Source organism: Anopheles marshallii, chromosome 3 (assembly GCF_943734725.1).
Source record: "Anopheles marshallii chromosome 3, idAnoMarsDA_429_01, whole genome shotgun sequence".
NCBI classification, from domain to species: Eukaryota; Metazoa; Arthropoda; class Insecta; order Diptera; family Culicidae; genus Anopheles; species Anopheles marshallii.
The window spans coordinates 67,211,948-67,265,802 of record NC_071327.1 but is presented as its reverse complement, the minus strand read 5'-3'; the positions used below and the strand labels follow the sequence as shown (position 1 = coordinate 67,265,802).

The following is a 53,855-nucleotide window of genomic DNA, read 5'->3' as shown; positions in this document are numbered from 1 at the left end:
ACAAAAAAGTTAATAGAGTCGGAAAACACTAACTCAACTTTTTACCACTTAGACCTCAGGGATTTGTCAATGTCAACATGTCAAAATGTCTTGTTGATTTAATTATGTTCAGGCCAAAACCGGAGTTTTCCGCTATTTCTCGCGTAATAATTATGCTCACGTATAAAAAAATATGCAAAGGCGTGAAATTAAAAATATAATAATATTTTATATATAAGAGAGTTTATACATAAGATTTCATAAGAAACAAACATGACTTTCGAAGTATTCATTAGGTGCACTAATAGGAAGTTGATTTCATATGTCATGTTAGAAATGTTCTTCACTTTTAATTTGAATTCTTTTAAATACCCGTAGTCGCTTTCTCTCTCTCTCATCTTAGCGTCACGATCCTCTGAAAAGAATTCCATCCGGACCAAACCCCCGAGTGGTAAAATTAAGTCTAGTAAACCAGAAATGGAAGGCATGATTCCGGATGAAATTTTGGATCGGTCCTGTCGTGTGAAGACTGGCGCCGCTACCCTTTCCGGCGCCTAATACTCGTAGCCCTCATCTCTCTATTCCAAACATTGCTATTTATATTGAAAATTACCGAACCCTTTCTTGGGGCTTATTTTTCGTCCTCATCCAACCGCACACAGCATTATCGACGGCTAATCAAATCGAATAACTTCACAACGTTTCCGTGCAAACTGTCATATGCAAACTATTTGCATGAAATGAAGAGAGTTTTCCCGCATTGACTCTTCATTGACTCAACCAAATCATCTGGCCACAACGCAACGGAAACTTGCGTCTTCATTTCTTCAGTCAATTGGGCTGTGACTTTTAGGCAGCAGTGAGGCTTCCTCGCTCGCTGTATGTACGCGGTTAAGCAACGGCAGAATATGCAATCGTTTGCAGACCAAAACCAGTGTCTCCATTATGCTCGGTTTATCTGTAACTACTGTACCGCTAGCTGCTAGGCATCGGACCGTGGTATCAACAACTCGTCCCACGCCTATCGTGCAACGCCCGTCTCGATCCATTTCATCTACCCAACCCGAACGCTGCCCGTTTATTTGTGGTGATACTTTTCTTTTATGGAACTCGATTCTACCCACCAACCACTCCCTTAGCTTCACCGAGCGCCCATGTATGGAGCGCGATCGCTGGTACGATTCACCCATTGCCCCAACCGTTATTACCACGATACGATACGTCGTTTCCGTTTTCGCCATAGCGGGGATTACGTCGATGTACAACTGTTCCGGTTCGGTGGTGGCGAGACACTAGCTTGGCAAACAACAGCCAGAAAAAAAACCCAAGGAATACCCGGAGTTGTTCCTTTCGGCAAAGGAACACTTGTCATTCACCAGGCGAGTCGAAGAAACAAGCGAAAGAAAAGCAAGGAAGCGATCCCGGCGCGGTGGGTGGGAAAAAAATGTAAGCAAGAAATTTTGCCAACATACCAACCACACGCACCGACTACCCCACCCCCCAAACCGGTGGGGAAAAGGCAACGACAGTTTGCTCATTGGGCGCTTCCCATTCGGCCGGGTTGGCGTCACTCGGTCCGGCATAATCCCGAAAGCGCAATTCATAGTGAATTTATAAGGGCTGGATTTATTATCACTTTGCGAACCACTGGAACGGTCGCATAAATTCTCCATTTACCAACGCGCTCGACGAGTACAGCTGGTTTTCCTTCCTCGGCCGGATTGTTGGATAGTGTAGCGTTTTCGCGAATGGCTGCTGTAGAACGCACCAGAAGGGGATTTCTTCCGTTCTATGCTTTGGTGTAAAGTTTTAAACAAACAACTGTACAAAGTACGGGGGGACATTCACAGCGAATGAAGGGTGCTTCCGCTACACTTACTCGAAACATTCAATAATTTAATTAGTGCGTGTATTAGTTTAACTTTTCTTGAAAATTTAAAGTTTCTTGTTTGCTTTTTTATTCTTTTCTGTTGTTCTTCGAAGATGTAATAAGACATAACGAGAGTGAAAGTATTGCGTACAGCAAGTTCACATTTTATTGTTATTTTCCTAAAACTGTTAGTGGAGTGTTGCTTAGCTACTTGATAATTAAATACCTTTATTTTTCCTCATAATTTTATAATAAATTAATAAAAGCTTGGAATTGATTGTCAATTCTTAATTTAACCCAGTACCTACGAGACTATTTTTAGGATCATGAACATTAACTAATGGTAAATAGTTAAAAAATGTTTAATATTTCAATAAAAAATGCTTAATAAATTACTCTGGCACGGTCAGTCGATAACAAACAAAAAATCTAAAGTTTCGTGGAGTCGTATTAAAACTTAAGCTTGCTAACGTAAGGCATCTAGGACCTTAGACTTTATGTTTCTGGATCTTTATTGATAGGCATTATTCACACCGCTTGGACCTCATTATTTTTCTTGACTTCGAAAGTTATGGAGAAAAATAGCAACCATCAACCATCCTAGCGTGAATTGAAACGGAAAGAGAAAATTTTTTTTTGCAAACGATTTTACCCTTCAAACTCAATCGTCCGACAAACGGCCTGTGTGATCTTCACCACAACAGAACAGCTGTTATTACAACTTTGCTGATTGGATCAATGACATTAACAAATAAATAAAACCTTCTTCGCCCTATACCCCCTTCGAGTTGAGCGACGAGGATGAGCTTTCACTTTGATGTGTAAATATCTATTAATCAGATTACATTCGCCTTCCACGCAAACTAAGAAACAAATCAATGCCATCAAGTATTTTTTGATGTCAAAAAGGCTTTATTAGAATCTTGCTGTGAAAAGATAATTTTTGAACCAAGACCAAGCTACGAAACCATAACAAAAGAAAACCCTTCATTCCCACTTTGTGGAAGAATTCCCCAGATAAAGTTCTAACCAATCGTACCCTTTCGTTATTCTTTGTATTTTCTCTTGACACAAATCCAATAATCTGTCCCGAAACCGATCGGTCCCGCGGTTCCATCAACGGTAAGAAAAAACAGCAAATCACCCGAAGCGAATTGAAATACGTATGACTTTGCGTCACGGGCTTTTCGATTTAATTTTTCACCCTTCATCCTGCTGCCAGTAATTGAAGGTATAACATCGCTCACATGCACTCACGCACCTCCATCTTGGTACCGTTCCTTATCCTTTGGGTGATTCTTTTTTTTCTGTTGTCATTTTGCGACACCAAAGTTACACGATCAGACCGAAAGCAATTTCGACACAACATTCTCTTGCCCGAAATTCCGGCGACATGGTCCCAGCACCGGATGTGAAGAAGGGAGTTGGACGGATGCGTTACCCGCAGTAAGGGGAAGGCACCCAAAAAAAAGACCCACCGGACCGGAAGAAAGAAAATGCCAGGGAATAACAACGACCAAAAAAAAACCCCCTCTCAACCGATGATGGTAGCGCGCGAACGTGCCACATGAGTCTGTGAGTCTCACGGGACCAAACATTGGGGACCGGGCGGTCTAACATTCCTAAGGGACTTTTACCATGTGGTGCCCCGAGGGGATTTGAAACCAGTGACGGATTGCTTTCTTCGGAGGTGCTTTCTGCCTTTCGAAAGCGGCAATCGTAGGAATTACACTCCATTTTTTTTTGTGGCCCTCCCTTTACTTATCAGACCGCCATTTTGTGACCTCCTTTCCACACATCCCACCACACTTCATCTCCTATACTTTGACATTAGTTTTTTGCTATTCGTTTTTTTGCGTCCACGTCAGTACGGTTTGTGGCCGTTACGCCTGCCAGGCCGCGAAAACAACACCTCCACGTACGGATAGCTATAATTTTTTGTTCCATAATAGATATTTTCAGCTATCATTACGTTAATATGTCCGACGAAGCCTTTCATTAAATAAAAATATATGTTATTCAGTACTGTTACCAGCGTCCGGTGATACGAAAACACTGGGTCTTCAAGTAAGTTTCCCGCGTGTTATTAAAGTTGACGCCTTCTATTCATTACGGTTTGAATCATACTACCCCCATCGCTCGATCGTTTGATAACGTCAACGTTGATGAAAAGTTGTATCTGATAAACAATGCATTGAATAAAAAAATATTTAATAATGGCTCACAACCATGGATGAAATATTGGAGAATAAAACGTTGGAATCTTACTTATACACCCAATAAACTTGTCAAATTTTTGTTTACAACAAAACTAACGAACAATAATGATTTAAACCAATAAGTTTTACTTACATTCAGGTAGTTGAAAGATTTTAAAAAAAGATTTCAATAAGAGCACTTTTGACAGTAAATCTCATTTATAACTGAGGTCATCAAACAACCCTTTCCCTGTTATTATATATTGATCTAGAAACAAGACTTAATAACACACTCATACAGCTCCCGCTTCGTGTAAGCCTCTAAGAACCCCGCGAAGTCTTTCATTACCAAATGGTAGCGATAGCAGCGCTGATGTCAAACAACGCCGCAAGATGTCAACCTTAATTCTAAACAAGGACTTATTACTCGAGCATTGGCTCGACCGTCTTAAGTGTGTCATCACGCTTCGCTATCGCTAAAACCAATCATCATCGGCCCGACCGATGTACGATGGCACGAACCTGAATAATGATTAATTGCCACGGTGCTTCAGCACCCGACCCGATAGTGGCTTAGTGTGGTATGCAACCGCGCTGACACTCACTATATCTCACTTGCGAACGTTGCCTCGATAAAGACGAACGAACGGCCAAGTCTTTCCACACGCCACATGTTTTGTACACCTACAGCACTGTAGGGCCTTTCTCGCTCGCTTCCCGTTCCGGTTCAGGTTTTCCGTCGTCCACCATCACCACCACGGTCGGGGACGGTAAAAAGAGCGACCGTAGCACATGTAGCTAAATCACGACGGGAAGTAGCCGCCAGCAGTGGCCAGAATGATTAAGTGTTGCATATTCCAGATAGACAGCATACGGCCCTATCCCGACCTTATCCACTGTCAGGAAAGCTGTAGCGAACAGGTACCATAGCTACGATTATAGTCTGGCTGTTGGAAGAGTGGGCAACTTCCTACTTCCTGCTGGTTTGATCAGCAATGCTTAAGAAGTGTGTCTTCTGTGGCTGCGACAACGAGCAAACCATTGATTGCACATGAAGAGTCAACGTGAGCTAATGACGTTTGTGGCACGGTGGTGCACTGTTTAGAAACAGTTCGCTACGAAAACTATTAAAATCCGTCTTAGTTTGCGTTGTGCAACATGGACATCCAATAAGCTGTGTGTCCAAAACATCCAAGAAGCCAAGCCGTATTGCTTAAAACTATTGGAATCTTAATCTAAACTACAATGCCCATTGGTATGAAGACATTTCCTTCATCAAACAGTGAAAGGGCACCTTGCCCTGGGTGTATTCTTCGGAATGTCTAATTTATTGAGTAAGACTGAACTCGAATAAATATTAAAACATAATCCTACTATTCCAAATGCCGTATAAAAAGCGACAAATAACAATAGTCAAATATAGTGTCCTTAAATATATCAATAACAGAAGATATTTATTTGAATTAAACTTTTTTATTCAATAAATAATATCTACCTTTGGTCTTGAAATCTTTACTTATGGTTTACAGTATAAGATTTTTTTTAAAATAATATTCATTTAAATCGCATAGCTTAAATTCCGTTTATTCTCTCATAGCTTTCCAGAAACAAAACCAAAAGCAACGGTGAAACAGTTAAACCATCCTTCCCAGAACTTCACAATCTCTTTAGACGACAGATTACTTTTACATTCGTATTCCAACGCGGGCGAGTTGAGAAACATTTTATAAGGACAATTTTCATTAAAACAATAAACCACGCCTTTAAGCAGAACCATAATTGAAAAATGTTCCCTTTCTTCGCGTTGTTTCTTGCCTCTCTTCAACACACACACACACATCAAGAGACCCACTTCGAGCACAGTACACCCACCCGCACTGTCGGTCCATTGGGCAGGCCGTGCGCAACAAAATCTGGGCCCCATGTAGTCGTTGGTGGGAAATTATTTACATTTCAAATCAACCATCACGTCGACCAGTGTGTTTACCTACCGTCGGCACCGCTTCCACCTTCCGCCCGGCAACGTATTGCAACGTTTAATTTGTGTAGTAAAGAAGAAAATATTGAAAATGTACACACAAACTCAGCCACGGTTGGTGAAGAAAGGCGGGCGGATAAGTTTTTTGGCACGGCAGCAAACGGCAAAACAACAAGTCTCATTTGCAGATGGCGTCACGTGTTTCGGCTTTTGAAGTTTGGACATGACACACAGGCGATGGGCATGGGCAACAGAGAAAGGAAACAAACCTGGGCACAGTAGAATGGGACAAAATGCAAAAATCATTACTACCCGGTCGCTGTGATTTCTTTGATGAAGATGATGATGGTGATGATGAGGATCGTAACGATGGGGCTAGATATTTAAATCCTCCGCCATTAGCAAGGTCGTTCGGACCGTTAAATGTAAGGGTTTAAGGTTGTTTTAAATTTGCTACATATACGATACAGTACGTACGTCGAGAATATGACCTACATCAAGTCCAAGAAAGGAACATGAAAAATATGTCCCAGTTTTAATGTTTTTATTCACATCCGGGAGCCTTTCGGCACTCAATAAAAAAGCCACATGCTTTTAAAGAGTAAATTCACTCTTGCAGTCCAAAAACCCAAAGCTTTCATAGACAAGAATAACAACGGCAAATGTACTCCTATTGTATTTCTTACCCGATTTGCATACAACGACCGAAGTAAAAGGCGAGCAAAATAAAAACTGTATCACTCGATCGATAGGACAATGGGAATAAACCGATACACTACCAACATACGTGCAGCTTTGGTTCGTGTTGAACCGACATTTGCCCAAACTGCAATCACCCGTTTCCGGCCGTCATTCTATGGAGCAAGCGTTTTCGAAATCTCTCCGTCTGTCATAACATGGCTGCCAACTTCACCAAGGAATCGTAACGATTTTCCTACAATTTGGCAACGGTAGAATGATGGCATGTTATTTTTAAGCGAGAAATTGTTGAAATTGATGCTTCTGGTACCGTTCTCGTTCCCGGCCACCCCATAAAAGCGCACTCGAAGGGAAACGCAATTTTCACGCCCAATTTCCCAACCCATCGGCAAACACGAGGTGAGGGGGGGGCAATTACACTCACTGTGCTGGAGCGGCACGGTCACGTTTACGTTTGTTTAAATAATCGTACGTCAACGTAATGTTAGTATTACCATACAAACGCACACCACACACACACACGAGCACGGATGACAGCTTCCGTTTGCGACCACCCATCGCTTATTTGTAGGGGAAATTGAATCGATTTTAACCACAGCTCAGTGTTTAAATTTCTTGTGCATGCCTCTTTTCCCTCTTCGCTCTTTCCATTCATGTTTCACTTCCTTTTTTTAGCTTGTCGATTTAGACGCTTCAAGTGCTTTTTGGTCCCATTTGCGTAATGGCTCGTAAAGCTTGCGCTTGGGGAATTAAATTTTCATCAAGCGCGCATGGTTCGCATGGTTTAGCAAATTTTTTTTTAAAGCTCCAACATTATCAACCGATGACTGGTTTTGCAGTTGGAACGAAGGATTGATGGGTGTAAATTATTTCACTCTCATTTAAATGACATATAAAAGCTTTTGGCCGTTATATGGTTGCAGGAAGCACTTTTATGAAAAATAATAACTAATAGTAAATAACAATTCGTAAGGAAACTTAAATCCAGCAGCATAATAAATGCTTGTTAATGACAGAACCAATCCAATGGGATGCACATAACCTTCCCAAGGCTGAAATCATTTCACAGGCAACACCGGTGTACGGGCTTGCTGGCTTCGACAGATGTCCACTGCATACATTACCGGCATTACCCGGTTACCGATCACAATCAGGTGAAAACAACGCCTACGGTAGGAAAAATGCACCAGGTCACGTATACGGTATACCGTATGAATAATGTACACTCAGCACAATTTGTACCATCGATTCATCGTTGGATGCGGACCAGTGTCGTCGTGCTGCTGGTAACACATTCCTTGCTGACAATCAATAAATATTTAACCAATACACCAGTGAAAAACAATTAGACCAAAGCACACTTTCCTTTTTAAACATTCAACAGCTACTAATCGGAGTGTGTTCGACAAAAGGCACAAATGGAACTAGAAAGTATACGGCCATTGTGTCACGTTTTTGTGTTACGAATAAATAACGAATGAGAGAAGAATTTATTCTACATATTTCTTTGGCTATGATTACAGAAAATGATGCGAGATATTTAATAAAATACACTCAAGATATAGTGTTTACCCATAACATGTTGTAATTCAATATAATACTATTTCATGGAGACGCCTGGTTGTTTATAAGGAGTCACGTGGTTGAAAATGGAGACGCATGGTTGTTAATAAAACCACAAACTCAAGGAAACGATTTTTATGTCTATTGGTACAATGAAAATAAATGCGCAATTTTACTTTCATTGCAACACATTTCTTTTTGCTTTATACTTTAAACACAATTTGGCGTATCGTAGGTGGAAATAATCACAATTTACTGTGAAAACAGGCGCGTGTCAGAAACATCAGCACCTCTGCCTAAACTTAGGTTGTGATGGATGGCATGGTTGCTCCGCCTTTTCCCCTTTCATTCTATTCACAGAATCTGTTCAGCAATTATTCACAATACCATCATGCCAAAGATGAATATTTATCGTTCGTACCAAGAATCCTTCTCGTTTGTTGTTTCGCAATCATTCGAACGAAACATTATTTCCCAATAATGTTTAACTTCAACTTTACCGCTCGGGCGTGTGCGGTGGGACAGTGCCATCTACCATAAAGTACTGTAAACATAACTAAGCCGAACCGGTTCGAACGGTCAACATAAATAAACCGTAAATGTCATCCTGTCGCTTGTGCAAAACGTTTCGCCCAAGATTGTTCGATGAAAATCGACCCACAAGCAACAAAACCGGACCACACACCTTCATCGAAAGGTTGTGATGCTTCGGGGCGAAAGTGGACCTCGACCCAGAGTCCCAGAGTCGGCAAAAGAACCGACATTGCTCGTGATAAATTATCAACTGCGGCCCTGAACTCGAGACTTGAGAACTCGGGCGGCTCAATTGAAACTGGGCAGTGTATCGAAGCACAAATTAAACCTTTCGCTCGCACATGCAATCGGCCAGAAATTATTGGCATACTCAACTTCTCCACAAGTTGTCTTCCATTTACTGTTTTTTTTTTTTGCCTCTTCACGACAAACACGATAAAACGCTGGAAATGGGATGAAATGGTACTGGAGCAAAAGCAGGAAATAAATTTTCCTCATCTTCATTTTCTGCTACCTTTCCGTCATCGTTCAGCGTCTCATCTTTCCTCTAATGGTTGCGTTTTTCTTTTTGTCCATCCTTTGCGGTCCAACAAGCGTCGATTTTTGCTGGTGCCTTTTTTTCCGCTACAATTGAACAAATAATTGATCTTTGCTTGCTCGATGGTCATGTTTCCGCCCTCCCAGGAGTGCCACGATGACATAAGAACATTTTTCCATCAAACCACCAGATCTCTGCTTCTGTCACTAATGATGACGTATACAAAAAAAGGGCTTTCCGAACTGGAGAGGTTACTCGCCGGTCCTCACTCCGATGGGGTACCATTAAATCAGCTGCAGAATGAGGAACAATTTTATGTTCATCCGCCCTGGCACACTTCCACGATTGGACTCGGCAAGGTGGATGCCCCAGTTGGGTACGATCTTTGCACTGATGTAATTAACCGTTTGAAGAATGCTTGCGATATTCGTAGCCGCGCTTCGCCCCGCAAGGCCAAATACTAAAAGCACATTTGCTGTAATACGAATTTAATGGCACCATAAAACACATTATGACACAGATTATCCCGCACCACCCCATTATCTTGCCCAACCCCACCGTCCCGGCCCTGCTCGACCTTTTGTTGGTACAATTTTCCTTTGTCCTTTGCTTTCCGTCCTACTTTCCCCGACATTTTCCTTCAATCCATTGCTGTGTGTTACACTGCTGGCTGAAACAACCTGAGAACATCCTTACGCTACAGATTGTAGCAACAGATATCCGTTTTCCGTAAGGCCAGCAGGCAACACTTCACGCCACGGCTATTAAGCTCCAGTTGCCTCCTATAGACGACTGATAGAATTTTTAAACCGCCTCCCTTTAAGCTGGCCGCCATTCGTTATGCGGGTGGACAATATTTTAGAAAGCTTGTCAGCAAACGCCAACATAAGCTCTTGTAACCAATGCCGAAGCCTCGGCACGGTACATTACGTCCACCAGCGCCAGTAGGCAGATATCACTGCGGAAATGAATCGCCTGTCATTAAAATTTGCATTGTGAGCTTTTGGAAAACATTTCGTGGGTGTACCCAAAATTTAACTCATCAATTTGGGGGGTATTTTTTTGTGAGAAGCAACACTCAACAGTTGTGATGTGGGACTTGGTGGTGTTTTATTCAAAACGTCGCCGAAATGCTTGCAAGCCGACGCATACCCAATTCTTGCGTAAAGTAGCTTTGATCTTTCCGGCACTTTTCGCTGCTCCCTAGCGCTTTTTACAGCAACGCCTACTTGTAGTCTTAAAAAATGTGAAGAAAAGGACAAAATGGATCGCATTTGTTAAGGTTCCAACAAACGAGCGCAACTTTAACTGGCTGATAGCTGGCAATCGATAACATCTTTACAACTGGTTTTGAAAAGAATTGATCTTGTAAACTTCTATTACCGTTGATTAGGGTAATTGATAAGGTTTTTAATGACTACAAGAACTTGTGAGACGCTTACAAAAGTAAATAACACATAAAGCTGGGTCTAGAACTTTTGAGGCTTTCGTGTAGTGCAGGGGGATTGCCAGTTGCTTGCTTTCCTTTTCTAAAGGATGTCTTCACGTTTTTTCTTAAGGTTGACCCACAAAAAGTGACCTTGTAGTGATTTCACTAACCTGTGTGTCAAGTTTCATGCGCTGTACAACAAAGCGGTCGGTGTACCGGCCCTGCCATTGTCTTTTTGCACTTGCTGGACTTGAGTATTGGTGGACTTCAAAGGTACGAGCGGTGTCCTCTCCATAGAAAAGGAAACTTCTTTTCTTCCAGATATTTCAAACCGTTCCTCTCAAGTTTTCTTTCATCTACCCAATCAGCTTTCTGCCACTGTTCGGTCACATTTCTCAGTTTGAGCGTAAACAAAATTTGGGAACGATGCATAAAACATGGCTAATAGGAAGTTCATCTCCAACGCGAGATGAATTCATTTAGTATTTATATACTAAAGGATTTATTTTGAATAGTTCGTGCATCTGTGCAAGGCTTTAGAGAAGGCTTTGAATGAAGAGTTAAAGAAAGAATATCGCTTAATAAACATAAAATGCCCATTATGACCTATCCGGAATCTATACCAGCCACATCCAGAAGCTTAAAACTTGTCAGTTTCCCAAGTTTTTGTCAGGAAAAATTTATAAAATATTAAAATAGCAGTATTAGCTAAGTTGAGCTGAGGAAAAAAATGACTGGAATTCGCAAAATTTAACCTTTTACACACCTTTCTTTGGAGCAATTTTTGTCTATAAGTGAATTAAAATGATTAAATTTATATCTTCGAGTAAATGCTATTACATTGTTTATTTTTCTAACATTCTCCCTAAGAATTAAGTATGATTCCGGAAAGGCATATTAATTCGATTTTACTTCTTTCTGCCTATAACCAGACAGTATCAGGTTCATTACACTGACTTCAAACACACCCGGGTGGAGTCCAAACAGAAGCAGTTAAAATCAAAACATCACCCAATAGTGCCAACAAACGTACCAGCTTTCGATGTACCTCATCGCATCGTCAACGCCTGCTAAGCCCAACATAAAGCGTGGTGATAATTTGTTCACTCGATCATGCACGGTAATAAGTTTTCCTTTTCCGCCTACATTCACACGCTCGACGAAGCACGAACGGATTTGATTTACCAATTTTCTCACCAAATCTGCCGAAAAAAAATCCATAACACACTGGCACTTAAAACCACACCCTTAGTAATGCGCTACAAATCGATATTTTGTATTTATTTTCAATAAACACGAGCTTTTGTGCTACACCTTCACGTTTTCTTAATTTGCTCCCTTATTTGTCACTGCTCGTTCGTTACACGCCCGACGACTGTGTTAATGTTTCATCTTTCCTTTTTTCATGCTTGCGAGAATTGGACGTTTTACCGTACGTTTCTTTTCACAGTACAGAATGTAAATGTCGTAATGTGTTGAATGTCTTGAACGACGAACAAAAAAAAAACTCCAAAACCACCCACCTGCTCCCATTAGCCGTTTCGTTCCATCTCGCTTATCTATGGGGCTAATGTGGGCTGCTGGATTATAGCAACGGCGTGTGAAACCCCTTCAGGAAGTAACGCTCTTGTCGCGGTTGTTCTTTCTGTGCAAAGTGTTCGTAAATACTCCGAGTGGGGGAAAAAAGTGTTCGCTGCATCAGGCATTGTTCGACGTGTTTCCGACGACTTGAATCGTGTAGCGAGTCTGATGCTTTTATCGTTAATACTTTCGCTACGCTAGAACTTTCTTCCAAACAAACACAGACAGCGTGGGTTTCGGTGACACCGGTACAGCTTATTTGGTGTGTTTTTCCTTCCCGTAACCTATCATCTCTTTCCGAGTAGCACAAGTTTGGAAGGTTGCAGACATTCTCACCTCGATCCTCAACAAAGCTGCGTACACTGCGAGGCTAGTGTAGTACACCGTAAAGAAAAAAAAAACCAACACTAACACACACACACACAGACAGGAAATCCTCAATCTACAGCATGTTCACATGTTCGCCAATTATGTACGCGTTCCCACCGAGCTAATGCATAACAACATCCGTGCTAATGTCTACGGGATCATGTCGGTACTTTGTCGGTGCAAAACTTTCTTCACAAGTTGTTGAGCCCCGCGCTTGTGTATGGCCGGCCTTTCCACCGTTCCGTTCTGTTTCTGCCGCACAAAGCGGAGCATTAACGGCAGAAGAAAGAAAAAAACCGCACACACAAACTGCACGCCAACCGTGGTGCCAGCATGCTGCACATAGACCAGCTCGCTAGTTATGCTTACCGCCAGAAGAGAAGTTAATGTGATAATACGTTATGCGGAGTCAACCGCACTAACACACACACACATACACACAGACCACACAATTAAATGGCGGTATGGCCCCGGAGGCAGTTGAATGCGGCAACTAGTCCCCCTTCCGCCCGTTCACACGTGAGCCTGCGTTTCACCACCACTAGAGCCACAGCTGCAATTGGGATGGCATTCAGCCGCATTGGCCGTACGGAATGGATTGGAACAACAACAAAAAAAGAAAGTACAAAAAGACCACCACTCAACATCAGGTAACAGATAAGCGAACAAAGTGAAAAGATTTCGTTCGCGTGTGTTTTTCGTGCTTTCCACTCTCACTCTCTTTCCCTATACTTCTTTTTTCCTTTGGTTTTGCCACTCTCGTGGCTTACGCCGGTGCCTAAAGCTGTGCTTCCTAGGCAGAAGTGCTTTCTCCATTGTGAGAACCGACCCATGGAGCGGGCAAGTAAATCTTGAGCCGCACACAAAAGGATGAATGCGGTGCCGTGCGAACAGTTTACGTGGAGAAGATATTTTGCGGCGTGCATTAGCGGGCTGTGGCGATGGTGAGATGAAAGCGCCTACTTTGACTTGTTTGGTGAGATTTCAATTTAAATCTGAATTGCCTGGTGTGTCTTTCGTTGTTGGACGCGTGGTTTTAATTACGTTGAACAAAGATTGTTGCTGTGTGATGGGGCGGAATAGAAATCGAGTTAGCAATGGCATACCACACATCCCAATGGTGGTTTCTTTATTATTGACATTGCAGACTTATGAGCGAATTTTACATTCTTTCACTAGAATGGCTACATCCGCAACAAATCAACCAATTTCCAGGCACATTTTAACGCAACGACTAGAATTCTTTTCAAGGGGAATTTTTCAAAACATCACAAGGCACACATAGGGGAAGGGGAAAAACATTTTCCCGATTTGAAGCAATGAACTCTGCATAGATGTGCTTCCGCAACTTCTGGTATCTCCCGCACGGAACAACGGCAAAGAAAGAACATTTTTCCCCAGTAGGTCAGTATCATGATGCATTGCACCAATTTTCTATCTCAAGTAGTTGAAATTGTACAGCGGTACGAGAACAGGGCTGTGCAACCAAATCGGCATGATTGCATTAAGCATATGCACAGATTGAAGTACTGATCGCAACCCGGCTCCCAAGCGAAGGCAGAAGCGAGTCTGCCAAAAAAAAAACACCGGAAATAACATAAAGCCCTCGAAACAAAATTGTCGGAATTTTAATTTCATCCGCACAAAACCCTCGGCAGCAACTCCGGATGATGATCCAGCCAACGGTTATCTGCATTTATGCAAATCGATTTGTCCGTTTCCTCTAATGCGCGCACACTGTCTGATGCAGCTGCCGCGGCTCAATCATCGAAACTTTAAAATGTAATCCATCAGTCGAAACGTTCCAGCAGTAATTCAAACCTCATTCTTTATCTGCACCCATTAGCTGTGTATCGTGCGGTGATACATAGCTAACACTCAGTCGACCTTATCGCGTCGTGCAGAACGTAAACGGGGATAATCCAATGGTCACCAACCGATAAAAGCGAACCCATAACCGTTACAATTTATCACCGATCAACTTCGATGAAATGGGAGTTAGAACCTTCTTTTCAGTCTTTTTTTATGTTATTTTGTTTCCAATTGTCTCGCTTCCAGGCCTGTCGGTCACCTGGCCTGGGGAATTGCAATCTCACTAACCCATTCGACCGTTCAAAACTTCAAAACCGCCCCCATTGAAAGCGTCAAAGTTATTTTAAATTCAATTATCAACCACTGCCTTGACAGAACCACACACACATGACCACAGACTTGGCCCACAGCAGTCATTTGAAGCTGGCAGAAGCAGCAAGGAGAAAATGGCAAAACCGTGTGACATGAATGGAAAACTAAAATAGACAAAATTGGGAAATATTTACCCAAAGCAAAAGAGCGAAAAAAAGCGACCAAAAATCAAATCAATCCGGAAACGCACCCAACGGACCGTGCCGTGACCGGAAACCGGGCTATTAAAAATGTATGGCCGCAAATGTTATTCCGTAGCGACAAAATATTTATCCAAACTGTGCCTTTTGGGGGTATCCGAATCGAACGGGAAGGAACGCGTGCGTGATTCGTCATTAGGATCATTGCTTATGCGTTTCACGGCGATATAATCGAATAAATTAGGTTTGAATACTTTTGAACCGTCAGAACTTAACTTACTGGAAAAAAATTAACAATTCCCTTTTGGCTTAAGGCTTGTGTGGAACATATTAATCTCCAGGACTGCTGAGTTGATTATGTTTTTGCAGGAAATCAAAGTAGCATCTAATATGCACGAGCAATATTTAGCATTAGTGGAGCGCCTAAAGGTAGGCAATTTACATACATATTTGGATGTGTAAACATCACGTTCATTATCCATATTTTCCATCTAAAGTAGCTAACTAATTATGTGCTAGGTAAATTGATTGACTAATCAACACGCATTCAGGATCCGTTGCATACAATTTAGTATAATAAAGTGTTCAGGTTCTCATCTCCAGCTCAAGTATTTGATTGATACAGCTTTATTTTCTGATGCTGGAAAATGATGGTACTATATGGTTTCACGAAGTAACACCCAAAAATATGGCCTATGAAATATGGATGTTGTGCAAAACTGACAAAAACTGCTTCGAAACCGGTGAACTGGAAGATGTTCAGTAAAACTTTTGTCCATGCAGCAAATTGTGGTTAGAACGTGATTAGAATGACACCGGACGACCATCGTGTGGTATAACCAACCTAAGACGGAGTGATAGTTTTGATGTTTCCACCAGAAGAGCCGGGATATTAGAATGACAGACAACGACCCTTGATTTTGAGTGTTAGTGTTAGAGGATTTCTACAGCAGATCGAGACCTCGTCTTACATTTATAATAATTTAATAAAAATATAATTGGTCAAGCATTTGGGTTGTCCTAAAACCAAAGTGAACTGGATGCATCCTTGTATATTGAGAGCGGAGTTGAGAGTTTCTCACTCATACAGGGTAATGTCCCGAAGAAGAATAAGAACTGAGAGCTATGCAGATAGTTTAATATCTTCTGTTTTACATTCTAGATTGCAAATTGATATCTTTCTGAACTCTAAAATTCTGAAAATTCTCAACAAACTTCACAACTTGGTATCTTCATCGCCCAACAAACTACCAACTGCTAGATGATCGACTTTATTCATTCCATTCTGCAAAACGAAACACTGAATCTTTACAGGCTTTACAAAAGGTCTAGCATCTCATTATGTGGTTAACGCAACCGAACTCTCAGAATTATTTACAGCAAAAGATAAGCTGCTGTGCCATTTACTGCAAATCAAATCTGTTCGATAAGAACCAAAAACCACTCCGGCTGGGCTGTGCTTTAATGCTGCACGCTCTAAGTAAACAAGAGCACGCCTTACGTCGGTGCTTTTGCTGAAAAAGCCACGAATCCAATCTTCCACTAGCACTGCCAAGGATTCCGAAGCCAAACACGCTTACCGCCAACAACGGCAACAAGGAAAGAAAGGCAAACAAGGCCCAAGCCAACGCTTTGGCGCTGCCGAACCACTCAATGGCAAACAATTTCCTCTTTATCGATATTTATTTATTAGCAAAAGACACAGTCACCCAACGAGGCGATTGCGGGAAAGCCGGGTCCGAAAAGTGAAAACGGCCCGATACTTGGTGTAGCAAAAACAAATAAACAAACGAAATGAACCACTGCCGCGGCGATAAGATGCTACCGGGATGGGCCATTGTCCCGCACAAAACATCCCAAAAAATCGGAACGAAAGCGAACATCGTTTCTTATTTACTACAGGGCAACACCGAGCCCAAACGCACCAAGAGCTCGGAATTGTGTGCTGTCGGAATGCAGGGATGAGTTGATGAAATTTTGCTCCAGATAAAAGTCAAGAACTGAATCCGATCCAATACATCCATCAATTAGCGGCGCCCATCGGCTGGGAGGTACCTGCTAGGGCTGAATGGTTCGCGTATGATTATCGTGCCATACTAATCGTGCCGCTAATTTGCACCGATTCATTCGTCCGTACACATCGAACAAAATTGAATCAAATCGTTACAATTATGTGTTTTCTCCCTGCGAACCGGAACCCCACCGCCCCAACAGCTAGCGTTTTCCGAACCATCATTTTCCTCCCGATGAGGATAATTAATTCTGTGTAAACGAACAACTGCAAGTGCTCTGAAGCAAAAGTTTAAAACACTCTCGTACGGTAGCATTAACTTCGATCCCGATCGGTACAACCGGTGCCGGACGGGACGAAAGTTCGTACTTATCACTTTGCTACCGTTTCGGTCGGAAGCGGCCGAAAGCACAACGGCAGCGATCGAATTAAACTTGTGCGCGGGGCGAACTCATACCGCCAGGAAACTTTTGCACCTGTGTGCACCTAATTTTTCCGGTAGAGTGGGACAAAACTTTCAAACACCGGGTCGTCTTTCTTTTTCTTTTTTCTTTCACTTCCTTCCGGCTCTAGTATGCTCTAGTTTTCAGTTCTACGGGAGGCTAATAAGAACCCAGGACCGAACTTGAGATGGTTCGGGTTTCGAGCTTTCGAACACCAAAACACGCCAAACTCGGCAAGGTGGCTTTGGGATTTGTGAAATTAAATTCGATTCGTGTGTGTGCTGCAATTGCAGCAGGTGCCGGTACCGATGTGTGACGCTCGGTGGGAACACACACATAGCTAGTTTGAAAATTTCACTCAAAACTCATGCCCCAACTCCCAGCACGGCCCGGGACAATCCGCTAATCCATCCGCCGGTTTTTGGATGCCCGTGACAGGTGTTGACATCCGTAAGACTAATGATGACGCACACACAGGCGAAAGTTTGGTACGCCCGCATCACGACGACGGGGCCCCCGAGTTTAAGCTGCACTGCACAAGGCAAGCCATTGGATGGTACGGCGGGTGTTCGGTTAGTAGCGCGAAAATCCCTTCGAAGCGGCAGACGGGATTCACTGCATACTTCGCTCCAAGCTCAGCGCGGCACTAAACCTGATGGCTCGATAGCGAAATGTTTGAACAAAAGCCTAATTTAGCAGTGCTCGCAAGCATGAGATCGATACGATATGATCTAATGTAATGAAAAGTTTTGCCCGTACCGCCCGTTTGCCAATCTGCTGATTTAAACTTAAGCGGCCGCGATTTATTGGAACACCGCAAGATAACCCACTGTCAGGGTGCGTTCGGGGGGGTTTTTTTTGTTTTCTGCTGACACAGCAACTCAAACAGTAGCGTTCGTAGATAAAGTTTATTTTACGTGAGCTTTCACAACTTCAACTAAGTCTTTAGTAGAAGTATTTGCCGATGAAGCTCTAGCTTGAGATAAATTCTTGCATAGTGAACTCTCAAATCCTGCAGAATCTCATAGTTCGCACAAAAATTCCCAGAAATCACCAATTTTATCACAAGATCTATATACCATAGTACTATTTGATTTCGATCAACAATTAATTATTGTCATTTATCCAAAAATAAATGGATGTTTTTAAGTTAAAAAAAGGACATAATAATTAATAATTAATATTTATATAAGAATATCTGTTTGATTTGAACAACTGTACAGAAATAGACACTCTACAACATTCTACAACACCCTACAAGTACACTGCCTGTCCTTACATTCAGTCAAAATAGTAAAAGTCATTGAACATTTAAAAAGTGAAGAAAAAATTCCTAACCTCAAAAGGATGCATGTTCCTTGAAGTTAGTATATAAAATGTAAAGCATTTCCATTCATCTATTATTTAAATAAGCGCAGTTTATATCAACCTTGAAGTAGCTGTCACTAAAGAGATATTAGTTATATATTTAACTAGTAATATAAAAAACAAACACAATAAAGACAATTTTCTTTGTTGAAATGTTTAATGTCAGCCAATGTATCCTCTCAAATCATAATTTATTATGCACTCCATTTTGCAAAGAAACCCCCTTCTTTCACCACCCATCAAAGAGTTTAATGAACTCAGCTTGCATTAATAAATTTCATCGAAACAACTCACAACAAGGTACGCCTGTAAAGCTGATTTATTACTACATCATACACCAGGAGCGGGTTGTTAAAATAAATCGTCCCGCGCAAAACGAAACAAAAAATCCGAACCCAACTAAGATACAAAACACACACACACACGCCCTACCGCGCTCGGCACGGGATATAAATTAGAAATCATGCTTTCCAGCCGCCTCGCCCTTTTGTATCCTGATTTTTTTCCCCCAGGTTAGGCCTTCCCCGTTCGGAGAGACACTTGAGGCGATCAGCAGCCAGCAACTGTACCAAAACCATCTCAACAATGCAGATGCGTAGTGCTTAACGCTTGACGTAAGCGCAAGAAGCATCCTTCTTGTGCTGTAAAATAAATACAACCCGTAAGTATCCTGCTGATGTCGAGCTTCAAGGTACAATTGGCAGAATAAAGCGGGAGAGAGAGAGAGAGAGAGAGAGAGAGAGAGAGAGAGAGAAACAAAAAAACTGGCAACCACCGTGGAACGCTACGTTTGCGTACCTGACCTTCCCCCGGGGCACAACGAGGCAACGAAAATATTTAACCGAAGACAACACGAAACCTTCTCACGGCGGAATGTTAATGTCATGCTTCGAGGCTAAACGGGTGCTAGAGCAATGGGTGTAGCAAATCCCAAGACAGCATGGAAAAAATAGGACAATAATAGCAAGAAAGTGGTACCGGGATCCCTTTCGGCTTAAGCCTTCGCGGGAGTTAAGACCACCACGATGGTCTTCAGATATCTCGCACGAAAAGGGTAAAAGGTATCTTCTCGTGGAGGTGGATCGCCATTTTTTCTTCCTTCCGAAGCTCGCTCGTTGACGATGGTAATAATTTACTGCGTGTAATCGAGGAACCGTACGTCAGGCGACTGTCAGGGAATTGTTCTCAAGCATAGAGTTAAAACTCAATTTCCATTGAGTGAGTGGTGATTTTTTCTTCTTTTTTTTTTTGCTTCATCCTTCCAAATTGTTGCTCATAGTCTTGGTACAACGTCACAATCAAGCTCCAACCCCTAATAACAGAAGGCTAACAATATGGTGAAAGTGAGCTCGTAAATGGACCTACCTTTTGGCTAACCTCCAGCTGACTTCCAGCAAACTCGGCGGTAATGCCGTAGTTACCACAAGGCCAATCACCCCGCCCGGCGCTACTCCCTTGTGTTGCTGAGGCCTGCAGCGATGTGATGAAATCCGTCTCGACCGTTCCGTACGTTACATTAACATCGATGCTGCATTATCCATCGATTGATTTTCAATGTACCCAAACAACTTCCCAAATTTCATAACCACCAGACACACTTCGCACCACCGTTTTTCTCCTTCAGAACTCCCCACGCACCACGGAGTAAAGTCTCTTTCTCCCAAAAACAAAATTTCCACGAAATCAAAGACCCAAACGTCAGTTGAAACCGAGCACCGATCAAACCCACAGGCTGATGATTTTTTTTTCGTGTTAATTTACACGTTCCTTATTAATGCACCTCGTTCACTAGTCGTGCGGGCATCGTTAGCGCGAACGGACATCATGTGCCACCGAATCACTGCAGCCGTATATTCATTCCAACACTTTGTTACTATTGAACTATGATTTGCTCACCAAATCCGATCACGGTGCTTGATAGCTTCACTATTCAACGGAGCTTTCCAAGCGGACGTTTTTATGAGGGAGCTTAGACGATCTGGCAACACTGATACACACACACACTCAGTTTCACATCAATCACATTAAGCGCACGAAATGCTTAAGCACCTCACACACACACACAGATATACACAGCACTGATTTCACCACTAGGACGAACGCAAACACGGAAAATATTTACAATCGAACCACCGCAGGACAAAACGCCGAACGGTAGCGCACATTTGCATTTTAGGACATTATTTATACATTCACTGCTTCATTAAAACCTTTCTGATCGAACGTGTGCACGTGCTCTGGAAAACCCGATCGGTGGGAGATGTAATCTAGAAGGCAAATATTTTTCCCACCTATTCACCTATTGAGCAGTTTCCGTAAGCGACCACGAAGGAATCTCCCACCTCACACTCCAACGGATATCTGCAGGGAATTGCTCCCAACCAATCTCATCCAGGTGGTGCGGGAGCCTACAAAAACCACCAACGCGCCGCAACACGAAAATACAGCGTTAGTAGACTGGTAGTTAGTTCTGTTACCGGCCACGGTTGTACGGTTCGACGTCATCAACTCTCACCCTCACAAACCCGGGAACACACGTGCGCTTTGTCAACCTGGTAAGCTTTCTTCATCTAACGATTATTATCCTTTTGAATAATTTACCAAGCACCGAGCACCACTACACGATTCAATAGCGAGCGGGCGAGATGGCAACACTGCCTTTCGAGCCGCGGTGTCCAGCTTCACTAATAAAGTTAGGCCCGCATCCAAAACCACCCCCCCTTGAACTACACTCACACACACACACACCTGATGGCCTGCGGTTGTTTCACTTACCCTTCCCTTTACCCTGTCCCGTCACCCAACCCCCCTCCCCGCAAACACCACTCTGTTCCGTCGGTGAGTAAGGTACCAGGCGGCTCCACGGCACAGCGGTGTTACTATCTTCCTCCCCAAAATCACGACACCCGTGTTTCGTCACGTTTGCAGCACATCTGCACACACGTGCGTACAGCCGGAGGGTGGTGAACAAATGAATGCACAACAAATAAAACAAAACAAAAACGCTCCTTTTTCCGCTACGGTGTGTTTGCGCGACAGCCAACGCGGCACGTCCTGGTCGGCTAACGGCGGCGTAACGGTTTTGCACCACAAAACACCCGAAACACGGTGCCGCTCCGTACGGCCGGCAGGGTCGCGGATTTCGTGGGCTTTGGACCACCACAACCGAGCACACCACCGGTCCGATCCGATGCGATTGACGTCCCGACGAGTACTGGACGTGCGCTGCTGATTCTGGTTTGCCGCTAACGCTGGTTCAACGCTTCGATTGAGAGTCATCCCGTTCATCAGCCAGCACGCGGAGGAAGCTGGAAGCAGCACAACCGAACGGCACAGCACGGACATCGATCGTTCGAGGCGCGAACGGTTGTACGGTGGATGCCCCGAAAACGAGAGTTCTTCTGCTTTGATTCGTCTGCTGGTTCGTAGCAGACGCCGTCCACAGCGTGTGCAGCGTGTGTTCATTCGCGGTGTGAGTGCCACTGCATGAACACGACACGGCACTCACGCACGCTGCTTCGTCTCAGCTGGCGTTTGTGTGTTGGGGACCCTCGTCTACCTCCCTGACCTGTTGATTCTGATTATCTGCTGCTATTTATCTTATCTTCAAGCGCGATGACAATACGCTACCGGGTGGCGTGTATAAGGATCGTGTCCACATGTGTAAACCGTAGCGTCTGCACGAGTGGCGTGTGTACGAGCGGTATTGTTTGAATTTGTCTTCCGAAAGCGTGTACATACTACCCTTTTGCTAATAGTCGTGTTGTTTACTGCGGTGTAATGGTTTCATTCCTGACGATTCATGTTCGTTACATGGTGTTGTATGGGACAAGAAAGGACCAAAAAAAGAAAAACAAACGTCGCAATAAGTTTAAACAGAGCTGACAAGGATAATTTTATACAGTTATAATCATTTTGGACGTATTAATTCAAAATGATTAGTAATAAATATAAAATGAGCTGGAAAAAATAGTTCACATCAATTGTTCGTTGTGTTCAAATAATTTAGTGACTTTTAAGTGTGAATCGATTTTTGATCCTTAAGATAAAAATTTCTACGAAAATCCTTCGATGTTGAATTTATGAACTTTTAAGTGAAATGTTTAAATTTGAAATGTTTTTTTTATGATCGTTTAAATTCAGTACAGTGCATTCCAAATGAACAAATAATTTTAATTAAATTTGAGACATTTGGGAGTGTTATTACGTAGGGTACTCGTCTTTATTTACTTTAATTTATAACAATTGTTGCAATTTATGATAATTTAATAACCGTTTTATTTATTTAATAACCGAAAATTTTAATTTGCGTTCTATTCTATTGCTAATTTACTGTGTTTACTTCTTCTTTTTCTTCTACTTCTTCATCTTCTTCTTATTTTATTTTTGTGGGCAGGGATGCGTAGGAAGACCAAAGGAACTGTCTGAGTTTCCTGTAGTGTATATATTAACACCTTTTTTATGAAGTATCTTTCCGTTGTTAGATGTTAAGAAGTCCTCAGAACATCTACGAATGCTCTCGCAGAGTGCATTTTTGGCAAAAATTTATAAGAATACCATCTATCGCTTGATTGAATGCTACGAAAATACCCCTTTAAAGCACAATATCGTAAAACGATCGTTAGAAGCGCTTGGAATCTCAGATTAAAGCCATCAGAGATCCAATTGTTTATGTACTTGTGCCGATTGTGATTATTTCAGAATTTCAAATTAAAAACAATCAAAATCGAAGAGCTCCACACGGAGCACATTGAAAAATCGAAGAATTCATGAAGATTCTGATACCGAGAAAAACGTATCTACAGTAGAAGTTAGAACCAATCCTCAATCTCACGAAGACTTTGTGAAGGTACTGAAAGCAGGGGCTTTTGTTTCCTCAAATGCTAGCAATTATCATCCTGGCGATGATTTCTCACGATAACGACAGGTACATCATTTTTATTTGTCACCAATCTGCTACAAATTACACGGTCGTTGATTTAGAGGGGCCGGCAAGTTCGTGCTGATACGCAATGATAAATTCTTTGTGGTGAACGAAACTATTTTCTGCCTCGCTGAAGAATAACTCACTGACATTGATCTTCACACCTACCCGTGGGTGGGTGGGCCGGGCCGCAAATTTATTCCCCTGCCAGTTAACAACGCTGTCACCACGACGCCTCCTGTCATTCCGATGGATCAACAGCGTTATGAATGTTTTGTTTTCAAAAGTTCCACCCTCAACCCAATCGCGCACAACCAAAAGCATCAAACAACACACGGGCACGATCGTTCACCCACTCGATCTCTCTTGTCATAATCGGAAAACGGCAAAGAGCACGCAGCGGCGCGTAACAAAGCGCCGACAACAGGTTAGAATGTTCTTTAGTCGGAACGCGGCATATTTAACGCACATCATCAGTCTTCGGGCCACCGAACAGAGCGTACTGCCAGGCTATATTTAGTGCACCGACTGTCAAACTGCGCGAGAGCCGAAGAGAGCTGCAGAGAGTGAGTGTTTTTTTGTTACCTTTTTATTTTCGTCCCAAGCAAAGTATTGGCACGGCTTGCAGTGGATGGATAGGCGGCAGGATCATGGGATCATGGCAGATCACGGGCCACCCAGGACCGTCCAGTATCGAGATCGCGCTCGACGGTGTCAGTTCACACCGTCACTGGCGAGCAATTCGCATTGGGAAGTAGCAATGCGCGGTGCAAGGACTTAAGCGCAACAGCAAGTGGAGAGCATTTGGCGGGTGCAGATTTACACAGCGTCAACATCTGCAAGCTTCGCGGTGAACTGTTTACATCGTAAACGGGTGTTAATGTAATCTCGCTTGGTTACACCAACTTTCCCCAAAGGATACAACCTGCTACCATGTTTGTCCTCAATTAAACAGCCCGGTGTGCAGTGTATCTCTAGCTCACTCGCTTACATAACGCCATCTTGCTGACCCTGTCTTTGTCTCCCTGTTGCTAAACAGGGTCCAAGTGCAAGGACACTTAGAGGGGGGTTGACAAAAAGTTTAAGTGCTAAAGTGACTGCCGCAGTGTTGTGCCGTTCGATAAGCCTAGAATGTTCCACCCCCGGGTTCGTTCTGACCGGTGCACCGTGAATCTAATTATATGTCAATTAATTAATTACACCCCACGTACAGACAGGCAAACAAAACCCCCTGGTGCACGTGTACCACCGGTTTGAGTGCAACCACCCAGCTGGTCAGTAAGTGTTTGCAGCGGATGCACCAACCCCGCGGACCACTCCTGCAAGTGGGTGCAATTTTGCAAATGTGTCGTGCCGTATCGTAATACCCTGCAGGAGTCGGCGTGAGTCTTACGGTCAGTTTCGGGAAACTCCCGTGCCAGGAGTGCACAATTTTCGGTCGCGTAGCAAGTGAAGTGAAGAGCAATTTTCGCGCCGTTTAATACCGAATTTCAACAACACGCGACGACAACGCGTGAGTCTGTACGGTTGTGTTTGTGCTGTGCGTATGTGCCGTTCGGATGGCAACGGATCAACGTGAAAATTATGTGACTATGTGAAATAATTGCTCACGGACCAGTGCCACGGGATCAACAGTAATCACCAAGCGGATCGTCCGTTGACGCAACCCTGATTCGCGTTTCGCCGCGCCCTGTCCGACATTCAGATGGAGGCGACCCACCGAACACACCGCTCGTTTTATTATAACTTAACACCTGCCGCACCAAATGAGCACGTGATGCTGATTATACTGCTTTGCATTTTGGGTGAGTGTTACACCGGGGCCTAATCCGACCGTTACGCGGGGAAAATTAAAAATAGCCGAAACAAACAAGCAAATACGCTTGCCGGGGCCGTATAATCAATTGTGATAAAAGCCTACTATGAGTGTACGGATCGGAGTGCTCTGATGGAAATGCGGCGTTTCGAAGTGATAAGAATTTGCAATGTTGTAACCCAATCCATCATTTACCCTTGAACAAATGTGACCGATTCGAGCCGGATAGACAATTGGTTCTGCATTTCCTTGTCGATAACGTTAGCGCTGTTCGCTGCAGGTAACAGATCACTCAACACCAACAACAGCTCTTTAATCGCTGTAATTGGCTGAGACAAATGGTGATCAACCTGTCAAGAAATACGAGTCTTAAACGAAACGAATCACGACCGGGAAAGAGATCAATCAAATCAACGCTGAAATACTGGGGTTTGTTTCATGAATTATGATTTATCATACAGAAGAATCTCATTTTTATTAACGGAAGAACGACCGTATTTTCAGACTGAAGACTGAGACTGATCTTTAATTTACTTCCATTTCGAAGTTATCGCCGTAACTTATCATTAGCCACTGAGTATCCATCATTTCTCAACAGCTTGTTAATCGACCAAAAATGACCATTTTCGTTAGCTATTCTCGGTCAAGGTATGTTCAGGAAATTTTTACAGATTTGATAATTGTACAGGCAGTCTCCGAGATACGCCGTTCCTCTTATACGTGGATTCGGAGATACGCGGTTTTTTGGAAATTTGACAGCTGAGTTAGTTTATAGCACTAAATTTAAGTTAAATGGCGTAAAATTGGTCTAAAATAGTTTCCTTTGTCATATAAAACATTTGTTTTTAGTTTATTTTAATGTATTCTATCGAAAAGTAGCCTGCTTTGCTGAATAAATTCAGTACAGCGAAAAAAGTCAACTTTGTAATTTTGAAGTTTTAACATCCCGGGATGTGGCAGTTCACTGTTATAGCGTATCGCAGGGAATGCCTGTACTAAGCATTCCAAAATGCTATAATTCTGACAGAGCCATCTGTCGGGAAATAAAACAATGAGTATTTTTTCCTTACAGTCTTCCTGTCTTGTGTTTTTATATTTTCAATGATTTCTCCATGATTTTTTGTTATTTTGTTAAATGATTAAGATTTCAAATGATGGTTTTAATGATAGTCCTCGAGATACACTATTATACGCGGACTAATACCTCACATTTCGGCGTATTTCGTTCAAATTCCGGGAGCAATATCGTTTATTCTTACTTTTTCTAGTTCTTACTTCATTGTTTACCAGTAAAATATTCTTAATTTCGGGCTAATTTTAAAACAACATATGTCCCCGCATCCACGCATATGAGTTACACTACATCTCGGGCATTACCTGTACACTTAAACAGCTATCTGAGCTAGTAAATGAAGATATCAAAAGTTTTTAAATTCCATCAACCCACAATTTAAGCATGCATACGACTCAAACCTGTAATTAAATGTGTAAATAATACTGTGCAAACAGGCCAAACCCATCCAAACCAACAATGTTCTCAATTAAACATGAAATTACAAAGCAAATTATAAGTTGCAAAGCGTTTAACCTATCGCGTACTAAAAATCACAATTTTTAATTAGCAAAATTGCATCCCAATTTCACACCTTACCGCACCGTAATGCAATCGTCACGATCGCACAACGGGGAGGAACGAAAAAGAGGAAAACCGACACCGACATCCACCAGCGGCCCCGAGCGCTCGACTGCTCATTAAATCAATCAGTGCTGCAACTCCCAGCACCATCGAGCATCCTCTGCTCGCCAGCGTTATTGTGGTTTTTGGGTAGTAAATGTATGTACAAGCGACGTAGACCGCATAAATCTGTTCACACCAAAGGTTCACGTGTGCTCCAGCGAGTTGCACCCAAGCAGGCAAGCGCCCCCCACCCCACCCCCAAAGCGCCAGAATGCGTTTAATCTCATCACGTGGCCGAAGCAGTGGTTCAGTTCCATTACGAGCCAATTTTGGGCGCTTAATTTGCTTCAACCCACACACATACTTTCCCCCCAAAAGGGCAATAAACATGAAACACCCAACACCACGTCGGGTAAAGGACCACTCGTAGGGGGTGATGGGAAAGTTATTTTCGATTGTGAATTTACAAAAACGTGACTTAATCATCGGTTTCTGCAATCGAGAGCTTTTTTTTCTCAAGGGAGCAAACACACGAACACGAGGACATACAACCCCACTCTTGGGGAGAGTTGACCATTCCGAAAGGGTGAGATCACACATTTCATCCCCGGTGGAAGGTGCTCGTGTCCCTTTTCGCTGCTAGTTCCGTTCCACTTTAACCTGCACATTCGCGCTTGCACGTCCGTAGAAATCGACAATAAAATCCCACTGAATTGGATACCCCTGCCGGTGTTTCCACCTAACAAAGTACCTGCCGCGGTGAAGCATTTTAGATCTTTAACGCACCACCACTTAGCGGACACTTGTCTGACAGATGCGCGGTAAACAAAGCACCAGAAATAAATGGGCTATTTTATGTTTGAAAACTGAGTTCATCTCTGCTGTACAACGTGAGCGACGCATTTCAGGCTTATTATTAAACTCGCAAGTCCGCCAATGACTGTGGATCGGCTTTTGGAAGGTGCCGTCGGAAGGTTACGCGAACATTGCAAACCCATGTTTAGGATGGACAGAAAGAAAAAACGAAAGCTATTTCTCACAACAAGCCGCCCGCCGTTGAAACGCATTCAATCAACCGGATTCGTTGGTATTTTTCGGTCATACTTCTCATTAACGCAAAACCCCCGAAAGTCAGGACAAAAAGCAAAAAATGGGAAGCATAACAACCTATTTAATTTGGCTTCACACCCCACTCGGTGGGTGGATATTGTTTGCTTTCCTTTGAATAGCATCGCACACCGCCCGAGAGATCATCGGCGTGTTGTTTGCTTTCCTGTTTACGATCGGACCCGGCACAGTCACATGGGGAGGGGGGGGGGACATGAGGTTATTTTGGCGAAACCTTACACGAACGGTCAGCCTATTTCTGGTTAAGAATTTTTGCCGAATTTCGCACGAATTTTTCGCGTGTTTCGCTACTGCACGGCAGCCAGAGGGAAGCTAAATTCAATCCGATACAATTACACACCATCATCACGAACCCTGCTCGTTACCGGGCTGAGTGAAGATTAATGATGTGCCGGGAACCGGGAAAAGGGAGCGGGACTCTGAGTGTGGCTTTCGCAAGGCAACGCAGAAACCTGACCTCGTGGACATCACCGGCCACATGAACGATGACGATCGTGGTCTTGTGAATGTCACCAAAAATAACAATTAAAAAAAAACAAACGCGCCCGATATATCATTAGTGGCGTAAGGTGTGAGTCTGTGTCACGCACGGTCACCAACAAACCGGGCACATCAATGATCACCCACTTAAACATAACCCGTAAATCATGTGCGATATTTATACTTCTATAAAAGTGTATATCATATCGGACTAGAAACAAATGTTTCCCGCTCCTGGTGGACAGCGGCTCCGCGTTCTTGAGGCTTAAGTCAACCGTGGCGCATACACTATCTCATCCCTGCTTCGGTGCTTGGTCGGGTTGATTGACGTTGGCGCTGCCTATGCGCGCCTGCATATGACGGAACATGTGTGTGTGTGTGTGTGTGTGTGTGTGACTATGATGGATGCAAGTGTATTCGTAAGGAATTGCATCACACAGAATTGGCAAGGTAACATAAAGCATAAAGCAACATCAGCAAAGAACACAACTTTTATGCGAATTTATTATTGTTTGTTCTTCAATTCTGTAGATGACTTATGGAATTTAATCTAATATCCTGTTGTGAGTACCTTATATCAAGGAAATCAAGAAATGACAGGTCACTTGAAGTTGTAATGCCTTATAAAAATAAGGAAATGTCTGGTGAATCTGATTTAGGTTCAGAAATCTTAATGGATCTTGGAATGAAATCAACGATTTAGAATCTCTATTACATTGATTCAAGAACCATTAAAGATTCTACATCAAGATAAAAATTAATGTCAAAGAATTCTTCAACGATGCGCTCAGAGGTCGTTTGAAATTGGTAAGATCTTCAGAGATTCATCAATTCTTAAAATTTTGTAATCTTCAAGGATTTATTTTGAAAGTTGTACTCGAGAAATCTGGCAGATCATAACACTTTCCATCGAGCATAGAATGTTAATTAGTGTAATGCTTTAAAATTCTTACAACTTATTTTCCTTTACAAAAATATGTTACCTCTTTTTGCTTATTTAAAGCACTTTTTGTTATTGCATCGATTTAATTGACCGAGATCTTAAATTAGGTTGACTTTTAGTAGCGTTTTCTTCGGTTTCTCGTAGTTCATAGAACGGTGAAAAATATTACTATTGTGAACACTTTGCAATATTTGTTACGTAGTGGCAATGTATTCAAAAACTGACGTGATGTTTTCCAGCATTGTAATGTCCAACTCAAGAAAAGTAAACAAGACCATTTCTGCTAATTCGCAATCATTAACAGTGAACAGTGTTTAATGACATCCATAATGACGCGGATTAATATGTACTGATGGCAACTACTGTGGACCTTAACGCTTACCGCAAAAAGGCATTACACGTTTATAACTTTCTGCGACACGCTAACCATTCAAGCAATCGGGTTTCGCCTTTAAGTCCAATTAATCGCCCTCGCTGCCCAATGTCACGCAGTAAACTCCACTGCCCGTTTCTGGAAGGTTCCATCCTCTACCGCCCGGCGCGGTGAAACATCCGGTCGCTATTGTTGCGCTACAAACACAACGACGGTTTTAATTAATTTACTTTAACCCTGTTACCGGGCGGTAAACTCCTCACGGTTGGATTCTGCACAAATCCTTTCCGCAATTCTTCTGCCCACCACCGGCTGGGGGCGAGGAGAAGAAAATGGATCGCAATAAATTTCCCCGTACGCACGCAACTAAAAACCTCACGCACCGCGACGTTCGGTGACAGTTTCGTGACCATTTGCCACACGCAGAACCCGGGGCTGGGTCCGTGCCGTTGTGGGTACACAACCGGGGGTGGGTTTTGCGTGAGCGCACCGGTATGTTTAACCCCACATCGACCCACATCAATAAAAAGCACGGGCGGAATCAGAATGTGTCGTTCCGTCTGTCTGTTTCCGGACGTGCGTCTGATACATGTAGGGGAAGTCGTGTCCCGAAGATGTCGGACGAGTTGCGTTCCGTATGGATGCGTTATCAAAAAACAGACGCGAAATGGAAATGGGACTGGAGAATATTTTGGGCGAGCAATTTATTCGTGGCTTTAAACCACAGATGCAACTTTAACATTGATAAAGCCTTGATGCGAGTGAGGCAACCGCACTGTCTTACGGCAATTTAGATTCGCCAGGCTCCGAGGGGCTGGTCATGTCATTAGGATGACACCGGACGACCCAGCACGTAAAGTTTTTTTGGGTCGTCCACGTGGAGGCGTGATAGGCGACCAAATTGAGGTGCAGTGATGGCGTTGATTCGTCCACCAGAAAGACCAGACTAATGGATTGGCTGACGACGGCGCACAGCCGTGAGCTGTTTAGAGGACTCCTGCAGTAGGCCAACGCTTGAAAGTCGCTTTCCATCCCAAATATACCTCGAGTTTTCAATAAATTGAAACTAGTGGGCGAAAGGATCTCATTAAGCGCCTGACTGGTCGTGTCTCACCGTAACTAGATATTCCCGATGTATATGCAATACTATTCCGTATGAGCCTGTATGGGTCTCCCAAACAAGTCCTCCAATAAAATCCCACCAAACTGGTGGGATGAACAAGAAATACGGTACTATGAGCTGCAGAAACAACTAAAACGACATCAACCTCCGGATAATATTGCGTTTCTTAAAATGCCTCCATAAATGATCGATATCAATCACAAGATCAATTCATAAGATCGATCATTTGAAAACTCGAATTGACTTAGACGGTGACTCACCTTATCACATGGAACAGTTGGACATCGTAATTATCAAACTTTTGCCACTTTGAATCACCCATTTTCTCGGCAGAACGATGTCAGCAATACACCGGATCATGATCAAATTCCTCCACTCGGTGACAGTTTTAACGATCGCTGGTTATCATATTTCCCACCAATTCCATTAGCATTAAAACTAACGAGCTGTGAACACAGTCCCTCTCGGCACGGTCGTGACGCATCGTGTACCGTTGTACCCGTTGACGGTGCTTGTTAGCCAGCGGGAAGCGGGTTGTTCCAACAATGCACGAAATTTCACACTCAATAAAAATAGAACTTTACGATAGATCTTTCTGCACCGACTTTCTTCCTGCTGTCGCAGGTACAATGCTTCCTTTTGTACAGTGCCCATATTTTCAATACACATGCAGTAAATATGGTACGAAATAAAGCGCAAGGTTTTTGGCGCACGGGGAGGGGTGGGGGGGAGGTGAGGGGGTGAGAAAATTAGACCCCTCGCACACTGATTAGACGAATCAAACGGGCGGTTCATCTTAAAATAGACACGCCCATTAGACCTTCGCGATCAAACGGGACTGATGTCTTAAGACATCGGTTACCAACAAAACAGGGACGCACGTACAATCGCACCACACCCAAACGGAAGATGTAAAGAAAAAAAAAACTAAAGACCACAACAAACGAGCCAAATGCTTAATGTGCGTAAAATATGCGTCTGTCTGTACCGCTTTTTTGTTCGTCTCGATGCCGTACCATCCCGGCACACGGTTCGCCTTGACGATGTTTCGGTAATTGGTTCTATCCGATGACCGGCTGCCAACGACATACCACCGCAAGATGGATGAGGCCCGGCGTTCTGTGCCGTACGGGTACGGTTGCAAACTATGCCCCGGTCATACTTTTTAAGGTACGGCCCCGACCGGTGCGAGTTAACACGCCATTAAGACGCACGGGACCGTCAAATTAAACAACGAAACCAGTTCGCGTTCCCCCCCCAAACCACCGACGTGGCCGATCTTCTGCGAGATCTATTCGGTACACCTGAGTGCAATTGCTTGCTGGTCGGTGTGCTGGCATGCGCAAGGTCTCTTCTGCTGGGTGGAGAAGCATGCTAGAAGTCAAATGTTTAATCTCTAGTTACCATCACCCCATTATTCTTGCCGGTGCGCATTTGTTTCGCTGAGTAAGACGGCTGGATGGAGTGGTTCTATCGCTGGTGCTTATCAAAGGAAGAGTTAGCATTTGAAGTAGCTTGCTATGCTGCGTCTGTTCAAGTAAACACGACCGTACGACATACAATTGCGAATTGCAGTACTTGAGTCCAGTGTAAGTGAGCACCTGCTCACTCCTCAGTGAAGCTAGAAAAGGTTGATGGGCAGTAGGCCATGCATTCGACCCACTAAAGTAGGGTGTATCACAACACAAATTATACTTCAGATATTATTTTCTTTCTTTATTGGGAAATCTGAATTTCTTTTTTTTTGGTTTGCTTTGTTGTTTAATTTAATTAATTTTAATTAATTTAATTTTTGATATGAAATTCAAACACCCTGCTAACATTGAGAATTTAAAATTAATTCGCTTTAAATTCGGTTCCTACTCCATGAAACTGCGTATAAATTTCAAGTTTGCAATAATTCAGAACCACTCATAGGACTTAACGGGCTGGGTCGTTTGGTGTCATCCTAATGATATGACCTGCCCACCGGAACCTGACGAGTCTAAACCGCTGTACGACAGTGAATTCGCATCCATTATTCTTCCACTCATGTGAAGAACCAGAAATTAGGTAGAAACATTTCTCATCTTTCTTTTACATTAAAATGTTCAATCATTCTTCATCGACAGGAATTACAGGCATTAATGAACATTGATGATTTTTGATGATTTGGTGTAAATATAATTCTCATTTTCGTACGGAAAATTCATCATGTCCTCGAGACGCCCCAGATTCATAACAAAAAAAGTCTAATAAGGCTTTCTATAATGATATTTATTATATTTCAAGTCAAATTCATAATGGATCCTATATTATTCAGAAACTACTTATGCAAGAACTTGTAGCAAACAAAAAACTTTTGCCCTCCGACAACAATATTTCCCAAAATGATAAAGAAAATAATGATAGTGACACGAATATTCGAAGTCTCGAATTGCTCAAAATCAGTAATTATTCTGACACACCCTGTGTTTGCAAAAATTCATGCCAATTTCCTCCGGATGAGCCTTAAACTAATAACAATCTTGTTTCGTAATCTAAGCACAAGCGTGCCGAAAATAGTCCATCCTAACCGTCGGTTTCCTTTCCTTCCCCCTTCTGGCAGGTTCCACCAGTGCCTGGTACGAAACCAGCCCTTGGAGTACCTCCACCCGACGGTATTACGCCACCCCCCAAGACCAACAAGCGCAACGGCAGTGGACCGAACCGTACTTCGATCTGAGCGTTTCCCGCAACGTAACGGTGCGGGAAGGTGAAACGGCATTCCTTACCTGTCGGGTGGAAAATCTGGCCAAGTACAGCATCTCCTGGGTGCGGCACCACGATCTGCACATACTGGCCATCAACGCGGACACGTTCACGTCGGACGAGCGGTTCCAAGCGCTGTACAACGACCAGACCGAGGAGTGGACGCTCAAGATAAGGCGAACGCGCCGGAAGGACACCGGTATCTACGAATGCCAGATATCTACCATGCCGGTGAAGAGTTTGCAGCTGTATCTGATTGTTCTCGGTAGGTTTTGGGTTGACTGTGTGTGGGAGCGCTGGAGCGACGTAATCGGAGTAATCAACAAACCATCAAAGCGGGTAACAGGATGAATTCGCATCAGTTATTACGTTAGGCCAATCGACTGTATTACAGTAATTATAACTCTCCCACCGACTTATATTCATTCAATTACATTCATAACGACCACCTCGTTTTTTGGGGCTCCATGATGGAGTGATGGAGTTGAAGCGGTTCGTGACGACCCCGGATGTGGAACTGTGGGCTTGTCCCGAGAGAGCATCACACGGGATTCATAAATAAACTTAACAATCGCACTAAATCACACAGCACTCACTGGGGGCGGGAGAGCAGCCACACAAAACCGCTGGGCGCCAGACTTCCTCCAGCCATAACCGCAAATGTGCAAATGGGGAAAATGAATTCACCAAGCGCTGGTTCACTTGTCTGTTTCCGGGGTTCGAGCAAAACAACTCGGTCCCAGCTAGTCAGTGATCGGGGAACGCTTTCTACACTTCCAAATAAAATGCCTCCCACACGCGAAATTTGGTTGCCCATTATTGGAAGTAAAATTCTTCACCCACAGCACGTATCCCGCACACGACCACCGACGATGTACAACTGAAACCGTACGATCATCCATCACGCACTGGCGGCCAGTGGAATTGGTTGGCGAAATGTTGGCGTTTTTTTATGGCAAACAATCAGCCGTGCACGTTCCGCTCAGCGACGGCAAAGATGGGTGTGTTGCGCGCCGCGATGTGGTCACAAAATCAAACATTAAACTCGCCCTGGCCCTTTTCGCTGGTGTTCGCGCGTTCATCGATAAACAACGGACATCGGGCGGGTTGCAATGCAAAAATGCACGTGGAAATAAACAAAACGCCCTCGAACGGTGAGCCCGCGCAATGCAACGCAATGCGCTTGGGGATGCCAACTTTAGCCAGCTGTGCTAAATGTAAAAAGGGATCTGCAACGTTTATAATTAGTCATTATTGGAATAGCAGACTTTCTGTCCCGAATTCGGAAGTATCAGTTTTGACTCTTTCGTAACAGTTTTTTGTATTATTTTTTAGCGAAATCGAATTCTTCAACATTATTTTTTTTGTATTAAAAAAAATTAATCGTGTGCATTGCCTTTAAGCGCCTGAAGGTATGCAATATTATTTATTTCTATAACTAATGCAACGATGTATAGAAACAATGGTAAATTGCTTTCTAAACCACACTAGAAAGTGGGAAAAAGGTTCTTTAATTTTAGCACATCCTAGGCACACATTGCATACTTGCAGGTGCTTTGCATCCTAGGCACCAGAGGCCCGGATTGTTTTGTTGGTGAGGGGGGGGGGGAATAATATTTTATTTTATCAAAAAAATTATAAAAAACAATATTTTAATAACGACGACTCAAATTTGGACCTGTCCTGAAAGTTGCAATATAAATAATTTATATGACATTTTCAAATTTAATACTTTAGAGTACAGTTAGAGTACTTTATTTTACTAGTTAAAACTAAGTTTTGTTATGTAAGAAGTAGGGTAAGCTCGTATTGCTGTTATTCATTTTTAATTTAAGATAAAATTTTAACAATTATCATGATGATTGAAAACATTTTCACCTTTCTTTAACCTCTCGATTGGCAAACCCTGCCTGAACCGGCTAGGCAAACATATTTGTTAAGTAAATAGTAAACATTCAAGCGCTCTCGATGGACTATCTTGCGTCCAGTGTTGAGTAGCAGTGACACAATCTTTCTGCAACCAGCATGTAACTAAACGATCGTTTTTCACTGTTTACGCTACCGTTGAGGGAAATGTTTTATTTTTTCACATAAACGACTACTTCTGCAGTAGAGAACGATAGAAATAACATTTGTTTTGCGTCCAAATTTTGCTCACTTACCAAAAGCAACATTTCAAACGATCCAATTATATCTGCTACGGACGCATGGTAAATATTCGATTGGAAACACAATTAGCATTTAATACGTTAGCAAGCTTTCTCCGATGGCGTAGTTTGCGAGGAAAGTTAATTAAACATTACCAAAGTCATCCGGTCATTCTACCTATCCAGGAGCTTATTTTTAGTAGCAATGATTTGTACATTCTATCAAACTCGCAATCTTTTCACCGTAAAATGCGCTAATTGACGTCAAATCTCAGCAAAAAGGTAGAAATGTTAACAGAATAGCCGAAACACTCCCGCCTACAGCATTACTCCCGTGTGTCGGATAAGTGTTTCTGCTCTAATTTTATCAATCAGAATTAGACGAATTGGACCGGTGAGGGTGTTGGAGCATGGAACGTAGCAAGTTCTTCCTGCAACCATTTGAGTGTCGCATCAAAACCAAACCTACAACTAATCTACAGCTCCATCAACGCACGAGAAGAAGGGGAACTATCGTTGGCCTGTTGGACAAACAAAACCACTCAACGGATGGTGGATGTCGTCGTTCATACTGCAACCGCTGCCGGTGACATTTATTTTGACACTCACAGCTTTATAAATGTGCTGTTCTGACTTATTAAACGGTTAATTTACATCGCCGTTGACACATGGGACACAGATCCGCCGCGTGGGTTAGGCAAAACACCACACAACGAAGTCGATATCTACCAAAAAACACCCACCCATTCCGAGATGTCTGCGATGTTTTAGGGGCAAGATGTTGCTGCTCATTACCTTGTCGAGGGGTTCATTTTTTTTTTCATCGGAAATTTCCATCTCGGAACGGACACGTCCAATAAATTATGGCTCATTTAATATTTCACCATGCCAATCTGGCCTTTCAAGCGTTTGGCTTTTTTTTTTTACTTAACTTCTTATAATTCGTCCCCACACCCAAATAAAGTAACCCTGCAAGGGTACGGCCACTTTTTCAGCACGAAAGCAAAAGTGTGCCACTTTCACCGGTATTTAATTTATTTTTAATTTCCATAATTCCGACAACTTATGACCCGGTGGTTGACAAACGAGCAAAAACCCATGGGCCCCCTACTGGAGCTACCGGGATGATCGATCATGTCGTGCTTTTGGAAAAAGAATCTCGCTTCCCTGTCGTAAATCTTCACCCCGTCTTTCGTTCTTTGCTTCGCAGATGAATCGCAGCTAGTCAGACGACAGGACGACATACTTTACGACATTCCGCCATCCTCCGGCGAGCATTCGGAGGGTCAAAAGGCGGTGGACGCCCACAATCGGATGTACGCGGATCGTGTCAATGGTACTGGTGCTGCCGGTCCCCCCGTCCAAGCGCATCGATTAATACCGAACGACGCATAGATTATCTCTTTCTAGCGACCACCACACAAATCCTCGAGGGTACGATCGTGTACGGTTACAAAGGACAAAACGTCAATCTCACCTGCATCGTCAATCACAACTACGACCGGCGACCGAGCCACATCGTGTGGTACCATCAAAAGGACGTACGTATCAGCCGTGAGAAGCCAGTGGCCGGCAACATTTTCGTGAGCATAATCGGTCCTGACCATTGCGTTACAGATCGTTGCCTACGAGTCGCTGCGGAAGCGTGGACGATCCTCCCTGAACAGCATCACCTCGCACCATCTGATACGGAACGCGGAGTTCGATGACGCTGGAAACTACACCTGCGCCCCGGAGCTGTATGCCAGCGCCAGCACCATTGTGCACATCCTAGACGGTAGGTACTGCGAAACTGGCGCCATCGGCTGGTCTATTTATATCCGTACCGTATTTCGTCGCTATTCGCAGGTGAAGAAGCACAAGAGTCCAACAGCGCCAACCGTAGACGGGTAAATGTCGGGACGATTTTGCTTTGCGGAACGGTTGTCGTACTGAGCGTACTGTACAACCATCGCGATAGGATGAGTTAATACGCTTCAAATGGTGGGGCAAAAATTGTTAATGTACATAATGTAAATAAAAAAAACGAAATATCTTTCTCGAGCTTCTTGAGTTCCAAGCCTTTGTTTTTCATGTTTATTATGGTAAGTAAGGTGATATTTCTGGTGGAATAGTGCATTCTCCACGTGTACCATAAGGTTTCTTGGACCCTGTTGTGATGTTACGTGGATACACAATGTGGACCGTCGACCGTTATTTATTTGAAACTATTAATTCAGTGACAGCTTTAAGGCAGAAGCAGAAGGATCCAGCTTCACAAGTGTTGCAACTCTGTTAACAATCTTAATATTTCACAGCGGCACCATTTGTTTTCCCGCTCAGGGCTTTCACAAGTTCACTGGTTTTAGTTTCGCCATTACTGTTGGTTCTTATGTAATATTAATTACACAAGACAGATCTTAAAAAAGGACAATTGTTATAACATCATGTCACAGTTCAAATCAGAATGATTCAGAACTTTGCCTAGGTCATGTGCTCTCAACTATCGTCAATGATTAGGCGCCTCCTTCATGTATTCTACCGTGTAGCACGTGTTCAAATAGATGTCAGCCATTGAAAACCATTTACAATAATATGTTGGCAATTCTTCAAAACCAACCCTCCCGTTTTAAGGTATTATACACTCTTTTTAGAGGAAAATGGCAAATAAATTACAAAAAAAAAAATAGATAAATGCAATCATTGTTAGTAAAAATTACACAAAGTTATACACACTTTCTGATCTTTATTTCTTGAGCAAAAAAATGGTTTTTGTTGTGAGCTTGATCTTGGAGTGCTAAGATGCTATGAAAAAGAATATTTCCGCTACCAACGTTTAAAATTTAAACATGTTCGTTCGCACGGATAATCGGGAGACAAATTCGGTTTTGGGCTGTCACACGATTGTCAAATAAAATGCAGAGCGTGTACACGTTATTGCTGAATTCCCGTACACAATGACATTTTATGGAATGATAAAATTAGGAATACCAAAAGAACCGACGTTTAGATTATTGTTTTGCCCTTCATAAATTAAAAAAACCTTTCAAATTGTCATCAATTTTAGTCCGCAGCAGTTTTTCACATCCTTTATTTTGTTCTCATCCCAAATCAACCGATGAATTTGGCAGACGTGAGTGTAATCGAGCCTTAATGCTTGCTACTCTTCCCTCAGTTTTTTTTTTCATATCATTTCAGTCAGAAAAATGTCGGACGAGGTAGCAAAGGCGCAGGCAGCCGATGCCGCCGCAAACGATACTATTTTCGGGAAAATTCTTCGAAAGGAAATCCCCACCAAGTTTATCTACGAAGACGACAAGGTAAGTGAACAAACTTTCCTAACATTTCTGTGCCCATTTGCTGTTGTTGACCTTTCGTTTCACCTGTTCCTCTGCAGTGCGTTGCATTTAACGATGTGTGCCCGCAAGCACCGGTGCACTTCCTCGTAATTCCGCGGAAACCCATTTCGCAACTTTCCAAGGCATCGGAAGAAGATGAAGCACTGCTCGGACATCTGATGTTGGTCGGCAAGAAGGTGGCAGTGGAACAAGGATTGGAAGAGGGTTACCGTGTCGTTATCAATGACGGTAAGAACGGTGCTCAGTCCGTTTATCATCTTCACCTGCATTTCCTCGGCGGACGTCAGATGCAGTGGCCTCCTGGGTAATGATGTTACGCATTTCCTACAGTTACGGACTTGGATGTACGAATAAAATAGCAACGGAACGGTTACGTTTGGCGGTATTAACATTTATTTACATCACGATAAGCTTTCCGTCACAGGATTAGCGTTGAGATAACTGAATGTGGGATTTGGTGCTGTGGGTGGCAGTAGCGGAAACGAGCCGAACGATCCAGCCATGCTGGACGTATAGTTCGTGGCATACTTTCGCCCCGCATCCCTACTGTGATACTTTCGCTCGATCACTTTGTCGAAAAACCGGGCCAGCTTCACAGAATCGGTTGTGCCCGCAGCTAACGATCGGGCTTCGTGGCAGTTTAGACAAATTTCGTCCGCCCCGCATTGTTCCGCAATGCTTCCGGCTGACGTACGATTCACGATCTTGTGCTTGTGGCTCTCATCCAACACATCCAGCTTCGTTCCAATCACCAGTATCGGTATCTGACAAAGTTTAAACTAATCAATCATTTACGTTACTTTGAGCATCGATCCTGAGTTCCATAATGGGCTTCCGTTGCATCGATTCATGTTTTACCTGTGTCGAACCAAGGAACTGTTCCGGATCCATGTCTATCGTGTCGCCACCCTTGAGCGCGTCTTTTCCGTCTTTGTTCAGAATTTCCGCTAACCATCGTTGCAGATTTTCCTGGCTTTTCCTGTTGGTAAGGTCGTGCACGAGAATGATGCCATGCGTTGGGTTGTAAAAGACACTACGGGTGTTTTTGTGACTGATCGAACCACCAACATCCCACAGCTCGACGAAGAACGTATTCTGTGCCGGTGTGCCCTCCTTATATTCGTGTAATTTCACCTCCACGGAGCAGCCAACCGTCCAGCCAGGCGATGTGAGCGGTTCATTGTTAGCGATCAGATGTGTAAGCGAAGTCTTGCCAACTCCTGTAGCGAATGCAAAGCGGCACAGAATTTGAATGCGTTCAATTTAAACATAGTTTCATTTCTCCCCCCCCCCCCAAACATTTGTTGCAATTCCCAAAAAGTTCATAATTTTGCATTCATATGCAGTTGTCAAAAAAACAATAACAAACAACCAGTGATGCTAGCAAAAACCGGCATGCGGTTCAGCTCTGTCTCTCGCTCTCTGCTGCTGGCAACACTGCCACCATCGAAATGCCAATTTTCAATATGGCGCACCGTGCCGCGGCACGGTTCCAGTTCGGCTAGCGAAAAAGCACTCATTTTGTCACGGTTGCACATCACCGGGAGTCACCAAATATCGAACAATAGACGCGTAATGTAACCAATTACCGGAATCACCAACTACCAGTACGCGAACTTTGTCGATAGCCGCCATATAGTGAAGTGAAAAATCGTGCAAGCTCCGAACCTAGCCTTCGTGAAAACGAACAACAAACTGAGCGAGAAGCACACACAGTCATCCCGACGCTAGCCTAATATTTGACAGGTGTGTCTGAGTGTGCGTGTGCACGGTGTGAAGCATAGCGTTGGTAGTGGTGTAGCGCGTGTTTCTGAGCGATAACGAGCGAAAGCGCGATAGAACGAGCGTGTGAGCCAGAAAGGGCCATTACAATTGAGAGGAGTCGTTTGTTTACGTTTTGTTACTTTCGGACTAATCGTTTATCTACTGTTCATTTGAAAAAATATTTGAATAAATTTTAAAATAAAACGATGCTTTCTTTTGCATAATTTTATATCAATTTTTGCAGACATTGAACTTTGATTTCAAAAATTCTTTTCGTTGAAAAGCAAATTGTTCTGTGTTTCCCTTGCAACTTTCGCATTTCAAAGCACTGTAATTTTAGTACATTTTCCACGTTTTAATCTTTTCAGATCGATCCACGCTACAACATAATTAAAAATGGGAGACCAACGCTACGTCACCGAGATACCAAGCAGTCTTAAACAGTTGGCCCGTTTCGTCGTACGGGGGTTCTACACGATCGAGGATGCGCTCGTGATCGATATGCTGGTTCGGAATCCCTGCATGAAGGAAGACGACATTTGTGAGTTGTTAAAATTCGAACGGAAAATGCTGCGTGCCCGAATAGCCATTCTGCGCAATGATAAATTTCTTCAAGTTCGACTAAAAATGGAAACCGGCCCCGATGGAAAAGCGCAAAAGGTGAATTATTACTTCATCAACTACAAAACGTTCGTGAACGTAGTAAAGTACAAGCTCGATCACATGCGCAAACGGATGGAAACGGAGGAACGGGATGCCACGAGCAGGGCGAGCTTTAAATGCTCCAACTGCAAGAAGACGTTTACGGATCTTGAGGCCGACCAGCTGTTTGATTTCACGACGAGCGAGTTCCGCTGCACGTACTGTGGCAATGCGGTGGATGAAGACAGTTCCGCACTGCCAAAGAAAGATTCAAGACTGCTACTGGCGAAGTTCAACGAGCAGCTGCAACCGCTGTACGATCTGTTACGGCAGGTCGAGGGTATTAAGCTTTCGCCAGAAATCCTGGAACCCGAACCGGTAGACATAGACACCATACGAGGGTAAGTTCAAATCACCGTGTTTGGAGTTGTATACGTGAACAACTCAAAGCGTCACATTTCTAACAATTTGCAATTTACAGAATCGCAAAACCATCCACCAAAGTACCGACGGAGCAGTGGTCCGGAGAAGCCACTCGATCCAGTGGGTTCGTCGTTGAGGAAACACGGGTAGACATTACGATCGGTGATAGCGATACGCTGGACACGACAACGCAACGCAAAGATCGGCCTGTGTGGATGACCGAATCAACCGTCATTTCGAACGACATGGACGACAATTCGGTTGATGCGATCCTGGAAAAAGCTGCCTTTACCTCCACCCAACCGCAATCGACGGGCAGTAGCAGCACGGGCACGAACAGTACCACCACGAATGTTATGTCAACCCGCAGTCGGAAAGATGCGGACGACATTATGTCGGTGCTGTTGCAGCACGAAAAACAGAGCGCCAACAACACAGCCAATGAAGCAGTACGCGGTCTGGGGCAGCACAACGACGGTAACTCGAGTGATACTAGCGACGATGATAGGGATATCGAAAATGCAGACATACCGGACGCCGAACAGCCGGAATCGGTATCCGAGGACGATGACATGCCTTCGGTGTTCGTAGCAGGAAAGCCATATCCGCTGGATGAAATTAATGACAAGCTGATAGCGGACATGTCGCCGCAGGAAAAGGAAACCTACATACAGGTGTACCAGGACCATTTCAGTCACATTTACGATTAATGATTAGACACATCAAGGAAGGAAAAATAAATGTTAAATTTGAATGCATAGTGCATAAAGCGAAAAAGCTGTTTCGTTACAGATTCGCGCCAAGCCGGGCGGCATTGTTTTTAAATTTCCAAAATGACATTTACAACGTGTTCAGCCTAACTGTCATTCGAAACAAGTACAGGCAGTCCCCGAGATACGCGAATGCGAAGCTACGCGGTATTTGGAAATTAGACTGAGTTATTTTGGTAGCACGCAATCTTAACAAAAGGGCGAAAAATTGGTCGAAAATACTTTCCTTTGTCATATGAAACATTTGTTTTTAATTAATTTACATAAATTAATCAAAAAGACACGTGATTTGTTGAATAAATTCGGTACAGTGAAGGAAGCCAACTATGTAACTTTGAAATATAAACGATTTTATCCCCGGATTCGACTTACGCGGAAATTCGAGATACGCGGATTTTTCCCGGGATATGGCAGTTCACTGTAATTGCGTATCTCGGGGAATGCCTGTACGCGGCCTACATTATTGCAGACGAGTTTGTTTACGAATAGCGTTTCTGGCCTATACGCAAGTGAATTAAAGCTCGCAAACACAAACCATGTCTCTGGTGGCTTACGAATACAGTAGTGACGAAGCGTCGGATAATGAGGAATCGGAAAAAGAGAACCCAACGGTGGTAGAACACGATGGCACTCGATCTGTCGACACCAGCTCGGAACAACACTTAACAGATCCCGACATCACCGAATCGCCGAAAAATCATCTGCATCTTCCAGCACCCAAATGTCTCAACGATCTCAACGTTGTGGAGGAAGATGATGAATTCCTGCACAAAAAAGCAGTTCCGGCCAACATTCCACTACCCCAGCCACCGTCCGCCTTGAATATGGCCACGAAACCCAAGGTACGTAATGGTAAAGTGCAAATTACCATCCCATCGATGAAGGACTTCGGGGAAGATGGGGACGATGTGCAGAATGCGAAGAAACAAAAGCCCATCATCGGTGCTGCACTACCGAACAAATCGACCAACCTTTTAAGCATGCTACCGAAACCACGAACAGCGCTTTTTGACGCAAAACCCACCATGGGGCCATCGTCCAGCAACTCATCCTCGGGTCCATCCACTAGCACCAGCTTTAGCAAACGTCTCGTACCGGACTCTGTTGCGAATAGGCCGCGTAACGTACCGATGAGTGCGACCAAATCCAACAGTCGTGCACAATCCGCTGATTCTAGCACGAAAACCGACAAAGCTGCCACGCCATCATCGCAAGCCGACAACAGTGATGAGGACGATGATGGAGACGAGCAAATGGTGGATTTCTTCTCCTTCAACAAAGTCGATGAATTGCCAACGGTCAGCACGAACGAAATCAGCGCAATGGTTGCTAAAAAAGCTGCCAAAATAGCGGAGAACGTACGAAAGTATACCGAAGCGGATGAACAATCGGAAGCCGCCGTATCGAGTACGATCGAAAACAGAAACGTGGCAGCACTAGCTCACCAGTCAGATGCTGCGCCGGAGGATCTGGCAAGCGAGACGGCTCTGTCCGCTCTTATCGGTGGTAACCGTGCTAAACGGGGCCGTATCGAAGAAGTCGATCTGATCGACATCACGTCCGCCGATATCGTTCCATCGAAGGAGGATTTTTTGCGCCGCCAACTGCAGGATGAAACGGGATACGTGCCGACCGGCCACCTGGTGGGTGATTGGACATGTACCAGCAAGCGAAAGTCGCACATTACCCAGCTGGCGAGCAAGGCGCAAGCTAACGCACAGGAACTGGAAGCAATGTGGGCCGCAAACCGACAGTCCCGGAGGCAAACCCAAAGCAAATACGGGTTTTGAGTGCTTTTCCTTGAGTGATATGGTATTGCGGTTAAATAAATTTTAGTATACAATTTCAAATGTTTCTATCGTCTCCGTTTACCTTTTAAATCTCCGTTTATTGCAATAGAAAAAGTTGTATAGTATACGTACTACATAAACTACCAATAATAACTCTTCAGAACGATTCCACAACCAAGGACATGTCATCGTGTTATAATTGAAAAGAAAGTACACAGTGGCATTACATCGATGTTGCTTTAATATTTCCGATACTGAACCATAACCATCCTTTAGTTACGGTAGCAGATCGAACGAAGTAAAACATAATTTCGGCCGCCCTGCCTATCTATATCATCGAATTCCCATTACAAAATTTAATGTTCCCGCTCTTGCTGCCTGCGTAACTGGCTGTAGCACTGGTGTTAACGCAACCTTGGCTTCTTAATCTACATTACTCAAATGCCATTTATGACGGACTGCAATCCAACCGGGAACGCCCAGCCCGATCGCCCAGTACCGCTTCGTCGGAACGACGGCGAGACGGCGTCGGAAAAAAGTGCGTAAGGTGTGACGATCGGAAGTTGCTCCGAAAACTGTTCCCCAGGGTAAGGTTGCGTCGCACGTAACGTTTCAGATCGTTGCAGTCGAATAGTGCTGCCGTCTGCTCATCGTTCAGCCCCTTAGGAACCCAAATTTTGATGTCATAATCTACACCGGAACTGGCCAGTATCGGAAATTCTGGGTGCGATTCGAGACAATTCACAACCTCGCTCGTGTTGCATCGCAACCAGTTGACAATGGTTTGGCTGCTCTTTTCCCATATGTAGATGGACCCACAGTCGCTACCGGACGCGACGTACTCCGAATGAGGTCCAAAGAAATTTACGCCCTTAATCGTTTTTATGTTGCTAGTGTTGAAAAGAGATCGAGAGAGAATAAAGTTATACCGTTGGGAATTATTTAACCCGACCTGCCATCATAATTACCTGTGGCCCCGGAACTGTATGGTGGTGCCCATTTGTAGGTCTGGTGGATCCAGTTTAAAAAGGTGAATATCGCCTTCACTATAGCTGGCAAGTATTTCCGTCCCATCATGGTTGTATACAGCGCATGTGATGCTCGGCCTCATTCTCTAATTGTGCAATGCAGCGTTAAAAAAGGAACACAAGAATGATTAAAATTTTAGGCGTACAAATCGGTAAAAAAATATGCATTTTCAATGGATTAGATTGCAGGGAATTGGACTGAAAAATAACTGAAACCTAGCCATTCTTTTTAATGCATACTGGTACAAGCTGTACTTACTATATCCGGTGGCCCTCCTACGACCAACACCTTTTTCGGATGTTGTGCACGACGTAGATCGTACACGCGAACCGCGCTGCCGTAACCGGCAACGCAAAACTCCGAATCGAACGGATGCGTCGCAATACTGTACAACTGTTTGTGGACATTGACCAATGTCTGGACCTTGGCCTGGCGCAAATCGCACAGCCGTACCGTTTCATCCTCACCGGCCGTTAGGAATATGCGATCGTGTCGGGCCGGTATCGCCACCTTGTGGACCGCCTGCGACGATCGAAAGATCTGCTTCGTGGTGGGATGACCCGACGGGTCAACGATCATGTGGCGCACCGCTCCATCACGCCCGGTCGATATGATCTCGAGCTCGCTATCCCGATACTCTTCGCAGACCATAAACTTGGTCTGGAAGACGTTGCTTTTGTGGCCGCTGCGAAGCGACTTAACCAGCTTCTTCGATTCCCAGTTCCACAGGTTGATGCGCAGATCATCCGAACCGCTGGCCAACAGTTTGCCCGAAGGGTGAAAGTTTAAGCAATTCACGCAACCCCGATGATGTTGCAGCTTGTGGAGCAGTCCCAATCGTTTCACCAAATTTACCGAACCGTAGGCACGTTTTTGGAATTGGCTCGGATCGTATTTACCAACCGTGGTGGGCGTTTTATGGAAGCGTACACCATGCTGACGCTGATACATTTCGCGTACTATGTTCCATTGGCATCTGTACGGGAGGGAAGAAGAACAAAACGTTTGAAATGAAGAATGTCTCCTCGCGTTCAATAAACGTTTCAACCGTACTTTACAGAGGAAATTTCCTGAAAGTCCACATTTGGCTCATCGCGAAACGGCAAGTGTACATAGTCGAACTCGGAACCGCTCGAGCTGAAACGTAGGTGAAATGTATGAGACAAATGCTCATTTGAATTGATAGCTTAGGAATTCCTCTACTTACTGCCCGTAGGAAATGGAACTCTCCGAGGAGGACGTTAAGGTAGATGAGGAAGAAGTGCTGGAATCGGAATCACTCTGCGAATGATCTGCATCGAACGCAAACTCTCTATTTGTTTCCTCCTCGTCACTAACCACCGCCTGAAACTCTTCATCAACCTGCGCCCCATCAACGCTGTCCTCGTTGCTCTCGTATCCACGAAACACGTTCGGAACAAACAGCTGCGCTATATCATTCACAATCTGAGCTCCGGGAGGAGAAATATATCGACGAATAGTCGACACAACCGAAATCCGAAAAAAGAGAAGCAAAAAAAAAACAGTCAAAACAAGTACATTTCCCAAACGACTCACCATTCACTAACCCGGTTCCTTATGCGATTAGACCGCAAAGAATCAATCGGATCGATTACGGGAGCTTCTTCCTCAACCAGTTCATTTTCCGGTGCGTTTTCGTCCGCCCCGTTCCGTGCCCGATCGTGCCGGTTAGTCAAACGGCGCACATTACGGCGCAATCGTTCAACCGATCGCTCAAGATTCTGTATAAAGGCATCGTCCGCCCGGCTTTCTTCGCTTTCGTCGTCGCTTTGCTCTCCCGAATCACTGCGCGATCGTGGTCTTGGTGAATTGGCAGCCTCCAGCAGTATATCATCTTCCACATCAACCGGTTGCTGCGGTGGATCATCATCGGACTCATTTGGCCGGTCATTTGCACTACATGGAAAAAAAGAAAAGTTTTCATTTTATGACATACCGCACACGCCTGGTGACGTGGTTACCTTTCTGGGGGACTGTTTTCGATCGGTACTGCGGAAGTGGATGCAGTGTTGCCGGATGAAGTTGAAGCACCACAGGCGGACGATGTCGAAGGTTGCTGCTGGTCTTCTGTTTTTATCTTCTTCCGTGGACTGTCGTCGACATCAGCATCATTGTCGTTATTTTTAAGCGAGTCTTCATCCATTATTTCTTGTGTAGCCGCCTGCTAGATATAAGACTCTTGTGAATCGGATGAAATATTTCGCGCAACGGTTCCGGGTTATTTTACGTATGCCTCATTTTCTTGCTGAGGTTTCATTTTATTGCAACCCTCGCATACAGCTGAAAGGCGTACAGCGAGCGAACCAAATTGATTCGCAGACTTTGTGCTACAAACCTGTCTAGAATAGTCCGAATTTTCTATCCGCAGATGTTTTACGGACCGCCGATGAATTGAACTATCTATAAGTGCGTTCCGCTATTGTGTTGCACGCTTAAAATGGAAATAAACCTTGCAATTATATTACGCACAAGAATGTTGTTGATTCGATTGCTAAGAACTGACACATTCGCTGTATTGCTGACAGACATATTGTCCAGACCTGCTGCATCGTGGGCAATTTTAGCAAAATATTAATAATTGAACAAAACTAAAATTTTATTGAAAAAATATTGCAAGTTTAATTGTATGCTGGTGTACTCATTATCGGTTGGTTTTAATAATTACTTTGGTAAATTTTCAAATAAACAGATTGGAAAAGAATGAAAAACATGCAACTTTTTAACCACACGGACAACCATTATGCAGATCGTTTGTTTTGCTGTGGTTTGAAATGCCATCTGTCATTGCCGTAAACACATTTCTCAAACTGTTTTCCCACATGTTTTAGCTGAAAATAAATAACCAAATCGATTCACGATGGATTCTCTGCTATGGTCCAATGGTAAGGTCATTTTCCCCCTTCATTTTACACTGCACTTCAATCTTCACAATGATTGCAGCTTCCGAACCATCCGGCCGATTTTATGCGCATCTGCTTAAACCCGAATTAAATGAGCTGCTCAAGTCGGCCACTTTTGCCGAAGTGCTTTCTGACAAACTACACCAAACGGATGCTTCCAACGAGGAACTGCTGCACTTGGGCATTGGTAGCTTAGTTGCATTTTTACAGTACAATTTCCTCGGTCCACGTGAAAAACAAAATCTCCACGAATCGGTTCAGCAAACCTCCAACAGCCGGGCGAAACTTAAATCGGACGGAGAGGAACTGAATGTAAATGTAGTACGTGCCGATTGCTTATTGGTTTGCAAGCGAATATTCGAACACCTGCTTCATCACGATACAGAAGGAAACAATTCCATCCCAACCGGGTATTGCGTGCGGCTTTGGTATCAACGGTATTTGCTCATTCATCAGCGCTGCATTGATGATCTTACGCATGATCTGTACGAACGATTCAATGCAAACGTGGCAGTGCTCGAGACAGCTCTTTCCACTGCTGAGCAGGCGATCAAAATTGAAATTTACACGGAAATTATGTTCGGATTCATCCAGTTCAAGCGCATTACCAAATTAGAACAATGGCTGCAGAAGCTTGAAACGCTTTCGAACGTAAAGCTAACGGTGGAGGGTGCCTTAGGACTACGCACAAAGTTTCAGCAGACACCACTGCCGCAGCTGACACTAAGGCTGCAAGGTGTCAGCGAATTGGGATTGCCCGATGCCACCGAAACACACAGTCACATGAAATTGCCCCCCATCCTGAATCTGGGCGATGAGGTGCGTTTGGAGAAAGTTAAGTTTTTGAATGACCACGAGAACGAAGATCTGCAGCTGCCTGCCTTGGTGCAGAACATAGTGCTTGGCAAGTTGTAAGTCTAGCCAAATGTCAGACAACACTCCTTGGTTTATTAAGAACGTAATTTGTTATCTTGTCGTTTCACCTTTTTAGATACTTCCTGTACGTTTCGCAGCCAAAAGAACAATTAACCCTGGAAGAGATACAACCCTACATTACTACGCTCGTTTATCAACGTTGCGGACCTTGGGCAACACGTGTGGCTACACTCTTCATGAACGCCTCCATTGAAGCCACTCACAAGCGTACGGTCGATCGGTCTTTGCGTCAAATTGAGGAACTGATACAACAATTCGAACCTTCCTATAGCGAAACAGCGATCCCAATCGCCGATCGTCTACCGTTGGTATTTAGCTCTTGGCCCATCTCTTACTGGCAGATGAAGGAAAAGCTAGCCGACGTGATGGTTAGTCTCGGCATGATGAAGGGCGCACTCGCGATCTATCAAGAGGTGCAGAGCTGGGAAAATGTGATCGAATGTCACACGATACTCGAGATGCGTCATCTTGCCGCGATGGTGATAAAAGAGTTGATGGAACGGAATGGGCCCACGGTGCGATTGTACTGTATGCTGGGAGATGCAACGGATGATGTCGAATGTTATCGACAGGCTTGGGAGCTATCCAATGAGACAAGCGCCAGTGCCCAACGGCACTGGGGCAATTACTACTTTGTGCGCAAAGATTATTCTTCGGCGATTGAGCATCTTCGTCGTTCAATTGAGATCAACTGTCTGCAGGAACCGACACTGCTTCGGCTGGGGTATGCCGCACTTCAACTTGAGCGTTGGGAGGAAGCCGCCTACGCCTATCGGCTTTATACGTCCTTCGAGAACCATGGTTTTGAGCCGTGGAACAATCTCGCCAAGGCGTACATCATGCTGGGAGAAAAACCTCGCGCGCATAAAGTACTCCAGGAAGCGCTCAAGTGTAACTTTAGCAATTGGAAAGTTTGGGAAAACTATCTGCTCGTCTGTGTCGATACGCGGAATTTCAGCGATGCGTTAAACGCGTACGAACGGTTGCTAGACCTGAAGGATCGCTACTACGACAAGGAAGTGTTGGAACTTATTGTACGAGCGATCTTGCTGGGTACGCCGGATGCCGACGGAACACCTTGCAGTCGGTTGAAGGCGAAAGCACTTAATTTGCTTGCTCACGCCTGTGCCCAACAGCCCAACAATGGCTATTTGTACGAGCTGGCCGCCGAGTTGGAAGACGTGGATCTGTTGAAGCGTTGTCACAAGCTACAAAATGCTTACCGAGCGTACACGCAATCTAACAGCCAGTGGTCGAAAGGACCGGAAAGCTGCGCCACCGTGGTAAACCTCTGTGTAGACCTTTGCGAGCGTAGTTTGAGGGCGTTCGTAGAAGGTAAAAGTGATGGAACCCGTTTGGTGCCATTGCGGGCACAACTTGGCTCAGCCCGGCTAACTGGACAGGCATGTCTGCGTTCGGCTAACAGTGCAGAATGGCCGGTGTGTGCTGAACCGCTGCAAACGCTCCAGGATTTGGTCGACAAGCTAACGACCGAATTGAAGCAAGCAATGGATTCATAAAGGAAAAGTGCAAGATTTAACTTAACGTTTTGATTTTCCGCCTTTCAAAAGGATTTATTTAATGTAAGTTCAGGTTGGTAGTAATCAACACACGCACGGTCTGATCGAACGATCCACACACGGCCAAACCCTGTCGATCCGGGCTCCAGTCAAACGTGTGCACAGGTTGGGTGGAAAGCGTTGTTGCGTGGAGCATTTCCAGCGATCCAGCTACACCTTGTTCTTGTCCATCGGATAATGTTTTGGTACGTTTCTCCGGATAGTGGCTAAGATGAGTAAACAAATAAAAATTAGCAAAAATCATGTATGTGTCATCAATCATGCTCTGCATGGTCACTTACTAAAGCCATACACGAACATTTCCCGATCCACCGCCGGTGATGAAAATGTCCCTGTTCTGTGGCAGATGCTTAACTGTCCAGACGGTCGACTTCGCCCCGCTGATAACACCATTCGTGCCGAGCGATTGACCTACGGTTTTTTCTCTTACCGAAGCAAATCCTTTCTCCGAATGTTGCGTACGCATATCGTACACAAACAAACCACCTTCCAACGTACTCACAGCCAGCTTGTTCATGCGTATATCCTTCCGGTCGAACTCAACCGAACAGATACCATTCTTTACGTTCGTTTCCCAGCGCAGCTTCAAGTTCCGCAAATCGACCAGTTTCAGATCACCGTTGTCGTATCCGGAGCAAACTACTCGTTCCACTGGATTGTAAGAATCGCCAAATCCAACCGCCCAACAATCGCGCCGTTCATTCATATTCTCACTCGCCGGACAGATGTTCGCGACCGGATCGTTCGGCTGACGGGGATCCCACACCTTCACCGAACCATCCCGCCCACCGGTGACAATTTCCGGCGCACCACAGTTCACCGTCGATCCTCCGATCGCATCGATCGTGTTGATGATTCCTTCGTGTGCGTTCACCTCATACACGGGCGTTTCGAGCCGGTCCAGATCGTAAATCGCAAGCTTGCCTGCAAAATCACCCACCGCCAGATGCTCGGTACGAAGCTTGGACGCACCGAACGAGCAACATTTTATCGATTTCTCCTTTTCCGTCTCCCTGACTAGATCGAGCGTGCCACGATTTAGCTCGTAAATTTGCACCGTTCCCGTGCCTTTCGGTTTCGAACCTATGACCACGAATTTGGCTGTACAAGGAATCCACTTGACGTCGTACACCGAGTAGTTGAGCGATTTTTCAATGTGCGATATCATCTGTACGGAATCCATGATTGCGAAGGTATGGTGCGGTTCATGCCAGCCGGACGTGAATTGATGAATGATCTAGAACGATTGCAAAATTGAGGCTTTTTGTTGGTGAAAGTATAAAACGCAGCTACCGGTAACCGTCGTTGCTAGGATTTGTAAATAAACACACGTTTGAACGTGGTAGTGATGCACAGTGGGCGTTTGCCTGGTCACGAACAGAGATCTTTGCAAGCGGCGTGTACACGGCTATGAATAAGAAATAAAATGAAATATTTTTCACTTTTCGTTTGGTTGTACGCGATCGAGCTTTGATGGAAGAATAGACACAAGATCGCGTTAATTTTATAGGGAATTATGGAATTTGGAGATAAGTTAGTAAGCTGGATCTTAACTATATGGCGAGAATTGCCCATTGCGTCTCGGTTCTATCACGCAGAAAGATACGCATACGTGTAAGCACAGCTTTCGATTTTATCTAGATGCCAGCTAAACACGGTTAACCGTCGTTCTATACATATTCCCTCATTCTTGTTCCGTCAGTTAGTTGGAAAGGACGTGCCGCGCAGCAAAGCTGTTCTCATTCCGTGTTTCAAAGTACAGGTTTCCGTGTGAATATCCCCGTGAGTGAATTTCTAGTGCCCGCCAGAAAGTATACGCGATCGGAAACGGATAACGCCAAATCCTAGCACGAAAAGCGAACGTTTTCTGCGATTTACGCACCGCGTGCACTGCTGTAATCACTCCGGTGTCATACACTCACACCTATAACCGCCGTTTAACAAACATTTCTTCTCGGAAAAGGACGAGCTCCAGGGCAGTAATTAAGTGGTGTTGTGTGCGGTTATCAAGTTCCGGTCGTCGCGCGAGTTTGGATACCGGAATTAGTTCATGGTTAGTTGCATATCAATAATTGGTCGTGTTTTATATCCTTGTCAATATTGTGTCTCGAGCGAAGGATCCGATGTAACTTCTGTTCCTGCGTAGGTTCGTTTATTTTCGTAATGCTGTGAAAACAGGATGCTTTACCATCGGAGCAAGAGTCGTTCTCCACCAACGTCTTCATTTCACCACTTTTCACAAACCACTGTTATTTGCTTCACGTTGAAAATTCCTTATTTTTAGAATTGCTTCTCACAAGCAGTCGGTGCAGGAAAATGATGGTGAAATGCGGCTTGGTAGGAATACTCTTACTTTCCCCGCTTTTGTATTCGTGGTGTGTTTTGTGAGGAGTGAAAGTGTTACTGTTTGTTTTTTTGGGGACCATTTTCATGTGT

At 44.0% G+C, this 53,855-nt stretch overlaps 8 protein-coding genes across 8 annotated transcripts; 5 read left to right on the top strand and 3 right to left on the bottom strand.

Annotated features, from left to right (window-relative positions):
- The first annotated feature begins 25,585 nt into the window (after positions 1-25,585).
- Positions 25,586-38,196, top strand: LOC128715303 (uncharacterized). Its single transcript, XM_053810185.1, has 6 exons — positions 25,586-25,613; positions 33,937-34,344; positions 37,437-37,562; positions 37,622-37,767; positions 37,844-38,003; positions 38,075-38,196. The coding sequence occupies exons 1-6, from the start codon at positions 25,586-25,588 to the stop codon at positions 38,194-38,196; spliced, it is 990 nt and encodes a 329-aa protein (XP_053666160.1).
- A 1,215-nt stretch (positions 38,197-39,411) lies between these two features.
- LOC128715305 (adenosine 5'-monophosphoramidase HINT1) lies at positions 39,412-39,872 on the top strand. The gene is made up of 2 exons (XM_053810188.1): positions 39,412-39,525; positions 39,603-39,872. The coding sequence occupies exons 1-2, from the start codon at positions 39,412-39,414 to the stop codon at positions 39,870-39,872; spliced, it is 384 nt and encodes a 127-aa protein (XP_053666163.1).
- Positions 39,873-39,965: 93 nt separating this feature from the next.
- On the bottom strand, positions 39,966-41,283 carry LOC128715304 (rab-like protein 3). Its single transcript, XM_053810186.1, has 3 exons — positions 41,154-41,283; positions 40,423-40,784; positions 39,966-40,343 (listed from the first exon to the last, which is right to left on the bottom strand). The coding sequence occupies exons 1-3, from the start codon at positions 41,197-41,199 to the stop codon at positions 39,966-39,968; spliced, it is 786 nt and encodes a 261-aa protein (XP_053666161.1). The 5' UTR covers positions 41,200-41,283.
- A 441-nt stretch (positions 41,284-41,724) lies between these two features.
- On the top strand, positions 41,725-43,103 carry LOC128715301 (general transcription factor IIE subunit 1). The gene is made up of 2 exons (XM_053810183.1): positions 41,725-42,371; positions 42,452-43,103. The coding sequence occupies exons 1-2, from the start codon at positions 41,725-41,727 to the stop codon at positions 43,101-43,103; spliced, it is 1,299 nt and encodes a 432-aa protein (XP_053666158.1).
- A 596-nt stretch (positions 43,104-43,699) lies between these two features.
- On the top strand, positions 43,700-44,953 carry LOC128715302 (proline-rich protein PRCC). The gene has a single exon (XM_053810184.1). The coding sequence runs from the start codon at positions 43,700-43,702 to the stop codon at positions 44,951-44,953; it is 1,254 nt and encodes a 417-aa protein (XP_053666159.1).
- A 448-nt stretch (positions 44,954-45,401) lies between these two features.
- On the bottom strand, positions 45,402-48,146 carry LOC128713058 (DDB1- and CUL4-associated factor 8). The gene is made up of 7 exons (XM_053807921.1): positions 47,965-48,146; positions 47,551-47,899; positions 47,190-47,428; positions 47,036-47,119; positions 46,241-46,958; positions 45,922-46,067; positions 45,402-45,843 (listed from the first exon to the last, which is right to left on the bottom strand). Exons 1-7 carry the CDS (start codon positions 48,144-48,146, stop codon positions 45,402-45,404), a joined length of 2,160 nt encoding a protein of 719 aa, XP_053663896.1.
- A 787-nt stretch (positions 48,147-48,933) lies between these two features.
- Positions 48,934-51,359, top strand: LOC128713057 (tetratricopeptide repeat protein 27). Its single transcript, XM_053807920.1, has 2 exons — positions 48,934-49,814; positions 49,895-51,359. Exons 1-2 carry the CDS (start codon positions 48,934-48,936, stop codon positions 51,357-51,359), a joined length of 2,346 nt encoding a protein of 781 aa, XP_053663895.1.
- Positions 51,360-51,417: 58 nt separating this feature from the next.
- LOC128714028 (dynein axonemal assembly factor 10) lies at positions 51,418-52,602 on the bottom strand. The gene is made up of 2 exons (XM_053808904.1): positions 51,701-52,602; positions 51,418-51,625 (listed from the first exon to the last, which is right to left on the bottom strand). The coding sequence occupies exons 1-2, from the start codon at positions 52,600-52,602 to the stop codon at positions 51,418-51,420; spliced, it is 1,110 nt and encodes a 369-aa protein (XP_053664879.1).
- Positions 52,603-53,855: the final 1,253 nt, after the last annotated feature.

What these genes read in the sequence shown, in the direction of transcription:
- LOC128715303 (XM_053810185.1), top strand. Translation starts at nt 25,586, where the DNA reads ATGCTGATTATACTGCTTTGCATTTTGG. An exon ending in GCTGTATCTGATTGTTCTCG is followed by an intron (nt 34,345 to 37,436) that starts GTAGGTTTTGGG and finishes TTTGCTTCGCAG; the next exon opens with ATGAATCGCAGCTAGTCAGA. An exon ending in CATTGTGCACATCCTAGACG is followed by an intron (nt 38,004 to 38,074) that starts GTAGGTACTGCG and finishes CGCTATTCGCAG; the next exon opens with GTGAAGAAGCACAAGAGTCC.
- LOC128715305 (XM_053810188.1), top strand. Translation starts at nt 39,412, where the DNA reads ATGTCGGACGAGGTAGCAAAGGCGCAGGCAGCCGATGCCGCCGCAAAC. An exon ending in TTATCTACGAAGACGACAAG is followed by an intron (nt 39,526 to 39,602) that starts GTAAGTGAACAA and finishes GTTCCTCTGCAG; the next exon opens with TGCGTTGCATTTAACGATGT.
- LOC128715304 (XM_053810186.1), bottom strand. Translation starts at nt 41,199, where the DNA reads ATGGCGGCTATCGACAAAGTTCGCGTACTGGTAGTTGGTGATTCCG. An exon ending in ACTGGTAGTTGGTGATTCCG is followed by an intron (nt 40,785 to 41,153) that starts GTAATTGGTTAC and finishes CATTCGCTACAG; the next exon opens with GAGTTGGCAAGACTTCGCTT. An exon ending in AGTTCCTTGGTTCGACACAG is followed by an intron (nt 40,344 to 40,422) that starts GTAAAACATGAA and finishes ATGATTGATTAG; the next exon opens with TTTAAACTTTGTCAGATACC.
- LOC128715301 (XM_053810183.1), top strand. Translation starts at nt 41,725, where the DNA reads ATGGGAGACCAACGCTACGTCACCGAGATACCAAGCAGTCTTAAACAG. An exon ending in GACATAGACACCATACGAGG is followed by an intron (nt 42,372 to 42,451) that starts GTAAGTTCAAAT and finishes TGCAATTTACAG; the next exon opens with AATCGCAAAACCATCCACCA.
- LOC128715302 (XM_053810184.1), top strand. Translation starts at nt 43,700, where the DNA reads ATGTCTCTGGTGGCTTACGAATACAGTAGTGACGAAGCGTCGGATAAT.
- LOC128713058 (XM_053807921.1), bottom strand. Translation starts at nt 48,146, where the DNA reads ATGGATGAAGACTCGCTTAAAAATAACGACAATGATGCTGATGTCGAC. An exon ending in GAAAACAGTCCCCCAGAAAG is followed by an intron (nt 47,900 to 47,964) that starts GTAACCACGTCA and finishes TTTTCCATGTAG; the next exon opens with TGCAAATGACCGGCCAAATG. An exon ending in CAGGAAATTTCCTCTGTAAA is followed by an intron (nt 46,959 to 47,035) that starts GTACGGTTGAAA and finishes CCTCCCGTACAG; the next exon opens with ATGCCAATGGAACATAGTAC.
- LOC128713057 (XM_053807920.1), top strand. Translation starts at nt 48,934, where the DNA reads ATGATTGCAGCTTCCGAACCATCCGGCCGATTTTATGCGCATCTGCTT. An exon ending in AACATAGTGCTTGGCAAGTT is followed by an intron (nt 49,815 to 49,894) that starts GTAAGTCTAGCC and finishes TCACCTTTTTAG; the next exon opens with ATACTTCCTGTACGTTTCGC.
- LOC128714028 (XM_053808904.1), bottom strand. Translation starts at nt 52,602, where the DNA reads ATGGATTCCGTACAGATGATATCGCACATTGAAAAATCGCTCAACTAC. An exon ending in AATGTTCGTGTATGGCTTTA is followed by an intron (nt 51,626 to 51,700) that starts GTAAGTGACCAT and finishes TACTCATCTTAG; the next exon opens with CCACTATCCGGAGAAACGTA.